This window comes from Malaya genurostris, chromosome 2, assembly GCF_030247185.1.
Source record: "Malaya genurostris strain Urasoe2022 chromosome 2, Malgen_1.1, whole genome shotgun sequence".
Classification (NCBI taxonomy): domain Eukaryota; kingdom Metazoa; phylum Arthropoda; class Insecta; order Diptera; family Culicidae; genus Malaya; species Malaya genurostris.
Genome location: NC_080571.1, coordinates 101648252 through 101720340, shown reverse-complemented (window position 1 = coordinate 101720340; position 72089 = coordinate 101648252). Strand labels below are relative to the sequence as shown.

At 37.4% G+C, this 72089-nt stretch overlaps 6 protein-coding genes across 6 annotated transcripts; 3 read left to right on the top strand and 3 right to left on the bottom strand.

Moving 5' to 3' along the window:
* Nucleotides 1-2830: 2830 nt before the first annotated feature.
* Nucleotides 2831-8298, top strand: LOC131428723 (uncharacterized). Its single transcript, XM_058592770.1, has 6 exons — nucleotides 2831-3043; nucleotides 7208-7476; nucleotides 7538-7880; nucleotides 7960-8028; nucleotides 8092-8178; nucleotides 8236-8298. The coding sequence occupies exons 1-6, from the start codon at nucleotides 2831-2833 to the stop codon at nucleotides 8296-8298; spliced, it is 1044 nt and encodes a 347-aa protein (XP_058448753.1).
* Nucleotides 8299-15221: 6923 nt separating this feature from the next.
* On the bottom strand, nucleotides 15222-17956 carry LOC131432099 (DNA replication licensing factor Mcm3). The gene is made up of 2 exons (XM_058598172.1): nucleotides 17780-17956; nucleotides 15222-17686 (listed from the first exon to the last, which is right to left on the bottom strand). The coding sequence occupies exons 1-2, from the start codon at nucleotides 17843-17845 to the stop codon at nucleotides 15299-15301; spliced, it is 2454 nt and encodes an 817-aa protein (XP_058454155.1). The 5' UTR covers nucleotides 17846-17956; the 3' UTR covers nucleotides 15222-15298.
* Nucleotides 17957-38242: 20286 nt separating this feature from the next.
* On the top strand, nucleotides 38243-40120 carry LOC131429949 (ER membrane protein complex subunit 2-like). The gene is made up of 4 exons (XM_058594491.1): nucleotides 38243-38449; nucleotides 38505-39070; nucleotides 39131-39226; nucleotides 39362-40120. The coding sequence occupies exons 1-4, from the start codon at nucleotides 38416-38418 to the stop codon at nucleotides 39578-39580; spliced, it is 915 nt and encodes a 304-aa protein (XP_058450474.1). The 5' UTR covers nucleotides 38243-38415; the 3' UTR covers nucleotides 39581-40120.
* Nucleotides 40121-40125: 5 nt separating this feature from the next.
* LOC131429948 (zinc finger protein 883-like) lies at nucleotides 40126-42616 on the bottom strand. Its single transcript, XM_058594490.1, has 4 exons — nucleotides 42343-42616; nucleotides 40811-42286; nucleotides 40538-40745; nucleotides 40126-40471 (listed from the first exon to the last, which is right to left on the bottom strand). The coding sequence occupies exons 1-4, from the start codon at nucleotides 42520-42522 to the stop codon at nucleotides 40374-40376; spliced, it is 1962 nt and encodes a 653-aa protein (XP_058450473.1). The 5' UTR covers nucleotides 42523-42616; the 3' UTR covers nucleotides 40126-40373.
* Nucleotides 42617-47420: 4804 nt separating this feature from the next.
* LOC131428722 (uncharacterized) lies at nucleotides 47421-71877 on the top strand. The gene is made up of 10 exons (XM_058592769.1): nucleotides 47421-47669; nucleotides 47733-48313; nucleotides 48375-48711; nucleotides 48769-48874; nucleotides 48951-49153; nucleotides 50358-50508; nucleotides 69073-70358; nucleotides 70472-70948; nucleotides 71004-71238; nucleotides 71306-71877. The coding sequence occupies exons 1-10, from the start codon at nucleotides 47532-47534 to the stop codon at nucleotides 71449-71451; spliced, it is 3660 nt and encodes a 1219-aa protein (XP_058448752.1). The 5' UTR covers nucleotides 47421-47531; the 3' UTR covers nucleotides 71452-71877.
* Nucleotides 49376-53074, bottom strand: LOC131427806 (poly [ADP-ribose] polymerase). Its single transcript, XM_058591330.1, has 4 exons — nucleotides 52546-53074; nucleotides 52233-52483; nucleotides 50976-52162; nucleotides 49376-50907 (listed from the first exon to the last, which is right to left on the bottom strand). Exons 1-4 carry the CDS (start codon nucleotides 52802-52804, stop codon nucleotides 49611-49613), a joined length of 2994 nt encoding a protein of 997 aa, XP_058447313.1. The 5' UTR covers nucleotides 52805-53074; the 3' UTR covers nucleotides 49376-49610.
* Nucleotides 71878-72089: the final 212 nt, after the last annotated feature.

Here is a 72089-nt window from a genome sequence, read left to right as displayed (position 1 = left end):
TCATGATTTGAAAAATCCACAACAAATCGTATTTAGCAATTAGAGTTTTTAAATTTAATTTGGGAATCAATATGATATTAACTTCAATGACTTACTTGTCAAATCCACCATGAAAATACAAATTGTAGAGCCATTTGAAAGAACATCCACAAACCGAAAGCCGTCATCTTCGATTTTACGAATTCTAAAACAATAAATTATTGATATTTACTGGCCAAGCGTGGACGAAAAGTATCCATAGTTCCTTCAAAAATTCATGAGAAATGGTAACATATAATTCACTTATATACTGATATGATATGCACTTCACAAACTAGATATTTTTAGTGAACATCTTTCAAGCTAGTTGTAATTCCATATGAGAAGATCTTGTTTGAATATTATTCAGTTCTTATATAAAATGATGCATAGTTGGAATCAGTCAGGTGAAGAGTTGTCATCATGCCGAAGATTTTTATCTGTAACAAAAAATACAATAGACAATAGACGAGAAAATAAATTATAAGAGCAATTTGGTTATAAATTCAATGACTAAATTGATCGTCGTTACTGGCTGTTCTACTAGCGCACAAAACATTTCGAAAGCCAAATACTGAAAATATTCCGTATTTCTATGTGTCGGTTTTGTACGATACGTTTTGTGCGATGATTCGTTTTACATCTTATTAGATGCACATTAGATGCGTGGAGCGTCGCAGTTCACGCATATTTACGTGGAAGAACATTTAAAATTGTGTCTAAAACTCCATGACATAAAATTCATTGAAATAAAAATAAAGAATACTGATAGCAACCGCCGCGACTTGAACCGAGAATCATTGGATCGCAAGTACGTCTGTTAATCGACTGAGCCACAAAAGCATGCATCTGCTTGGCTGGTAAAAGGTGCATCTAAATTCATACAGGCGCACCTGCTAGCAGAACGCAAGTTACAGTCGAAACCAGTAAAATTCAAGCTAATCTAACATTAAGTCATTAAAAATTAAATTTTCCGTCATTTGACAAATTAGGTCTTCAAGAATTACATCGCATGAGTAATTAAGTCGCCTGTATTATTCAAAATTTTTTGGTGAACTGAATTTCACCTTAATGTTCGCTCATAACAAACATTTTAGAAAATTTCAATTTTGTGCTATTTGTAAACTTTACTACTACTTTACTGAAAATTTTAACATAAATCGCTTAACACATTTCCAATGACATGGAGAAAAAATTATGTTGCTGCGTTGAATACAACAAAAGATATTCATGATTAGGTTCTTCTACCCATTCTGGTACACGGTAGATATTAAAAAGGCGCCCCATAGCAAAGTAAGTCGTATTCACGACAAAAATGTGAAGAACTCGGAATGGGAATGGCAGTTGTCGCAGTACAACCAAGTTTTGACCGACCACCGGAATTCCTCCCAAGCGAAGAGCCCAAGCCATTTTTTACTCACTGGCATGCGATATTAATGTATGTTCATCACTTGATTAATTATCGGCAATAAATCTTAACATCTACATAATCGAAAATTCCTATCTAATGACATTTGGGCTATTGAAAACACAACAGTACAGACTAATCCTCGAAACGAACAATGTCTGGGTTCGTCAAAATTTTTCTCAAGAACCTGCGCAGACACGAGACCTTTTTCGACGTTCTCTGGATTGGTCATTGGATCAGTGAAAAGTTCGGTTTGTCACCCTTGCACTATCGTGAGCCAGGCAAGCTCCCGACTCATAAACGTATTCCATACGCATACTTTATCGCGATAGCTGTCCAGATTGGAATTTTTGTTCTCAACTTGCAAGTGGATGTCGCGAATTTCAAATCGACTTCTCTGATTCTACGTTATCTAACGCGATGGTTGATACGGATTGGGATATTATTTCTGATTATCGCAACGAGTCAAAATATTCACAATCGCAAAAAGGCCTTGGAGATTCTGATGGAAATTTTTAAATTTGATCGCAAAGTAAAAGTGTTTCTTAAAATTATAATATTGCTCGCACTGCACACTGCAACAAAACTAAATCTTTAACGTGTAGAATTATCTATGACTTCAGGGATATTTGAGTTCAAATGTTTCTTGTTACAATGGATAGTATGGATATCAATGAATACAATCAAAGTTGATTTTTAAGTGATGAAGGTGAAGATTATAGGTAACAATAGTCATAGATCTTGTTCTGAACAAAAAAGAATATTGCAGATTATATCTTGGAAAAAATATTGATAAATTTTGCAATGTTCACCTTGGGCCAATAATATGAAATTGCGCGTTCTAGCATCTTGATGTAAGGCCCCTGCTTTGAATATATGATATACGAAATACCATTAAAAATCGTTCCTGTTCCACACTATTCATTTAACTCTATCACAAGCGCAGTCAGTTTTTTATACGCTAAATTTATAAACAAACAAGATGATCATGCTCAGCCCATCGTAGACGTCCGATTTCCAATGACATGGAGAAAAAATTATGTTGCTGCGTTGAATACAACAAAAGATATTCATGATTAGGTTCTTCTACCCATTCTGGTACACGGTAGATATTAAAAAGGCGCCCCATAGCAAAGTAAGTCGTATTCACGACAAAAATGTGAAGAACTCGGAATGGGAATGGCAGTTGTCGCAGTACAACCAAGTTTTGACCGACCACCGGAATTCCTCCCAAGCGAAGAGCCCAAGCCATTTTTTACTCACTGGCATGCGATATTAATGTATGTTCATCACTTGATTAATTATCGGCAATAAATCTTAACATCTACATAATCGAAAATTCCTATCTAATGACATTTGGGCTATTGAAAACACAACAGTACAGACTAATCCTCGAAACGAACAATGTCTGGGTTCGTCAAAATTTTTCTCAAGAACCTGCGCAGACACGAGACCTTTTTCGACGTTCTCTGGATTGGTCATTGGATCAGTGAAAAGTTCGGTTTGTCACCCTTGCACTATCGTGAGCCAGGCAAGCTCCCGACTCATAAACGTATTCCATACGCATACTTTATCGCGATAGCTGTCCAGATTGGAATTTTTGTTCTCAACTTGCAAGTGGATGTCGCGAATTTCAAATCGACTTCTCTGATTCTACGTTATCTAACGCGATGGTTGATACGGATTGGGATATTATTTCTGATTATCGCAACGAGTCAAAATATTCACAATCGCAAAAAGGCCTTGGAGATTCTGATGGAAATTTTTAAATTTGATCGCAAAGTAAAAGTGTTTCTTAAAATTATAATATTGCTCGCACTGCACACTGCAACAAAACTAAATCTTTAACGTGTAGAATTATCTATGACTTCAGGGATATTTGAGTTCAAATGTTTCTTGTTACAATGGATAGTATGGATATCAATGAATACAATCAAAGTTGATTTTTAAGTGATGAAGGTGAAGATTATAGGTAACAATAGTCATAGATCTTGTTCTGAACAAAAAAGAATATTGCAGATTATATCTTGGAAAAAATATTGATAAATTTTGCAATGTTCACCTTGGGCCAATAATATGAAATTGCGCGTTCTAGCATCTTGATGTAAGGCCCCTGCTTTGAATATATGATATACGAAATACCATTAAAAATCGTTCCTGTTCCACACTATTCATTTAACTCTATCACAAGCGCAGTCAGTTTTTTATACGCTAAATTTATAAACAAACAAGATGATCATGCTCAGCCCATCGTAGACGTCCGATTTTAGCTGTCCGTACGATAGGTGGCTCTCCTAGCAGCTGTTGCAATTCGTGATTCATACGCCGTCTTCGCGTTCCGTCTTCCATCTGCACTCCGCAATAGATGGTCCTCAGTACCTTTCTTTCGAAAACACTGAGGGCGCGTTGGTCCTCTGCCAGCATAGTCCAGGTCTCGTGGCCATAGAGAACAACCGGTCTAATTAGCGTTTTGTAGATGGTCAATTTCGTGCGGTGGCGTACTTTTCTCGATCGGAGGGTTTTTCTGAGTCCAAAGTACGCACGATTTCCTGCCAAAATACGTCTATGAATTTCTCTGCTGGTGTCATTATCGGCGGTCACCAGTGAGCCCAAATACACGAACTCGTCAACCACCTCGATATCGTCACCGTCTATCAATATTCGTGGTGGGAGGCGTAGTGTTTCTTCTCTAGAGCCTCTTCCTCTCATGTATTTTGTTTTCAACGCATTTATGGCCAGTCCGATACGCCTAGCATCAGCTTTCAGTCCGATGTAGGTTTCCGTCATCTTCTCAAGGTTACGTGTCACAATATCAATATCGTCAGCAAAGCCAAAAAGTTGTACGGACTTTCGGAAGATCGTGCCACTCGTGTCGATCCTCGCTCTTCGAATCACACCTTCCAGGGCAATATTGAACAAGATACAAGGAAGTCCATCACCTTGACGTAGCCCTCTCCGAGATTCGAAGGGACTCGAGAGCGTCCCAGATACTCGGACGTAGCACATCACTCTATCCATCGTTGCTTTGACCAATCGCGTCAGTTTATTCGGGAAATAGGTGATGCGTGGGTACGTTGTATTCACAACACTTCTGGAGTACTTGTCTTATCGCGAATATGTGATCCGTAGTGGCGCGGGCTCCAGTAAATCCCGCTTGGTACGACCCTACGAATTCCTTAGCTATTGGTGATAGACGACGGCAAAGGATTTGGGAGAGTACCTTGTAGGTGGCGTTCAGCAATATGATTGCACCGTAATTGCAACAATCTAGCTTATCGCCCTTTTTTAGACGGGACATACCACTCCATCGGTAGAATCTCCTCCTCCCAAATCTTAGAAATCATCCAGTGCAGCGCTCTAGCCAGTGCCTCTCCTCCATGTTTGAGCAGCTCGCCTGGTAACTGGTCATTGTCCGCGGCTTTGTTGTTCCTCAGCTTGCCGATCTCCTCACTTATCTCCGACAGATCAGGTGCTGGGAATCTGTCGTCGGCTGAGCGTGTACCCAGATTGATTCCTGTGCTGTTCTCTGTATCTTGTGCTTCGCCATTCAGATGCTCGTCATAGTACTGCTTCCACCTGCCGATCACCTCACGTTCGTTCGTGAGAAGATTACCACTGGTATCTCTGCACATTTCGGCCTGTGGCGTGTAGCCTCTACGTGAGCGGTTCACCTTCTCATAGAACTTCCGTGTGTCATTTGCGCGGTACAGCTGTTCCATCGCTTCGCGATCTTGGTCTTCCTGGTGACGCTTTTTCTTCCGGAAAACCGTGTTCTGTCTGTTCCGCGCCTGCCAGCATCCTCGCACTTGCTGCATTCTTCTCTTCGACCAACTGCTGACATTCGCCGTCAAACCAGTCATTTCATAGATTCGATAACCTCGTACCTAGTATGGTTGCAGCAGTGCTACTCAAGGTGCTTCCGCGGATGGCTGCAAAGTTTACGCATCGTTGACCGTTGTCGTTTGTTACCGCGTGCAGGCTCTCCAGCCCGATCACGGTCCTGTACATTGCCTCCCGGCCTACCTGAGCATTCATGTCTCCGATGACGAGTTTTACATCCCGCCGTGCCCAGCTGTCGTAGATTCGTTCCAGCTGCGCGTAAAAGGCTCCCTTCTCATCATGGGCAGTTCACGTTGATAATGCTATAACTGAAGAAACGGCCCTTGATATTCAATACGCACATCCTATCACTGATTGGCTGCCACCCAATCACGCGCTGGCGCATCTTGCCCAACACTACAAATCCCGTTCCTAGAACGCTGTTTGTGCCACAGCTCTGGTAGAAGGTAGCCCAATGTCCAATTTTCCACACCTTCAGTCCCATCCAACAAAGTTCCTGCAGTGCTACGACATCGAAGCCGCGGATTTGAAGCTCATCGTGCAGCATTCGGTCGTATCCTGGGAAGCAAAGCGATTTGCAGTTCCATGTGCCAAGCTTCCAATCAGGACGGTAATCTGCCGCTCCTAACATGGAGAACATACGCTGTCGCGAGCCGCCCCGACATGGGGAACAGACGCTCGGGTAGGACACTATCTGTAAAGAGAAGGCAAGACCCCCCCCCCTTCCCTGTCAGCATACGACCCAGGTCCCACCGGAGTTGGTTACCCGATCTTTCCTATGGTTACTCGTACCCCAGCCGGCACTGAGGGGAGGTAGGGATAGGAGTTACTGGACAAGAGGATAAGAACCACATTGGGGCCTGAATTGCGCACGTTTACCAACTTTGGAAGCTGATTTAGCCAAATCAGTCCCTTTTATCCGAACTATTCGTTAGTTGGGGTATTTCTTTCAAAGTTCATTTACAACTACTTCTATCAATTATATCAGAAATTTATATCTGTACACTCTATTCTTATCAAAAACACCCTCAAGACAACACCGAAAACTTCAACATGCTTTCTGCACTTAGTCCCCCGACATCGACTGTGCTCGATTTTTCCTGTGACATGTCCTGCTATACGACATCCTGTTGATCTTCAGAGACGTTGATCACTCAAGGAAAAACATGATCTTTTGAAATACTCATGTATAAGAGTATTCGGTATTGATGGCGTTATATACATACCAGCATCTTAGAAAACAGACGAACGCTACCAAGTTACACATCATGATATTCTAAAGTATTTTCAGTGAAATTGATCGAGAAATAAATATATATACATATAAATAATCTACAATTTTAACTTAGTTACTGTATTATTTCTATGACAGAGCTGGGATTTTTTTGCATTCGCTGCATTGATTGGTGAAACGCATTATTCGGTTGTCTGAACTATAATTTATTTGCACAGTTGTTTTATTCCATTGGGTCTTTTTGTGAATAATTTCAGTGGTATTGTGTATACACACTTAAAATTTAGATTTTATCTCGACGAAAAAAGCACTGAAAAATTACATTTAATTTCCTTGGCAATTCAAAATGCAATAAATACAGTTTTATAAATTACTGTGATTACATCAGCAATCGATCATTTTACCGAAATCGGTGAATAGAAGATATCAATTTTTTTGAATTTTTATAGTTTGTCGAGCTGATTGCCTAGCCCTCGACTGTTCGAATTTCTTCAAAGTTCTTCCAAGATTCGAAATAAAAATAAGAACTTCGGAGGATTATGCTATTTTGTTCGGTGCAACGAAAATATTCGCGATCAAATTCTTTCACATTTTTGCACAACAAATCTTTGAAACGACACCCCAAAACGAAAGTTAGACGTACTCAGGTTATAACCATGAAAGGTTTATTACCGTTTTTCTTCTGTTTCTTTCCAATTTCAAACCAGCTAAAAGCCATGGGACATGTAATAAACTTGAAAGCTCAAAATCGTTGGCTCAATACGTTGGTTATATTCACGGTGGTATATGTGTGGCTCATAATTATGGCTGCGGCATATTTGATTTTCCAAGCTACCGACGGTGTTCTATTCAATTTTACTATACTGTTTGTTAGCATCACTATTCCAAATGCAATGATTACGACATTGGCTGGGCAGCATCTCGTAATGCAGTACGCAGCCCAATATCGATTCAAATCTCTGAATCGTTATTTCCGGTAGGAGTTTATTTGTTTTCAGAACAGTAACAGAATATCTAACATTTTGTGACAATTCTAGCGAGATATTGCCGACGGAAATGGAATCGGTTAATCAATTTCGTCTGTACTACATATCCAAAAACAGTCTCACACTAACAGTTCGCGTTACAGGAATAGCTAATCTATTCAGTGATCTGATGCAATTTGTGGATCACTACAATCGAACCTATGGCATACAGTTGCTCCTGACTCACCTAGGATCGTCATGTATTAGTATCCTTAGCTTTTTTACTCTATACCGAGGACTAATAAATCCAGATAAGGCAAATATTTACGTGGGGATTCATAATTTTCTTTGGAGTCTCTACTACAGTAGCTATCAAATGTCCACTGCGATACTCGGAGAAATGGTGAATTCGGAGGTGTGTGTGTATGAAACATAGCGAAATTCGGAATGTTTATTTCTTAATACACAAGTATCAATATTATATCATTTTTCAGTCCAGGCGAATAGGTAAACTTCTCCATAAAGCAGTTGCATTCGTTACTGATGACGGTGTTCGAGAAAAGGTAAGCGTGTTTAAGAATTAAAAACTGATAACGTTATTTAGTTTTGTTTTCAATTTTTTTTAGTTGATACTTTTTTCTAGTCAAATTTATCAAAGACCCGTTAGAGTTTCATGTATATGGTTTACATTTGACGGTGCATTGATCTTCTCGGTGAGGATATTTGTAAACAAAATCAACAACTTTTTCTAGATAATTTTGTATTTTCAGACTCTGGGAGCCGTAACTACATATCTCGTTATTCTGATACAATTTGATGTGACTTCTCAATAATCCATGTAACCACTAGAGGAGGAAAACAACACAAGTATCATATGAGTTTAGCTGAAATATCAGGTTGCTACAGCAAAAAGAAACATTTTTCACAACAGTATCGGAAGATGCCGCAATTAGGTTTTTTACCGTCACTCCCAAGTAACATTTTGAATATTAATAAATACTTGTAGCTGTCTTCAATGCTACATAATAAATCTTGCAATAAAACTTTAAACTCCACGAAAGCCTTCTGAAAACCTATATAAGAGCATGTTTCTGCCAAGTGGACCATTCTTCATAAGGTTTATAAATCAAAATGAAGAATCAGCATAAACCTGCTTTAAAACTCCAAATTCAAGAAAATTTTGAAACCAGCTTTACGATCAACATTAAATTTATTTGGATGGAATGAATTCCGCTATGAATAAACTGACGTTTTGATAATATATTTTTTGACTATGTGTGTGTGTCATGTCTAGGGATGTCGGAAATTTCGAATTACTCGATTAGTTAATAATCGAATTTAATTTTGATACTAATCGATTGAAATTTATTCGATTATCTGGGTCATTAATCGATTACTCGATTATTTATTCGATTATTACTATGGGATATTTTAAATTATTCGATTAGCTCAATAATCGAATATTAATTCTAAGCTAATCGATTAAATATTACTCGATTATCTGGGTTACAAATCGATTACTCGATTAATCGATCGATATTACGACATCCCTAGTCATGTCAACTTTGAATGCAATCAGTAAGAATATATTAGATTTTTTTACGAGTTTGAGACTGTTTCCGAACGTAAAAACTTCATGCACTTTTATTTTTATCGTGAATGTAAGGATAAAAATAAGAATTATAACTAATCGCCTTGAAATAAATGCGGTTTTTGCAATATTCTTCATGATTTATGAAAATTATTTCTCGTGATTCATCGTCATTTTTGTATAAAACTATTTCGTGGTGTTAACACTTGTGCATACATTCTGAAAACGAATCATGAAAGTCCATCATATTCCCTCGTTTTTGCATTTCGAAGTTTTTTTATTGTAATAAATGCTACGGTATAGAACATCATAATGGCGGCCATGAAATTCCCTTTAATGCAAATTACACTTAACCTAAGAAGCAATAAATCAAATAGCCTACAACTAATGTGTCATAAATGTACTTTAGAACCCTCAAATTTGCTCTGAGTGAAATTGTCATCCAATGAACACGCACACACACAAAACTAGATTTATGGAAGAATTTAACTGACAATAATGTTTTAAAGAAAATGTTTGAAAGCAATATTAAGAGTGTTTGCATGGTTTTATCCTAGTACAAATTGTTTTGTTTTCAGTTCTGTTATTAGTGTAGGTAAAGGGTTTTATAGAAGCTTTGAAAACCATGATATTACTGGTTAAAAGAGACACTTATTATAGTTGTCATAAAACAGGTAGTGATTGAAAAATCAATTTCAAAACTCCTATAAATTATAATCAAAACCATAAGGCATTCGAATTGTTACTTGGGCTGCTAACCTCAATCGAATGAACACAGTCCAGCAGTACTGTTTGTAAACAGCGATTTTTTTGTTTGTTTGTTAACAATTTGGATGAGACCATTTACGGTCCATATCGCCTAAATAGAGTTTTAAAACATTTGTTCACGATTGGATACGGTTTGTTTTTGAGATTTATTAAATAAAAGTGACTAGCTGCAAAGTGTAAAGATGATTGTTTAAGACGTGACTTCGATTTTTGTTAAGGTTTGTTTGTAAACAGTACCGCTGAACTGTCAAGGATGAATGCTTGTTCATTTGTGACGTCACGATGAAAAATCTAATGACAAAACGGTGGTATCCTGAATTATGCGATATCCACATTGAGTATGATTGGGTTAGCGTGTAGCGGTGGGTGACAGTGCGGAAGAACGGTGGCTTGTTTTGAGTCAGAGGCCGCGAACGAGTGTCTGGAATATAAGTGAATATCCGCGGAAAGGAGAATATCACATTGGCGATCCTGCCATGATAAACTGAACCGGAGAATCTTAAATTCTTTTTCATCGAAAGTATGATTAAGACGATTTACAAACGACGAGAAAGCCGAAAAAGAAAGAACGATGGTAAGCGTTTTTTTTTTCAAGTGTTGCCAGAAGTGCGCAATGAGTAAGTCAAGTTCAGCTCATTGCAAATAAAATTAAAAATAATCAGCAAAAAAAAACGATAAGAGATGCGTTGGGTTAAGCAAATAACCAACATGGAGTACAGTGCACCGAGTAAAGCTCATGGTCAATGTTGAATAGTAAACAAACAAAAAACAGATTGTTGCGTCGGGTTAAGCCCATGAACAACATAAAGTTCATTGAACCGAGTTTAGCTCATGGTCAATATTTAAAAAAAAGAATAACTGTTGCGTCGGGTTAAGCCCATGGCCAACATAAAGTTCATTGAACCGAGTTTAGCTCATGGTCAATATTAAAAGAAAAAAAAAGAAGAATAACTGTTGCGTCGGGTTAAGCCCATGGCGAACTTAAAGTTCATTGAACCGAGTTTAGCTCATGGTCAATATTAAAAAAAGAATAACTGTTGCGTCGGGTTAAGCACATGACCAACATGAAGTATATTGCACCGAGTTAAGCGCATGGTCAATATTGAATAATTATAAGAGAAACTGTTGCGTCGGGTAGAGCCCATGGCCAACATGCAGTTCATTGCACCGAGTTAAACTCATGGTCAATATTGGAAAATTCAAATAACAAAGAATTGAGTTCAACTCAGAGTTCAGAAACGTGCGAAACAGGACAGAAGCAAAAAAACTGTCAACACTGCTTTGTAAAGCATATGGTTGATTGAAATGTGAACGAGATAGAGTAGCAGCTGATGTCCTTTGGATAACCTTCGGTACCGGAAAACACACATGTTTATTCCGTATACAAGGAAAGTAGTATAAACTAAACTGCTTCCGTATGCGTTACATACACGTTAAATTCATAAATTGATTAGAATATGGCAACAGAGGCATTTTGTGCGAGAGTGATTTGGTTTTCGAAGCATGGCCGTGCTGGTGTTCAGTTATGTGAGTGTCTAGCGTTATGGAGTGCTTGAGGATTCAAGTAACGTGTGCGAACGAAAGAGTTTCACCCGCTGCTATTCGCACTCGTTCTTATGTTTGGTGCAATTTATCGAAAGGAGCGCAGGACGGTTGCTGTTTTCATTCGGTGCTTCTAGAGCATGTACATAAGCTTTGGCGGTGGTGCCATGTTCATATATATTATGGACAACCACAGATTCTGTAATCCAATATGCTACACATATTTTGTGTCACAGATCGCATATTTTTTTCATGTGAAGAGTTTGCAACTTATTACAGAGAGCGTACGCAAGAATAAATATAATTTGGGTTCAGAGGTGTCGAGTTTTTCTGCAGAAATTTTTGATTTTTTTTTTCTGGTAAAGCAGAAAAGGGTTGAAGGATTGAAGTATAAATGGAGGCAGATGTTGAAGACTGGCATTGACAGCTTATAAGACAGATAACTGCGGTTAGCCTCAATCAAAACCACGGTTAGGTCTCTGTAGGTAGACTACAAATATATCTCGGTAATTACAATTGTTAATAACTGATATTTATTAATACTGTTGTTGATGGGGAGGATGTGGTACCCTGAATAATGTGATATCCACATTGAGTATGATTGGGTTAGTGTGTAGCGGTGGGTGACAGTGCGGAAGAACGGTGGCTTGTGTTGAGTCAGAGGCCGCGAACGAGTGTCTGGAATATAAGTGGATATCCGCGAAAAGGAGAATATCACAAAAACGTCATGCTTTGCTGAGAATTCGGTTGAAAATTTGCAACTTGTCGATTTTTGAACAGATGAAATTGTCAATCAAATTTAAGTGTGTAAGTTATCACATGTAATATTTAATTAAATTTCCAATCCAGCAAGCAAGCGTGATGAGTTTCTCTCATTGTTTCCAAAAGTTCGATAAAACTTAGTTTTTGAGTTATTTATGATTATCTCACACTGTTGAAAATTTAATCACTGATTCCTGATCATCTGATGATTTCTGATGGCACGTAAAAAGAATTATGTTGCTACGTTCATTCACAACTCGAGATATTTACGATTAAGTTTCTTGTACCGGGCAAATTTTGAAAAGTCGCCTCATAGTAAAGTAAGACGTAGACACAAAAAAAAATAACTTATCTAGGATTGAACAGCTGAAATCGGGACTACAAGTCAAGTGTATTCCAAGTAGTTCATTATTTTCAAATCAAATAAAACTAAGCGTAGAACTGAATCGACTCAATTTTCTGTTTCCTCAACTGAGACAATCATAGGGTGGATGAGGTGAAATTTTCAAAGACTTATACCTAAATAAGCCTCAACAGGTGACCTAATGTTGTCATGATGAAACATTACGGGAAACATTACATTTGTGGCTGAAACTATCCGGGGTTTTCTCAAATTTACTCGAGCGAAAAATAACAGGTGTGTTCTAGTTCACAGTTCACTTTGAAGTGAAGTCTTTTTATTAGGACGATGTATTCGATCGTCGTATAGCGTTATCCTACTAATATTCTAAAACGTTGGTAACGTACATGATGTACTCGAACGGGTGGACACTTCAGTCGCCGCCCTTTTAATGTTATGTTACAATTAAATGAACTTAATAAAATTTATACAATACAAGGTATATAAAATTCAACAAATATTATAATAATTTTAAATCTCGAAGATACAGAATCAATTATCTATCAATAACTGTATTCAGGATCAATTTTTCGATGGCGGATTCTTTTTGAGCGCCGTAACCAGACGTCCGGCAAATTCACCGTGATCGCGTTTCGCTTCCCGGCCTTCGCCTGAACCTCAGGGAATCCCCTAAATGGTTCTTCGTCGGTGCTGTATCCAGCTCGCATAATGTTTCGATTGTCCTTTTTAATTTCTCCTCCTGGATCCCTATCTCGCGTATCGTGTGTTACCAATACGTTTGGTCTCGGTAACGAATTTGGCTGATTCCAGCTCCTAAGTTGTGTGCGATGCGCCATGGTCTTTACGCTTCCAATCGCTATCCGTTGCTAGTTATATAGACCTTTACCAAAATCGACAGTTGTCGTACTTTATATTTTCCTCTTTTTATTTCTTGCAACTTAGCAGTTGTTCAACACTCTTGGGTATTGTATACACGAACTCTTGTACACAATTTCGTTGAAATATTTTCTCCCGACAGTAGAACCTCTTATCGGAAGGGACGCCGACACTTTTCCTTATAGGGCTAAATTCCTCGTGGTTTTAACGGCCATTGCAAGGCGTCTAACGTCATACCGCCTTTATACACAGCGTTGTCTTTCCGAAAAAAGATGTCCTCGCGTTGCAATTTGCTCCCAACGATGGTTGCCGTTTCCGAAATGATGATGGCGTCTGTGCGCGTTTTATTCATTTTTCTCGATGGCGTCTTCGGGCGTTGCTTCACCTCACGCTGTTAATTTTTTTCAACACAGTTTTCAATCGCTGATCAACGTAGAAGAACGGTAATAAACACTATTCTCACTCTATTTAATTGACCGCGCAACTTCACCAATACTTTTAATTAACTTTAAACAAAATTTTCCTCGTCGCCAATTGAAACTACCCGTGGTTTTCTCAAATTTACTCGAGCCAAAAATAACACGTGTGTTCCAGTTCACAGTTCACTTCGAAGTGAAGTCTTTTTAATAGGATGATGTATTCGATCGTCGTATAGCGTTATCCTACTAATATTCTAAAACGTTGGTAACGTACATGATGTACTCAAACGGGTGGACACTTCAGTGGCGTACCTAGGAAAATTGGCGTCCGGGGCAAAATAAGATTTGCCACCCCATCGATGGTTTTGTGAGCAAAAAGAATCCTGAACTCCATTTCCGAAGGGTTCGACTAGGAAATTTAAAAAAAGAGTTAATTTGCCGCACTCCTCAAAACATTGCGCCCGGGGTGACTGCCCTTTAACCCAAACCCCCCAATCATCATCATAGCCATATGCGTTCTAATTCTTGCCTTGGCCTCCTAAACGTATGTCTGCGAAACGCCATTGTTCGAATTTCGGTTGAAGATGTCCGCCTATAACTTACAAAACTATAACGCATGTAATTCTTCGTAACGCTTAAAACTTATATAAAGTAATGAATGTAACACTTCGTAACGCATCTGACTTACATAAAATAACGCATGTAACGATTAGTAACGCCTATAACTTACAAAAAAGTTACGCATGTAAAGCTTCGTAACGCCTATAACTTATCAAAAAGTTACACGAAATGTTACATCGCAACGTCTATATCTTAGAAAAAAGTAATGCATGTGACACTTCGTCACGTCTATAACTTACAAAAAGTTAACGCATGTAACACTTCGTAACACCTATGATTCACAAAAAAGTAACGCATGTAACAACTATAGCTTACAAAAAAATAACGCATGTAAAGCTTCGTAACGTCTATAACTTATAAAAAGGTAACGCTTTTAACGCTTCGTAATGCCCATAACTTACATAAAAAGTAACGCATGCAACACTTCATAACATTTATCAAATGAATGTTTTCAATAATTTGATATTTGATTGGTTTAATTTAGGTTAATCTCACTAAAATTTCTTAAAAATGCCGAGAGGAAGTGGTTTGAGTTAGAAAGAGAAGGGAATGATTGAAGCTAAGCAAAAAGGTGTTTCAATTCGAGAAATTGGACGTAGTCGATCGGATAAAGTAGTACGAAATTATTTGAAACATTATCTAGCTAGCGACAAAGGACCAAGTTTATTGGAGAAGCTGTTTTCGTACTCAAAAGAGCTTCGCCAGATCACGCTGATGTCGTCATACAATTTTAGTCAGCCGGGACTTTCTCTAGCATGTTTAATAAGAAACAGTATTTGGCTAAATAAAACACAAAGTATGTTATTATAATGTAGGCTTCACAAATAAAAAAATATCATAAACAATGAAACAGTAAGAGTTCGAAGACTTGTGATGCATGATGCGAAACTGCTTCAAATTAAAAATACGATGTCATCGTGCATCATTATCTGATTATCATCGGTCATCCTCGTGATAGCTGCCATTACTTCGCCCTGTGTAAACGCCTCTGTTCCACTACTCTCGTCGATGTTCTTTGTCAGCCTTGCTACAGAAAGAGACTGTTCTCGAGCCTGCCGGAACGCTTGATGAACACCTTGTTTGAAGATCTTGAAGCGATCTTCAGAGATCTCTTCAACAATTGATTCTGTCTCCATCGGAGCCGTAGTTGTGGCTTTACTTTGTCCTGCAGCAGCAGTCGAAATAGTGGACCGTTTAGTGAGATCACCGGCATCTGGCGTGGTTGTGACCAGTTCCTCCGTATCCGAGTCATCGTGATCTTCTGTTCTGGTTCGTTTTACACGGCGACTTGTACGAGAACCTTGAGTTCCAGCTTCCTCATCATTATCCAACTCCTCTTCCTCTTCGTCGGAGTCATCTTCCGTCCTCTTTCGCTTCTTTTTCTCTTTTTCCAGAACTTTTTTGAAGTAAGCAAATTGAATCAATTCGATTGCGGCTTGTGCGTCCTTCTCTGTTACAGTGCGAGCCATTCGAGCCTTTGCGTGAGCAGTGGATAAACGAATCAATGTTTCCAGTGTACGAGCTGTTACCGGTTGAGTGCGGGCTACATCTGAGTCCATAAGGTCCTGCGAACGCAGTCGCGAATACTCGTTAGATATAAGCTCACAGGCACCCTCGGTTAACTTCGGTTTTAAACATTTTGCGATGTGAATATATTTGCGCATGAACTCCATCGAAAGTATCTGATCTGTTCGTTTCCGTGTGCTGCCATGCAATAAAGGGTCGTATTTCTCATACATAGGAGTTTCCTTATCGTCGCGAGACTCTGGGTTAATAGTGGACAACATGTCGACGGCACTGACTCCCATGGGAAGTACATCACCATCTTGTTCTTTCGGATTGCGATAGCGATGCATTCTCACAACGTGATCCGAAATCATTCTATCGTGGTCGCTGTCGATCACATCCAACATCACAAATAATAGATCGAAACGTGAAAGTAGTGAATCCTGCAATCCAATATTTTCCATCGGTGTTTTGTACTGATCGTATCTTCCATACACGGGATTAGCTGCAGCAAGCACCGAGCAGCGAGCGTTGAGAGCCGCGTGAATTCCCGCTTTCGAAATAGTAACCCTACCCTGTTCCATCACCTCGTGAATAGCAGTACGATCGATGTCACTCATCTTGTCGAATTCATCGATACACACGACACCACGGTCGGCCAGCACCATAGCACCAGCTTCCAATCTACGTTCTCCAGTTTCCTGATCGGTAGTAACAGCAGCTGTCAAACCAACACCGCTGGAGCCTCGCCCTGTTGTAGTTATAGCCCGTGGAGCTGTGTTCAAGACGTAACGTAACAACTGAGACTTTGCCACACTGGGATCGCCGATCAGGAGAACGTTAACATCGCCACGAAGCCTAGTTCCATTGGCCAAATTTTTCTCAATGCCCCCCAAAAGTAGACAAAGTATTGCTTTTTTCACATATTCGTGTCCATGAATCGATGGAGCTAAACTCTTGGAAAGCAGTTCGAAAATATCATTGTTCTTTGCCAACTTTTTACATAAATTGATCTCCTCTCTCGTAACACTTAGCGTACTTTCTTTATTCAACTGTGAGACATTGTTTGCAATCAAAATGGTACGGAAAGTTCCTGTAGTGTATCCGCCTTGCTTTCCTGGCAAACAACGATAATTTCCCACAATTTGAACTCGATCCCCAGGCTTACATCGATCAACCAAATCATCGTCACAAATTACGTCTACCGATCTAGGTAACTGTCCTGCTGGAGCTTTTTCGGGCATTTCTTGGATGCTCAAAGTTTGATGGTCCTTATAAACAGACAATCCAAACTCAGTTTCTAATGGATTTCCTTCATCGTCTTTAGTAGGATAGACAGCACTGGATGGAACTGCATCGAACGAGGTAAGGTCAGTATATCGACGTTCCATCACCTTCTTGGTGGCAGCACAATAATGTACACTTTTGACCACTTTCGGTCTAATGAGTGAAACCTTGGTCACGATGCCTTCCACACAAACCAAACTGCCCAAGTAACGAGAAGTAAGGGACCGAGGAGTAACGTGTTTATTTCCAAAACTTCCTTCGAAAGCCACGAAGAAATCCTCCTGAGTTTTTGCATAAGTCGGATCCACTGTAGACACATACTCTTTGAGCGCACGGGAGAATGCAAGCTGTTCGTCGAATGCACTATTTAGCAGAGCAAAAGCTCGCTCCGGATTTTTACGGCGTAGATCGTTTACGTTTACCACCAATCGTTTGCTTTCATCCGTTATCATTTTACGTACATGAGTCGAATAGGTGCCTTGGTCTTCCTACAAAGGAACGAAAAGTTTTATGTAAACCAAGTCAAAAGTTTAATGATTCCCCAGGTCTCAGAATAGAGCAAAAGCAACACTTGGTATTACCTCATCGTCAAGGAAGTCCAGATATTCCCGCTGAATATCACGAAGGCGCTGATCTTCATCGGCCATATTTACTGGTAATTTTTATAAAACCAATCTACTACTTGAACTTGAAATATAATTTGAAATTATGTTCAAACTAAATTTTTGAAAGTGCAGCTACTCAAAGCGATACACAAAACGAGCTAAGAAGCGCAGAAGACAAAAACGCGCGAAAGTTACAATTCGTTCGAATGGCTACGACCCATGTGGCACATTCGAAATCGCAGGAAAATAAAAATTTAACCAATATCACACTGAGGAAAAAGCAATCAGGAGATTCATAAGCACAGTTACATCGACGACACGACCTGCCACTCGCTTTTAAAACTGTATCGCAAATCGAGCTACCCCTCAGTAACTGGTAATGTCAAAATGATATCTAATGAAAAATGTTTAAAATTGGGAACGCGGTCAGAGAAATTGTTGTTTTCAAAATAACAGTTACAGTAACCCTAGTTCCCCTTTTTTTATCTTTTCAAGGTAATCGTTCTCGGTTTCATTATTGCATATGCCCAATCTAGAGCATCTCAGAAGTTCCCATCGTCGACTGCGGATCTAAATCGGAATTGAGAGTTTTTATGGCTTGCTAATTTTGTATTTAATTATATATTCTGGTCACTAATAATATGTATTCTCAAGGGGCAAATCACTCTAAACTCTAGACAATCTCATACTAATAAACTCATGTCATTCCAAAATAATTTTCTCTAATCTCATAAGTTTGGGTAATTTAAAACTAATCCAACCTAATTTTGCCTAATCTTGTTTGAAGTGTATCTGTCATTCGAACTCCCACGCAGAGATGCCATTTATACAGATTTTTACATGCGCATACAGATTTAATACAGAGTACAGATTTTATACAGATTTTTCAAATTAAATGCAGATTTATACAGATACCACAAAAAGTAAGAAAGAAAAAATGAAACTTTTCCATCTGAGCGTGTTTGATTGCCCATATTAAAATGAATTTTTTTTCGTGCAGCTGTTTAATGATGAACGCTGATATTAATTTATATCATAATTTGAAACCAATTTGAATGATGTTCAAGGAAGTCATGGCGTCATGAAACTTTATTGTCAGACTGAAAAGTTGTATGACCTGATTTGACGTTGCGTATTGGGCGTTTGAATTCCATGTTTGAATTCCAAGTCATCATTTTCAAACGAAAAAAGTATATGGATTTACAATTCAATTGTGGTTAATAACAAAAACAATTAAATTTCGTCGTTGAATGTTCTTGTCAGTGCGGCAAGGACTTACGATATAAAGGAATGCTCCTTGCATCTGCCATTCTATAACAATAATCTAATGGAATAACATCTTTAAACATAATTTTATTTCCGAAATTTCCATTCATTAGAGAATACAGATAAATACAGATTTTTATACAAAGCAATACAGATTTTCTATGAAAATATCTGGCATCTCTGCTCCCACGTTTACAGCTTCTTATGTCAAAATAATGCTTTTCCAGATCTCGGCTAAACTTCTCTAATCCCATTCTAATCCAGCGAGATCCCTGTTAAACTTTTTCACTCCTGGTAAAACTTGTTTGAGTTCAGACAAAGTTTAGAGTGATTTGCCCCTTGTGTATTCTTGTAGCCTCTTTTCAAAGTGCGTAAAGACCCGAAAATAACCCTTTTGCGTTTATCTACGGCGTGATGCTCAGAGGGTGAAGAAAATCTCACCGCGAGACCAGAATGATCTTCAACCAATTGCATTGTAGTACTCAGATGAACAGTATGACCGCGAATGTTGGTGTTATGCTGCAATTTTGATGATGTTGCTACTTGTTAGAATCATTTCGATCGTGATTGCAATTATTTATATACTTTCAAATGTACTAATCAGCATTCACAAATTTTATATGACTTTTTCACCAATATTTCAATTATATAAAAGTCCTACACAAAATAAATGTTTAGTTACCGGTGAAATATGCTGCGATTACAATTTCAATCAACTGTGATCTGCGCTTCGCTGATATGAATTGCATTTAATGATATATGTACGTAACTACTCAACCGTTGGTCGAGTGGCCTACGCTAAAATGCGGAAACGGAGTCTCCCTTTTGAAATTCTTCCCTTATATCGAATTCATATAATGAGGCCCTTATTACCAGTATCACTACACGGTGAAAACCCTTATTATAGGTATCACTTCACGGTGAAAATCAAGTGAAGTGAATGTAGGTATTTATCACGAAAGTCGCTTCAGAGGAAAAAGTAATTACTTTTATGAGCTTGTGGTTATTACGAACATCACATAATTTTTTTTGGAAAAATGATTTTTTTCACTACAGTGACTACTTCAGTGTGCGTAACAGTTCAGTAACAGGGAAAATCAAGTGAAGTGATATAAGTGTGAAGTGAAAGTGGAAGTGAGAACGGTTATTAGGGCCTGAAACTCTTTTTAAACGCCAGTAGAAGACGAGACAATCAGTGGGAACGACTTGACAGGGTATTTTGATTATTAGAATGAAATGCAAAATCGCGGTTCTGCACGTTAAGGAAAAAACCAAAATCCCGAAACGACATTATCATTCCTGTTGTCATTCAAATATTTTTGATAGATACGTAGATAGCAAACGAAAAATTCAGTGGTAATATATATATATATATATATATATATATATATATATATATATATATATATATATATATATATATATATATATATATATATATATATATATATATATATATATATATATATATATATATATATATATATATATATATATATATATATATATATATATATAATTTAAAATATCTACCCTCGCAAAGGGGTTTTTAAAAAGAGCACTTTTCACTTCTAAGGTTAAACTGAAAACTAAACTTTATTTTTGTTCTAACTTTACTCTAAGCCTAACCTAGCTAGCTGCCGATCGTGAGAACCCTGTCGATTTACTATTCCCTAGCGCCGGTAACGCGATACAAGACTTGTTTACCGTGTACGTGACTGATGCTGGGGCGACGATTGTTGTTGATGCTGCGGTCTTCATTCCGTGGGAATCTCGATCGTCTGCTATTGGTGACGTTCTTGGGAAACGCTGGCTGTTAACTCCTCCATCCCTTAAAGAAGCACGACCCGTGCGTTCGACTAATGCTGTTGAAGATATTTTGGTTTTATGATAAACGATGCCTAGAATTGTTGTAATCAGGATAACTGCGCATATGAAGGAACCAATTGATAAATGTTGTTTCAATTCCAAAGATTGAAGGTTCTTCCTGGTTTCGATATGTAGGTCATGTAACTGGGTTATGTTGACGTATTTTTCCAAATGTGTTTCTGCGATTTGGTTTGACCTTAGTGGTGCGATAATAGGGTGACGGAATTGAATTTCGTAGTTTTCAAATAATTTGTTTCCAATAATGATGGTACAATTGTGGAATGAGACGAGAAAAATGCCTTTCAACTCTTTTTGATTAATTCCACACGTGCTGCTCAATGTAATTTTGTTGGTGAGCGCTTTGACTATTATGGTACCAGGTGCGGGTAATTCATATTCGATGGTTTGTGGCAATTCTGAGAAGGGACATTTTCCGTTCAAACCTCTAATCAATGGTGCGATGCAATCATCTGCACTGATGTTTGTCAATAGTTCTCGTTTACAGATAGTAATTTTGGGCGTTTCTTGGCATCCTGTAGAAACGGCTAACGTCTCGTTTACATGTTTGAAGATTACTTTGTGGTCAATGTTCACTGTTTTGTTGTTCACAGGTAGCGGTAATAAAAGCATTTTGTCAAACACAATAGGCTGTACGTTAGGGATATTGATGCTGATAATGATGTTATCTCCTTGATAAAACGCTGTAGTTGTCAGGTACACGCAAACTTCGTCTAAACTATCAATCTTGAATCCTTGCTTGGTTAGCTTTGCTGCTATGACCTCTAGTTCACTATTTGATAAAATTTGTTTGTTTATTATGTTGACCTTGACGAGTGATAAGCTATTTTCTATAGAATGTAATGAGTTTAAGAGCATATCTAATTGAAATAAGATTGAAATTTTAGTGGATTCAGTTATGATATAATCTTCTTTAAGTAAAATTTTAGCTAAACTGTTCTCATGATCCTTGATCTGATTGTTTACAATATTAATTCGTTCTTGAAAATTTGCATTGATAGATATTTGTTTGTTATTTTCATTTAATAAGCTATTTTCATTGTTTTTCAGTGCATATAGATCTGCATTAATATTTCTCAAATCCTGGGCGTCTAAATTTCCGGTGATTAGTTTGATAGTGCTTCCTAACACTTCTATTGATCTTTTTACCTTTCTGTTTCTTGGGAGAAGGCTCATGAATGTATCATTTATCATTGAAAGCTTTAATTCGATTAAATTTGAAAAATCTCCTGTTTTATTGTTGATTCGATTCAACACATTTTTAATTGTAGTAATTGAATTCTGGAACTGGTTTAATTCTATAATGTGCAAAACCTTATCATAGCCTGAACTAATTCTACCTTCTCCAACTTTCATAATTAACGCACCCGGATTATTCGAAATGTCATGTATTTGAATGAATTGAGGATAGGAAAAGGGAATGAGAGAAATGAGTGCGATGATCCGAAAGTCCATCCTGAAAGAAAGACAAATATTAATTTCAAAGTCTTTTTATGTTTTCTTTGTGAATTTCCCGGCCGGACCTATCGAGGATCGTTCTTTGTTTGTCCTCCATAGCTTCAGTCGGTGAAAATCTTTCTTTAGTTTTCTTTTTGATTCCTTGAATCCTTTTGAAAACTATTTCTTCGTCTGCTATGTGAGGTGCTTCTTCTCTTCCTTTATTGTGGAAGGATAAATTTTTTGATCGTGTCTTATCGTTTGCCAAAATTACCTCATCATAGAAGTTGTCTCTTTTTTCTATCATTTTCTGAATGTCAAGAGGCCGTTCGTGTTCGTCCTTTAGCCCAAAGAAAATCTCTCTCGGTTTGAAACCGGTGGCTGAATGAATCGTGTTGTTGTACAAAGTACAAGCAATTAAGAAAATTTCTTTGTGCGTAAGGTCATTGTACTGGGGCTTTATACATCGAAAGATTTCTGCAACTGTTGAATGAAATCTTTCGACCAAACCATTACTTTCACTGTGATTAGCAGGCACGAAATGCATCTGTACATTCAAATTATTTACCATACCTCTTATGTCGGCTGATCGAAATGCAGGTTCGTTATCACTTACGATAAGCTCCGGTGTACCATAGGTTGAGAAAAGTTTCAGCAGGCCTCTTCTAACATCGACTATATTCCTGGATTTTATTGGGATCAATACTCCGAATCTAGAGAACTTATCTACTGCAGATAAAAAGATGTACGGTTGAGTTAAAAATATGTCAATATGAATTATTTCTAATGGTTTTTTCGTGTTCGGTGTTGAGCCAAGTTTAATTTTGTATGGGTGTCGGTCATATTTGTTTCGATTACATATTTCGCAAATTTTGATGAACTGTTGAATTTTATGCTTCATTTTTGGAAAGTAGAACCGATTGGATATTTGTTTTTCGTTTTCCCAAACTCCTCGGTGGGCTGATTCATGAGTTTGTTCAATGGTGGCACTTTGTTCCTCGAGGGTTTTTAAGTCAACCAAAAGTTTCTGCGTGATGAAAATTTTGAAAGTCTTACATCGACTAAAGTAATTTTTGTATACTATTTGAATCGTATTTATCAAACTTTCGGGACACAATATGCAATTATTGCGTTTCAAGTCCATAAAATCTTTAAATATTGTTATCAATTGGGGGATACCAAATATTAATTTTGTAATGGTTCTTCTATGAACTCTCGGAAAAACCTCTTCGTGAATATTATCTTCTTCGGGGCCAACTTGAAGGATTATTTGATTACTGAAATAATTTAAAGGTTTTTCTGTACACGGAATGTATTCGGAATCATCCGTGTCTGCGGAATGTACTGTTGCGTTATCTGATGATAGTTCATTTTCGTTAACGTTAATTTCTTGAACAACTCTAGACAATCCGTCTGCTACGACGTTTTGTTTTCCAGGTTTGTATTGAACATCGTAATCGAATTCTGCTAAGCTTAAACGCCAGTGGATCAATCTTTGATTCGGTTCTTTTAAATTCAAACTGTAAGTTAACGGTTTATGATCGGTGTAGAGCGTAAATTTTCTTCCATAGAGGTACGGTCGAAAATGTTTACAACTCCAAACGATCGCCAAGAGTTCTTTTTCGATCGTTGAATAATTCTCTTCAGATTTATTCAATGTGCGTGAAGCAAACGCGATGGGTTTGTCTTTACCCAAAGGTCCTTGTGAAAGAACAGCGCCAATTGCATGATTAGAGGCGTCTGTAGTTAAAATGAAGGGTTTATCAAAATCTGGGTATTGGAGTATGTCATTACTAGTGAGGATTGCTTTACATTTTTGAAATGATTTAATGAACTCTTCAGAATGAATGATGGTTTCGCCTTTCCTAAGTGAATTTGTTAAAGGTTTCGCTATTTTCGCAAAATCTTTTATAAATTTTCGATAGTAACCCAAAATTCCAAGAAAGCTTCTAAGTTCTTTTTCGCTCTTTGGCAATGGCCAATTTTTGATAATATTAATTTTGTCTGGGTTTGGCTTAACTCCTTCAGTAGTAACGATGTGTCCTAAAAATGCAACTTCTTTACATAGAAACTCGCACTTATCTAATTGTACTTTCATATTGCATCTAGATAGTGTATCGAAAATTTTTCCCAAATTATCCAGATGTTCTTGAAGACTACTTGAAAAAACGATGATATCATCCATATAGATGAAACATCTTAGGCCAATGTGTTCTCTTAGAACGTTGTCCATTACTCTCTGAAACGTAGAGGGGGCATTCTTTAGTCCAAAGGGCATTCTCAAAAACTCATAGTGTCCATTCTCGACATTAAAAGCCGTTTTGGGAATGTCTGATGCTTCAACTTCGATCTGGTGGAAACCGGATGCTAAGTCTAGCGTAGAAAAATAATTGCATCTCCCGAGTTTATCGAGGATGTCGGTTATGTTCGGGATTGGGTATCGATCATCGATAGTCTTTTCATTTAACTTCCGATAGTCGATTACCAATCGCCATTTCTTTTGACCGGAAGCGTCCATCTTTTTCGGGACGATCCAAACCGGAGAGGTCCAAGGGCTGACAGAGTGTCTTATAATACCCTGTTCAAGCATTTTGAGAATTTGTTTTTGTACTTCCTCCTTATGACAAAAGGGGTACCGATACGATTTGGAGTAAATAGGCAAATCATCTTTTGTTTTGATGCTATGTTTTATTGCGTTAGTAAAGGTAAGGTGTTCTCCTTCTAACAAAAATACACCCTGATTTCTACTGATGACGTTCAACAATTTCGATTTTTCGTCCGAGTTAAGGTGATTCAATCGCAATTGATCGAATAAACGCTGGTTTATCGGCTTGGCAAATTTTGGTGAAGGTTGGGTTTCAAAATTATTTAATTCAAATTCCATGGGTTGACTAATATCGATTCGCGATAACTCGTTCGAACTATTAGTTATGGCTAAACAAGCTCGACTATTCACTGCGCTATACAAGCCTGAGTGCAGGAGTATATTGTTGCAAATAAAAGTATCTTCTGATACTAGGAAATCGCCGTTATTGATATTAACAGGAAAGCTTACGAATTTCGTCTCGTTAGAGTTTAATTGTATTCGTTGAGAATGAGGATATTTTCGTTGCATTTGAATTTTTCCAGAAGCAAATTGAAGTTCGTTACTAGCAGTAAGAATATTGGCTTTCAGCAATTGTAACGCCTCGTATCCAATTAATCCATCGAAATAAGGATGAAAATCAAAGATATAAAATTTCAATTTTTGTGTGCCAGGAATCTGAATAAAGGGGTTAAATTCAACAAATTGATTTATTTTATGACAACCATTGATATTTTGAACAGAGGTTGGCTCGGTAAATCTGCATTTTTGAAGGTTTACGTGCTTGGTACTAATGTAATTCTTGTTTGCACCTGTGTCTATGAGAAATTTTAGTAAGCCTTTGGAAGTGTTTATTTCGATGTAAGGGATGAAATTATTTACGTCGGATGAAAGTCTGCCGCCACTTGATGAAAATTTAGATCATCAATTTCGGCTTCCTTGCTATCGGTTTCTTGATTGGATTCTAAATGTTGGGGGTTTGTTTCGACTGGTGGAGGTTCGTTAGTGTTTTCATACGCAGTTTGATATTGTTGGTTATAATTATCGTAATAATAATATTCATTGGGATCATAGAAATAGGAATCATCACAATTTGTTGGAAATTCCTCTATTTGAAAATGTGGACGGTTCATATAATTTATCTGCCTACTTCTAATGGAGCTATCCACTTCCATTGGAGTTGGCTTTGGTTGTGGGTTTTGAGTCACTCTTTGAGGAAACGGAAATGGTCGTTGTTGGGGATTTTGAAATTGTCCTTGCGGTGAGAAGGAAAATGGTCGTTGTTGCGGGAATTGGAATCGTGGTTGTTGGAAGGGAAAAGGTCTTTGTTGTGTGAATTGAATTGGTCGTTGTGGTGGAAATTGTAATCTATTGTTAAACGGTTTAATGGGCCATTGTGGAGATGAATTTGGCTTTTGTGGAATTGGTGGAGGTGTGCCAAATGGTTTATTTCGTGTGTGAGAGTAATTGCCTTCTTCGATGCATAATCGAAGAGCATCCTTTAAATTTGTTGGGGCCTGAGCCCGGATTATTGGTCCTAACGGATCCTTTAATCCTCCCAAAAATACTTTTAGTCCTAGCTGCTAATAAAAATTGTTCTTCGCTGCTTTCACAGCTGTGTGCTCTTCACTGATGTTTAGCAAATTCACTAACAGAGACACCACATGCGAGATTTTGCTGTAGAATTCTTCTACAGTGTTCACTTGGTGAATAGCGAAGAGGTCGCGTGTCAAAGACACCTCATCCCGTCGGTCGCTATAATGTGTGATTAAATTTTGCTTTATGTCGGTCCAATTCAAATTTGTACCGTACAATTCTAGAATATTGTCTGCTTCTCCCACTATTTTGGTTCGAATTGCTTGAATCCAAACTTGGTGGCAATCTGTTCCAACAGCTCTATTGATAGTTGGCATTAAACTATCAATGGCTCTAATAAAAGAATGCAATTTTATTGGGTTTCCATCGAAACTGGGAAGGTCTCGAATGATCTGGGGAGTCTGGAGAGATTTTAAAATACTCTCGGGATCTCCTGCAGCTCGAGGTAGCATATTTGTTCTAGCCTCGGCAGCTGCTACTTGAGCCGCTTGGGCAGCTTCTGACGCACCTAGAAGCTCCATTCTTAATTGTTGAATTTCGTCCTCCTGTGAGGCGATCTGTTGATTGAGAGCAGCGATGTGCTGTTCCATTTTCACTGATTTGTTTAACTAAAATTAATTTCACTTCACTACAATGTCAATAGCTCACTTTTAGGCAATAGCTAAGAAATGTTAAATGCGTTAAACTTATGTGATAATAGTTAATTAAAAGATTAAAATTACTTACGGTTAGGTTGCGATATTCTCTCGCTGTTAACTAGATGATGGGTCCGGTGCAGCTTCTTCTGGATCTCTTCACTAATCACCGATGTACATTCGGGGATGGCTCTTCGTGCCGAAAGAAATCACTTGAAAAAAAAAACCGCACTACAATCCGAACGACTGCGCCATTTAAAATATCTACCCTCGCAAAGGGGTTTTTAAAAAGAGAGAACACTTTTCACTTCTAAGGTTAAACTGAAAACTAAACTTTATTTTTGTTCTAACTTTACTCTAAGCCTAACCTAGCTAGCTGCCGATCGTGAGAACCCTGTCGATTTACTATTCCCTAGCGCCGGTAACGCGATACAAGACTTGTTTACCGTGTACGTGACTGATGCTGGGGCGACGATTGTTGTTGATGCTGCGGTCTTCATTCCGTGGGAATCTCGATCGTCTGCTATTGGTGACGTTCTTGGGAAACGCTGGCTGTTAACTTATATATATATATAAGTTAACAGCCAGCGTTTCCCAAGAACGTCACCAATAGCAGACGATCGAGATTCCCACAGAATGAAGACCGCAGCATCAACAACAATCGTCGCCCCAGCATCAGTCACGTACACGGTAAACAAATCTTGTATCGCGTTACCGGCGCTAGGGAATAGTAAATCGACAGGGTTCTCACGATCGGCAGCTAGCTAGGTTAGGCTTAGAGTAAAGTTAGAACAAAAATAAAGTTTAGTTTCAGTTTAACCTTAGAAGTGAAAAGTGTTCTCTCTTTTTAAAAACCCCTTTGCGAGGGTAGATATATTAAATGGCGCAGTCGTTCGGATTGTAGTGCGGTTTTTTTTTCAAGTGATTTCTTTCGGCACGAAGAGCCATCCCCGAATGTACATCGGTGATTAGTGAAGAGATCCAGAAGAAGCTGCACCGGACCCATCATCTAGTTAACAGCGAGAGAATATCGCAACCTAACCGTAAGTAATTTTAATCTTTTAATTAACTATTATCACATAAGTTTAACGCATTTAACATTTCTTAGCTATTGCCTAAAAGTGAGCTATTGACATTGTAGTGAAGTGAAATTAATTTTAGTTAAACAAATCAGTGAAAATGGAACAGCACATCGCTGCTCTCAATCAACAGATCGCCTCACAGGAGGACGAAATTCAACAATTAAGAATGGAGCTTCTAGGTGCGTCAGAAGCTGCCCAAGCGGCTCAAGTAGCAGCTGCCGAGGCTAGAACAAATATGCTACCTCGAGCTGCAGGAGATCCCGAGAGTATTTTAAAATCTCTCCAGACTCCCCAGATCATTCGAGACCTTCCCAGTTTCGATGGAAACCCAATAAAATTGCATTCTTTTATTAGAGCCATTGATAGTTTAATGCCAACTATCAATAGAGCTGTTGGAACAGATTGCCACCAAGTTTGGATTCAAGCAATTCGAACCAAAATAGTGGGAGAAGCAGACAATATTCTAGAATTGTACGGTACAAATTTGAATTGGACCGACATAAAGCAAAATTTAATCACACATTATAGCGACCGACGGGATGAGGTGTCTTTGACACGCGACCTCTTCGCTATTCACCAAGTGAACACTGTAGAAGAATTCTACAGCAAAATCTCGCATGTGGTGTCTCTGTTAGTGAATTTGCTAAACATCAGTGAAGAGCACACAGCTGTGAAAGCAGCGAAGAACAATTTTTATCAGCAGCTAGGACTAAAAGTATTTTTGGGAGGATTAAAGGATCCGTTAGGACCAATAATCCGGGCTCAGGCCCCAACAAATTTAAAGGATGCTCTTCGATTATGCATCGAAGAAGGCAATTACTCTCACACACGAAATAAACCATTTGGCACACCTCCACCAATTCCACAAAAGCCAAATTCATCTCCACAATGGCCCATTAAACCGTTTAACAATAGATTACAATTTCCACCATTTTCACAAAAACCCATTCAATTTCCACCACAACGACCAATTCAATTCACACAACAAAGACCTTTTCCCTTCCAACAACCACGATTCCAATTCCCGCAACAACGACCATTTTCCTTCTCACCGCAAGGACAATTTCAAAATCCCCAACAACGACCATTTCCGTTTCCTCAAAGAGTGACTCAAAACCCACAACCAAAGCCAACTCCAATGGAAGTGGATAGCTCCATTAGAAGTAGGCAGATAAATTATATGAACCGTCCACATTTTCAAATAGAGGAATTTCCAACAAATTGTGATGATTCCTATTTCTATGATCCCAATGAATATTATTATTACGATAATTATAACCAACAATATCAAACTGCGTATGAAAACACTAACGAACCTCCACCAGTCGAAACAAACCCCCAACATTTAGAATCCAATCAAGAAACCGATAGCAAGGAAGCCGAAATTGATGATCTAAATTTTCATCAAGTGGCGGCAGACTTTCATCCGACGTAAATAATTTCATCCCTTACATCGAAATAAACACTTCCAAAGGCTTACTAAAATTTCTCATAGACACAGGTGCAAACAAGAATTACATTAGTACCAAGCACGTAAACCTTCAAAAATGCAGATTTACCGAGCCAACCTCTGTTCAAAATATCAATGGTTGTCATAAAATAAATCAATTTGTTGAATTTAACCCCTTTATTCAGATTCCTGGCACACAAAAATTGAAATTTTATATCTTTGATTTTCATCCTTATTTCGATGGATTAATTGGATACGAGGCGTTACAATTGCTGAAAGCCAATATTCTTACTGCTAGTAACGAACTTCAATTTGCTTCTGGAAAAATTCAAATGCAACGAAAATATCCTCATTCTCAACGAATACAATTAAACTCTAACGAGACGAAATTCGTAAGCTTTCCTGTTAATATCAATAACGGCGATTTCCTAGTATCAGAAGATACTTTTATTTGCAACAATATACTCCTGCACTCAGGCTTGTATAGCGCAGTGAATAGTCGAGCTTGTTTAGCCATAACTAATAGTTCGAACGAGTTATCGCGAATCGATATTAGTCAACCCATGGAATTTGAATTAAATAATTTTGAAACCCAACCTTCACCAAAATTTGCCAAGCCGATAAACCAGCGTTTATTCGATCAATTGCGATTGAATCACCTTAACTCGGACGAAAAATCGAAATTGTTGAACGTCATCAGTAGAAATCAGGGTGTATTTTTGTTAGAAGGAGAACACCTTACCTTTACTAACGCAATAAAACATAGCATCAAAACAAAAGATGATTTGCCTATTTACTCCAAATCGTATCGGTACCCCTTTTGTCATAAGGAGGAAGTACAAAAACAAATTCTCAAAATGCTTGAACAGGGTATTATAAGACACTCTGTCAGCCCTTGGACTTCTCCGGTTTGGATCGTCCCGAAAAAGATGGACGCTTCCGGTCAAAAGAAATGGCGATTGGTAATCGACTATCGGAAGTTAAATGAAAAGACTATCGATGATCGATACCCAATCCCGAACATAACCGACATCCTCGATAAACTCGGGAGATGCAATTATTTTTCTACGCTAGACTTAGCATCCGGTTTCCACCAGATCGAAGTTGAAGCATCAGACATTCCCAAAACGGCTTTTAATGTCGAGAATGGACACTATGAGTTTTTGAGAATGCCCTTTGGACTAAAGAATGCCCCCTCTACGTTTCAGAGAGTAATGGACAACGTTCTAAGAGAACACATTGGCCTAAGATGTTTCATCTATATGGATGATATCATCGTTTTTTCAAGTAGTCTTCAAGAACATCTGGATAATTTGGGAAAAATTTTCGATACACTATCTAGATGCAATATGAAAGTACAATTAGATAAGTGCGAGTTTCTATGTAAAGAAGTTGCATTTTTAGGACACATCGTTACTACTGAAGGAGTTAAGCCAAACCCAGACAAAATTAATATTATCAAAAATTGGCCATTGCCAAAGAGCGAAAAAGAACTTAGAAGCTTTCTTGGAATTTTGGGTTACTATCGAAAATTTATAAAAGATTTTGCGAAAATAGCGAAACCTTTAACAAATTCACTTAGGAAAGGCGAAACCATCATTCATTCTGAAGAGTTCATTAAATCATTTCAAAAATGTAAAGCAATCCTCACTAGTAATGACATACTCCAATACCCAGATTTTGATAAACCCTTCATTTTAACTACAGACGCCTCTAATCATGCAATTGGCGCTGTTCTTTCACAAGGACCTTTGGGTAAAGACAAACCCATCGCGTTTGCTTCACGCACATTGAATAAATCTGAAGAGAATTATTCAACGATCGAAAAAGAACTCTTGGCGATCGTTTGGAGTTGTAAACATTTTCGACCGTACCTCTATGGAAGAAAATTTACGCTCTACACCGATCATAAACCGTTAACTTACAGTTTGAATTTAAAAGAACCGAATCAAAGATTGATCCACTGGCGTTTAAGCTTAGCAGAATTCGATTACGATGTTCAATACAAACCTGGAAAACAAAACGTCGTAGCAGACGGATTGTCTAGAGTTGTTCAAGAAATTAACGTTAACGAAAATGAACTATCATCAGATAACGCAACAGTACATTCCGCAGACACGGATGATTCCGAATACATTCCGTGTACAGAAAAACCTTTAAATTATTTCAGTAATCAAATAATCCTTCAAGTTGGCCCCGAAGAAGATAATATTCACGAAGAGGTTTTTCCGAGAGTTCATAGAAGAACCATTACAAAATTAATATTTGGTATCCCCCAATTGATAACAATATTTAAAGATTTTATGGACTTGAAACGCAATAATTGCATATTGTGTCCCGAAAGTTTGATAAATACGATTCAAATAGTATACAAAAATTACTTTAGTCGATGTAAGACTTTCAAAATTTTCATCACGCAGAAACTTTTGGTTGACTTAAAAACCCTCGAGGAACAAAGTGCCACCATTGAACAAACTCATGAATCAGCCCACCGAGGAGTTTGGGAAAACGAAAAACAAATATCCAATCGGTTCTACTTTCCAAAAATGAAGCATAAAATTCAACAGTTCATCAAAATTTGCGAAATATGTAATCGAAACAAATATGACCGACACCCATACAAAATTAAACTTGGCTCAACACCGAACACGAAAAAACCATTAGAAATAATTCATATTGACATATTTTTAACTCAACCGTACATCTTTTTATCTGCAGTAGATAAGTTCTCTAGATTCGGAGTATTGATCCCAATAAAATCCAGGAATATAGTCGATGTTAGAAGAGGCCTGCTGAAACTTTTCTCAACCTATGGTACACCGGAGCTTATCGTAAGTGATAACGAACCTGCATTTCGATCAGCCGACATAAGAGGTATGGTAAATAATTTGAATGTACAGATGCATTTCGTGCCTGCTAATCACAGTGAAAGTAATGGTTTGGTCGAAAGATTTCATTCAACAGTTGCAGAAATCTTTCGATGTATAAAGCCCCAGTACAATGACCTTACGCACAAAGAAATTTTCTTAATTGCTTGTACTTTGTACAACAACACGATTCATTCAGCCACCGGTTTCAAACCGAGAGAGATTTTCTTTGGGCTAAAGGACGAACACGAACGGCCTCTTGACATTCAGAAAATGATAGAAAAAAGAGACAACTTCTATGATGAGGTAATTTTGGCAAACGATAAGACACGATCAAAAAATTTATCCTTCCACAATAAAGGAAGAGAAGAAGCACCTCACATAGCAGACGAAGAAATAGTTTTCAAAAGGATTCAAGGAATCAAAAAGAAAACTAAAGAAAGATTTTCACCGACTGAAGCTATGGAGGACAAACAAAGAACGATCCTCGATAGGTCCGGCCGGGAAATTCACAAAGAAAACATAAAAAGACTTTGAAATTAATATTTGTCTTTCTTTCAGGATGGACTTTCGGATCATCGCACTCATTTCTCTCATTCCCTTTTCCTATCCTCAATTCATTCAAATACATGACATTTCGAATAATCCGGGTGCGTTAATTATGAAAGTTGGAGAAGGAAGAATTAGTTTAGGCTATGATAAGGTTTTGCACACTATAGAATTAAACCAGTTCCAGAATTCAATTACTACAATTAAAAATGTGTTGAATCGAATCAACAATAAAACAGGAGATTTTTCAAATTTAATCGAATTAAAGCTTTCAATGATAAATGATACATTCATGAGCCTTCTCCCAAGAAACAGAAAGGTAAAAAGATCAATAGAAGTGTTAGGAAGCACTATCAAACTAATCACCGGAAATTTAGATGCCCAGGATTTGAGAAATATTAATGCAGATCTATATGCACTGAAAAACAATGAAAATAGCTTATTAAATGAAAATAACAAACAAATATCTATCAATGCAAATTTTCAAGAACGAATTAATATTGTAAACAATCAGATCAAGGATCATGAGAACAGTTTAGCTAAAATTTTACTTAAAGAAGATTATATCATAACTGAATCCACTAAAATTTCAATCTTATTTCAATTAGATATGCTCTTAAACTCATTACATTCTATAGAAAATAGCTTATCACTCGTCAAGGTCAACATAATAAACAAACAAATTTTATCAAATAGTGAACTAGAGGTCATAGCAGCAAAGCTAACCAAGCAAGGATTCAAGATTGATAGTTTAGACGAAGTTTGCGTGTACCTGACAACTACAGCGTTTTATCAAGGAGATAACATCATTATCAGCATCAATATCCCTAACGTACAGCCTATTGTGTTTGACAAAATGCTTTTATTACCGCTACCTGTGAACAACAAAACAGTGAACATTGACCACAAAGTAATCTTCAAACATGTAAACGAGACGTTAGCCGTTTCTACAGGATGCCAAGAAACGCCCAAAATTACTATCTGTAAACGAGAACTATTGACAAACATCAGTGCAGATGATTGCATCGCACCATTGATTAGAGGTTTGAACGGAAAATGTCCCTTCTCAGAATTGCCACAAACCATCGAATATGAATTACCCGCACCTGGTACCATAATAGTCAAAGCGCTCACCAACAAAATTACATTGAGCAGCACGTGTGGAATTAATCAAAAAGAATTGAAAGGCATTTTTCTCGTCTCATTCCACAATTGTACCATCATTATTGGAAACAAATTATTCGAAAACTATGAAATTCAATTCCGTCACCCTATTATCGCACCTCTAAGGTCAAACCAAATCGCAGAAACACATTTGGAAAAATACGTCAACATAACCCAGTTACATGACCTACATATCGAAAACAGGAAGAACCTTCAATCTTTGGAATTGAAACAACATTTATCAATTGGTTCCTTCATATGCGCAGTTATCCTGATTACAACAATTCTAGGCATCGTTTATCATAAAACCAAAATATCTTCAACAGCATTAGTCGAACGCACGGGTCGTGCTTCTTTAAGGGATGGAGGAGTTAACAGCCAGCGTTTCCCAAGAACGTCACCAATAGCAGACGATCGAGATTCCCACAGAATGAAGACCGCAGCATCAACAACAATCGTCGCCCCAGCATCAGTCACGTACACGGTAAACAAATCTTGTATCGCGTTACCGGCGCTAGGGAATAGTAAATCGACAGGGTTCTCACGATCGGCAGCTAGCTAGGTTAGGCTTAGAGTAAAGTTAGAACAAAAATAAAGTTTAGTTTCAGTTTAACCTTAGAAGTGAAAAGTGTTCTCTCTTTTTAAAAACCCCTTTGCGAGGGTAGATATTTTAAATTATATATATATATATATATATATTTATATATATATATATACGGATATGTTCAATTTTGCTAGATCACCATTACATCGCCATATTGTTAGCGCCATGAAAACTGGTTTATTCCTGCAATCAATATAATTAGCCTAACTTGAAATAAACTGGTTTACTTTTAATACATCTTTTAAAGTATTACCTGTTTGTTTATTATGCTGTGCATGGTGACTATTTCGTAGAAACCACAGCAGTGATGCTTGTAAAATATATTTTCATTATTACCTAGGGGTCTTTCAATACTTCGGTAACTGATAGTGATCGCGCATGAACACTTTTTATTGCGATTTTTCTTCGAAGTGCCTGGTCGTGTCGTCGGTTACATGTTCATAGTCGTATTATTCATCATTATCATTTCATTCCATTTTCTAACCTTGCAACCACCATTACTTTCGAGATTTTTCAGAGAATTACGTCAAGAATGTTTCATAACAAAAGGGAAATCAATTTTCTTTTGATTATGGCCAAATTATCAATTGTTCACTTTAGTCATAGGAATCACAAGTCGTCCAAATTCCAAATATATGTGCACGATTAGTTTCCACTTTGGATTGGATTATGCTGAAAATATCTCCAAAGAAAATAATGAATTATTTAACAGAGCAAAATTTACTTCGTAACAACATATTGTAGCTTTTGTTTATCTTCTTAAAATAACCAATCAAAATAACCACAGTGCTGCACTATTTGTCTTATAAGTCCTAAGTTATCTTCGCTCCAGTTCTTTGGAGTAGAAGGTATTTACCCTGAGTACAAGGAATTTGCAAAAAATGTTTGTTCTGTGCTTAATTAGATTGTGCCGACCAGAGCGCGGTACTTCTCGAGGTTTTTACGACCACGTTTATGTTCAGCGTTGAGGGAAAGTAATAAAAACCGCATTTCCAGGTGTGAAATTTCACACGCAGACATTTTCCAGGCGTGGAGTTCAGTATACTTCCAATAAAGCTTCCGCCAACCCTGCACGATATCAGCCTAATTAACTGAACAGCGTTATCGGTATTTTGGGAATACATATCTCTAATGCGGTATTGAGGTCAAATATCTGTATGAATACCGATAAATCGGTATACCTGGTAACGTTGAACTGAAAGTCATAAAATGTTGACAGATGACATTTGAAGTAAGTCTCTTTTGAACGCTACACGCAGAGAAAATGAGCATGTTTAAAATAACAAAACAGTTACTAGATTTTTAAATTTGATTTATATTCATTTCAACCTAGAATATGATTGTTACAAGCTAATTTCTCCTTTCGACAAAAACAATGACCTCTGTTTTATTTGAATCAAAATTTTGGTCTAGCTAAACGAAAAATATATTTGCTGAGTTTATTGTTGGAATAAACTAACTATTTATGGCATGTCAACCAAAATTGAGATAATGTTATCGGTAATGAACTTGTTGACTCAATCCTGCTATACCTTTATATCAAGAAAAAAAACTTAATTCAATTTATGTATGATATTATTTGTGTAATGATACAACTAAGCATACTCTTCCAATGAACCGTGTTAATTTTATTTCGAATAAACTAGAACTATTTTTTCTCGCGCGTATAAACCACAGCATTTTTGTCTCCCGCGGAAAAAATTGTACGCGTTTCATAAGAAAAAAATTCATATGCTTCTTTCATTTCCTAGGGGGTTTTCAACAATTCAAGTGTATGTATTGATAATTAAGTATATATTAGAAATTTGCATAACATCACATAACACACTTTCTTTACAAAACATATTTGATGCAGGTTCTCTATTTTGACTGGGCTGATGGAGCACCGATGAAGCGCATTTCAACTAAAAGGTTTGTGAATTTAAAGCGACACAATTCTTAACTTTATCTAAAGCTCGTTCATTCAAAATAAATTTTTCAAATTGAATTCATTCATTTGAATTGTTTGTCAAGAAATTGACAAGAACTCACAAGTGAAATAGTTGTTGTTGTTATCAAAATGTCGTTTGAAACAAACTAACCCACTGACTAAAATTGATTATCATGTTTTGTAGTTCCAAGCAGAAATATTTTCTGTATCAAACCAGACTTTCTTTTGTCACTATTTCAACAAAAAAAATCATTGCGTGAAACCCAAATTTGGTTATATCATAAATCAAATAAACATAGATTTCCCAGTGTAATACTAATGTAGTTGAGCAACCCGTGACAGCAAAAGCACCGTCTGGTGGAGAATGGGTGCGTAAATGCTCCTAAAATGCATGCAAAAAGTTGCCTGCGCATTTATTGAAACCACAGTAGCCAATGGAAAAAGTACACCCGTTTCTCACTAGAGGTGCTGTTAGTGTCACCGTACAGTCGGAAATCTATGTTTATTTGATTTATGGTTATATTTACATTTTTTTTCTGTGTGTAGCAAGATTTAGAATTAGTGATATCTAGCTATCTGACCAGGGACTTGCTTTACGCTTTTAGAACCAGGCCTCGGAAGCCACTTTAACATATTCAACGTAGTACTGTTATCTCTACCACATGACCATTCTCAGTGTATTCGCAGTATTAGCATGATTAAAGAATCGATTTCACGTTTATCGTAGGACCATAGCCAGGATAGTTCGAAACTCATAAAATTCTTAAAATGTTGACAGACGAAATATTACGAAATAATCCAAATTATTTTATTTTTTTTGCAATAATTTATGCATTAATAAAAAAAAAATTGCTGCACTGCCAACGTCCCTAACCGAACACAATATTTTATTCTAAAGTGAGTATAATGGAACTTCTGCATAGTGAGTAAAGCTAGATTTAATTTTGTTTGCGTAAAGATGGTGATACTGAATTCTGAATAACGTTTACTCAGTACTAGAAAGGAGAAAATTATCTTAAATTAGCAAACATTTTCAAAAGTATTCAATCGATACTTGTTGCCCACTTCAAGTAATCATCGAAAGTAAAATTGAACGAACCTGCATGTAAAAGTGCCATTTGATCAGCAAATAAACTATTTCTTGTGTAATCTAAACCATATAGTTGAACTTTGGATGATATCTAATATAATATATAGTTTATGGTATTCGTTAATGTAAGGAGTGCGTATAAAACTAATTTGGTTACATTTTGCTTATATGCCCTTTTCACATGTTAGCATCGACAAGGAACAGTTAATGGAAATAATTTAATAGAGATTTAGTTGCGTGTTATTTCCATGTGGCAGATTTTTTACGAGTTTGACAAATTTCGACTTTGTCATCATCTCTTTACTGTCATCGAGCTGGTTTTAAAAGGCAGGAGGGTTCTCGAATAGAAAAATCGTGTGAAAATTTTCTTGTCTTGCCTAATTTCTCAATTAGTTTAATTAAAATTAATGAATAACACATCAGTACTCCGGATTGTTTTATAACTGTGTCAATACAGTCTGTGGGTTTATAATGTCTTACAATATAGATGAGATGAGTTGGACAGGTAAAAATGACTGAACAGCTCTTTGTAGCAGCTTTCTGAATTTGATGTTTTGCAGATGTCCGGAATCTATTTCGAAAGTGGAGGGACGATAATGAACGTAAGAGTGACGAAGTTATGATGTTGTGGGATGTCATTCTGTCGGATAAACAGAACAAACTTGGCAACGAGCGCCATTTGGTCCTTGAGCAAGTGATGATCGCTGCACTCGATTGCAATCGGATAGAAACAGCTGAGGATTGCATTCGAATACTGACGGCCGAGTTTCCCGGTAGTTTGCGCATTCAAAAATACAAAGCAATGCTTCTGGAAGCGCTTGAACGATATGACGATGCCCTAGACGTACTGGATCAAATAATTAAGAAAGACGAAACGAATGCTGCCCCACGGAAGCGTAAGGTGGCTATCTACAAAGCTCAAGGAAGAACGGCCGATGCAATACGAGAGCTGTGTGATTACATGAAGCGGTTCATGTCGGATCAGGAGGGGTGGCACGAGCTGTGCAGCATATATCTATCCGAGGGAGAATACGCCAAAGCGGCGTTTTGCATGGAGGAAGTGCTACTGCACAACCCGCACAGTCATTTAATTCATCAAAGGCTCGCAGATATCCGTTACACTATGGTAGGACATTGACATCGCAATCTATGGCACGGTACTAATAATGTTTTATTTGTTTTCTAGGGCGGTCTCGATAATATCGAAATTGCTAAATCGTACTACTGTCAGGCTGTTAAACTGAATCAGAACAATCTGCGAGCTCTTTATGGATTGTTTTTGGTAAGACAAAATCGTTATTTTGCTATTATTGTAATCCCAGTTACCTTCCTGTTCCATAATAATAGGGTCGACTTGCTTATTACAAGTACCTTGTAGGTTTATCAGCCATTTTAGTTTTTTTTTTCTTTCTTGCAGTGTTGTGGTCACATTGCCAATTCAAAAGCAACCCTAACTAAGCGAAAGGAAGTTCAAAAGCTAGCGCAATGGGCGATCACACAAATTCAACAAAGAACGATTCAATCGGAAATCCCTCTTACGCCGAAATGTAGCAAATCAGCGGCGAAGCATTCTAAAGACGAGGTTGCTGCCCTAGAGCAAGCATTCGGTGGACTCGACATCGCTAAAGCAAATTGACATACCGGTCCGCAATACCAACACGACAACGCATCTTCACCAAATACATGTTTACTTTCAGCTCTAGCCCACTTAGTTTCTTAGCTCGTGAGCGAGCTAATTGAATCTTTCTAGCACTTCAATCTACCCTAACAGCAAAACAAAAAGTACAGTGCAGCTGTTTAGTGCATTATCAATGGTAACATAATTGCATTTCTGTTCCAAGTGAGTCACACACTAGATCATCCTACATGATCGTAACGTCGTTTTATCTCATCGCTGGGTGGTGGATGGATCATTGAACATGCCTGAAATCGACATTTCCGCAAAAACGATCTGGGGGATAGCACAGTTTTGGGCGTTTGAATAGCCTACCGAAAACAGGCGATCCAAACATACGGAATGTCGTACGAACGCAGCTGCATTTCGCATACAGTTATTAGATTCAAAACATTTAAAATAGCAAACCAATATAAATATCAATTAAGTAACTGATTTAGAATATAGTTATATGCGCGGTAATGGCACGTAGAAACGAAAGTAAATAAAGTTTATATTTCATGTCGACCCTAGTTTATTCGTATATTACACTATAATTTCAAAACCAACTCCAACTCGTTCAACATTCCAAGACGGAACTTGACCTGTTTCGACAGACGATTCGCAAGTGTGTAGGACGATTACATGTTTGCTCCTACTAATAACTTTATGACTAGATTTTTTTTTTCAAACACGGAAGCAAACTGAAATACTATGGAAACGATGCCATCTACCAACGAATAAGAGACTGTAAGTTTTAGAATACTTTCTGAGTTCAAGCATTTGTCGACGTTTCCAGTTGCGACACAGTGAAATCAGTCTCTATCGGACGACAGCTTTCTAGTGTTTCTTCCTGGTGTTTTTGAGTGTGACCTGTGAAATGAGGAAACATTCACATCTTTCTTCAACTACTGGGCAATTTAAACCAAATGTACTTACAGGCAAGTGCCGTATAAGAAATGAAACTCATGTTACAAATAATGCATACGAACGGTTTTTCTCCTGTGTGCAATCGAACATGAGCTCTGAGAGCTTTGGCCAACCGAAAACCTTTGCCGCAATAGGTGCACTGATGGGGTTTCTCGTTCATGTGCCGTCGCATATGCACATTCCGATCGCCCGACTGGGCAAACGATTTATGGCAAACCTGTCAGGTATTCCGGAATGTAGAGAAAAAAAAAATCTGTACAATTTATTCCAATCTAAACCAACCTCACAGCTGTACGGTTTTCGTTTCAAGTGTACCCCGTTAACGTGGACTCGCAGATGTTCGGCTCTTTTGAATGTACTGCCACACTCCTCGCAAACGTATTTCCGCTCTTCGTTGTGAATTTTCAGATGTGTCGTCAACGTAGACGGAAGTCGGAATGATTTATTACATAGCTGGCATGCGTACGGCATAAGTTTGTACATAGGTGATGGTTTCTTTTCCTTCGCACTGTTGGCGTTGATCGGTTCTTTTGACTTCATTTTCGCAACATCACCCAGGCACGTCTGCTGAGCGGATAATGATTCTGAATTGTGATCCATCAGTGGTTGCAAAGAACTAAAAGTTGTCGTGAACGATGGTTGACATTGCCGAATCCGGTCTTCCGAATGTTTTTTCAGATGAGTCAGCAACGAGGTACGCTGGATAAAACTTTTGCCACATTGTTCACATTGAAATCGGCGGACATTTTTATGTTTCGCCATGTGTTGAAGGTAGCTGCTACGCTGGACAAACGTTTTTGAACAAACGGAACAAACATGCGTTCGAATGCCTTCATGTATCTTGAGGTGTACTTTAAAACTCGACTCGTGCTTAAATCCTTTCCCGCAAATGTTGCACAGAAAGGGACGTTTGCCGGTGTGAGTTCTCTCGTGATTTAACAAATGATGTTGCTGAAGGAAAGATTTGGTACAATATGAACACTTGTACTTTTTATTAGGATCATGTGATTTCAAATGGTACTCATATTTAGTGGTATTGGTAAAACTAGCACCACATTGATCACACCTGTGACTACCTATCGTGTGAATGGCTTTCCTGTGCCGGTTCAAATAAACCTTGCTCTTGAATGATTGTGCACATTGGTCACATTTATAAGGATTACCTCGATTATGTAAATACATATGAGTGTTCCTGTTTGACGCACTTTGAAAGGATTTTCTACACAGTGGACATGAATACGGTCGATCTTTCAGATGCGATACGTCGATATGGTCTGCTAAAAGCTCATCGGATGCAAACATATCATTACAGTATCGACACTGTATCTTTTTCGTGAATGCAACAGATTCCACGTTAGGATCCGTTTCATTCTCGTCGATGCTATTAGTAGTAGATGTAACTGGCAAACAAATGCTTTTTGATTGATTCGGGCTGTGGCTATGTATATGGCGCTCCAAGTGTACCTTCCGTTTATAAACCTTCCTGCACGTAGGACAACGTAATAAATTGTCACTGTTTGCTGACTCTACCTTTACAGATACATCCTCATGTTCTGGTTCAACCAAATATTCAAACTCTGTGCATTCTTCTTCGGGGTCTATCTTGTCGTTGTAGAAATGCTGCTCAGAAAGCTCCGCAAAGTAACGATCCAAAATTTCTTGAGCTTTCTCACATTGTGTTCTAAAAGCATTTACGGCGGAAAGGCGTTCCATGCAACTGCTACAAATGTTAGCTGGAAAGCCATCATTCTCCGATATCTTTACAGAAAGAGAGAACATTATTTCATTATGAAAATGGAAATTCATACGCATACCTTCAGCTTTAGGAAAACAAGTTGATCGAACAGATCATACGGTGACTTGCCACTGGCTTTGTGGTCCTCGAAAATGGGAATCAACAACTGCCGAGAATCGGTATTCAGACATGTCCGACAGGTGAAGGCAAGTGATAATTGGTCCACACTGATCGTGGCCAACGGTTCTCTAGTTTTCATTTAGATAGGTGTTTTATGAAACTTAGGAATACAGTTAGCAATATGTATACAAAAACAACGCGCAGAACAAGAGCATTCAGCTGGTTCTCTGTTTTCTTCTGTCAGTATCTAATCTTTCACTGGTGAACACACTGACTGGAAATTACTTAATCTCAAGAAGATATTAAAGTCACAGAGGTATTTTGCCCCATCTAACAAACTTTATGGATTTAACCGATGTTAAATAACCCATGTTGCATCAATTTTAAACTACTTATTGGTGGATATTTTTACAAAAAATAATTTATTCAAATATGTCAATCAGTTGATACCTACGGATGACGAAAATTAATAGGAGGTTGAATTTTCTCCATCATTTTTTAAAAGACATTATATCTCAAAAACGTGTTTTGTTTTTGTAATGAGTAGACCAATAATTACGAACTATTTAAAGCAAGGATTAAGAAAATGAAAGCAAAACAATCTTGTTTAATTAAAAATTATGCCATGTCCAGAATACCTTTCATATTTGAAGAAAAATTGCGTTTTCGCCATAATCTTATTGTTATTGTCGGATTTCACTTCCATTTTATTCAGTTTTGACACTGTTCGCTTCGTATCAAACGTTTCTATACAAACATTTATAAAAATGAATTGAAAACAAAATGCTTTCAAATTTTTTTTGTGGGTTTACCGGTCGGGCAGCTGAATAGCGCAGATTCTAAACCGGACCCCGGACAGTTTTTATTATTTATTTATGTTGGTTTTCTTACTTTTGGTCATAGTTTATACACAGACTAACAGACAGGACACTCAAATTAGATTCTTCAATCATTTTAACGGTCATTTCGAATATTCCTTTATTTGGGACAGTACCCACATGTGTCATGATGGCGCCACGTTACCCTATCAAAAACATCCTGTCTGTCATCTAGACTGTGTTTATTTTTTTCATTTACCAACAGAGTTGCCATTCATACAGAATTACCTATAATGTATTGATTTGTATACGTCCATGCGAATTTCATGCAGGATACAGATTTAATACATATTGCCAAAACTATATACATAATTGTGCCTACTTCTCATCCTCCAACGCAAGACAAAATCGAACCCGTTTTGTTACAATATTTACTTGCTTCTGGTCTGCCGCCACTTAATTTCGGGTGATAACTACCAACACAATAAAAAATAGTCTAGATGAACAACGTTGAGTCAAATAAATGGTTACCTTCCAACATCGCGAAAAAGTTAAATATATTATCAACGTAATCCAATAATTTATTGTAACGATTCATTTTCAAATATTTTGATGAAATCAGGCATCACTGCAAGCAGCTGATCGGTGTTGACAAACTAGGGGAAACCAACTAGTAAAAAAACTTTTACATAACACAAGGGGTGTACAAATAGTAAATAGTTCGCGCAGTACAATATAGGTGGAGCTAGTGCATAACGAAAAATTTTTTTATAAGAATTTACTCATACTGTCATGTCTGTTAGTCTGTGGTTTATATTCTGTTTTACTTTAATTCCAGTGGTTTTATTCGACTGTGTCTTTTGTTGTCATTCTACTTTTTTCCACTCCGTACTTTGCTGACATGTTATTTTGTTTCCTTAAATGTAAAAGTTAGTTGTATGCAGTTGGGTTTTTGTTCTTACCAATATTCCATTTCGTGTCTTAGATAGAGCCAATAAAATAATTTTCTAAATTTTTAGCTTCACATCCATAATATTTTCGTATTATTTCGTTTTTTCGTATTGTATTTCTTATTCCTCATCCAGTCATCCATTTTCGAAGATTAGTGTTTTTTTATAACGACATCTTTGTAAGGTCGCTCATTATGGTTTGACGGATAAGAAGTGAAGACATGCGTTTTTATTTAACTGATATTATGATGATTATTACTACAGCATGTTCACATTTCGTTATATTTGGTTGATCCTTGACAGTGTTACCATCCGCTCAGGCTCTTTTGAACATCTGGTGTTCACTGACTCACAATCGAAATGTATCACGACCAATTTGATACATCACACCCAACGGCACGGTATAATTTATATTGTACACACAAAAATCCATACATACACACAGGCACACACACATATATGCATGCATACATACCTGCATGTATTCCACAAGCAAGCATCATAACATTGAGTTAATATTTCTTTTCTAATAGATTCTAACTAAAATTAGTGTGCCAATAGTCATCTCATTATTAGAGTGACCATGTTATTTTACCGATTACTCGACTTTCAATAAATATGTGGTTCAATACTACTTTTTTAGCGACGCAAAATGCTACAAGTTTCATGTTACTCTTTAATCTATTAAACAGAGATAACAGATCTCACTCTAACGAATGGTTTTCGTTTATGAAATGACCAATGGATTTGAGATGAATGGGGGTACCGTTACCCAATTTCTATCTCATTTATTGGTCGTTAGTCCTGAGCTGAAACGGTGGCCTTTATTACAGTTCTTGTAATGCTGTTACTCTTACATTTCACTCGCACATCATCTCACCCATCAGGTCCTAAACACATTCTCACAATATATACAGAATGAACATCGTTTGACAGCTATCAGTGGTTTGCTCATTGCTTCAGTCATTATTATTTTATTCAATTCTACAATATTCTATCTCATTCCACAGTATTTTATGGTACACAATCCACCAATAAACGTCAAAGATGGACTAGATTTACCGTTCATTCGTTGTCATCGTGTGAAACCCAATTGGGGCACGTTCACTACACTTAATTTTATTTTGAAAATAAAACATAAAAAACAGCTCAGTTAATTTTTTTTACGTTTCGTCTTTAACTCATAAGTGCAGAGCAGTTCAAATTGAGCTGCTTAGTGCTAAACTCGGCAGTTCAATTTGAACCGCTAAGCAGACGTAAAGTTTCTGCTACTTACAGAACACTTTTTGTTTTGCAACCAAGTGCAATGTCTTTTCTGACGTGCCGAACGAAAACGTGTTTTCGACTATTTCTGGCCGATACAGGTATGGTCATTTAGGGGTTAGCCAAATTTTGTGCTAGGGCACATAACCGTTTTCATTATTTTTACGTTTCGTCTTTTACTCATCAGTGCAGAGCAGTTCAAATTGAACTGCTTAGTGCTAAACTCGGCAGGGGTTACGTTTCGTCTTTGACTCATTAGTGCAGATCAGTTCAAATTAAACTGCTTAGTTTTAAACTCGGCAGTTCAATATGAACCGCTAAGCAGACGTAATGAAAATGGTTATGTGCCCTAGCACAAAATTTGGCTAACCCCTAAATGACCATACCTGTATCGGCCAGAAATAGTCGAAAACACGTTTTCGTTCGGCACGTCAGAAAAGACATTGCACTTGGTTGCAAAACAAAAAGTGTTCTGTAAGTAGCAGAAACTTTACGTCTGCTTAGCGGTTCAAATTGAACTGCCGAGTTTAGCACTAAGCAGTTCAATTTGAACTGCTCTGCACTGATGAGTCAAAGACGAAACGTAAAAATAATGAAAACGGTTATGTGCCCTAGCACAAAATTTGGCTAACCCCTAAATGACCATACCTGTAGCGGCCAGAAATAGTCGAAAACACGTTTTCGTTCGGCACGTCAGAAAAGACATTGCACTTGGTTGCAAAACAAAAAGTGTTCTGTAAGTAGCAGAAACTTTACGTCTGCTTAGCGATTCGAATTGAACTGCCGAGTTTAGCACTAAGCAGTTCAATTTGAACTGCTCTGCACTGATGAGTCAAAGACGAAACGTAACAATAATGAAAACGGTTATGTGCCCTAGCACAAAATTTGGCTAACCCCTAAATGAGCTCAGTTAAGCCCTACAGGCCTCCCAACCTCGGATGTTGGAGCGTAATGCAATCAATATCTTATTCAAGTCGTTCCATATCTTATTCATTTAATTTAATTATGAAGCTAAAAACTGTAACGCATATCTTTATCAAATTGTAACGCTAATTAATTGTATGTGATGATGTTTGCAATACCGTCAAGCCCACCAACCAATGGGAGGGTTTACCACAGACTAACAGACATGACAGTATGAGTAAATTCTTATAAAAATAATTTTTCGTGATGCACTAGTTCCACCTATATTGTACTGCGCGAACTATTTACTATCTGAACACCCCTTGTGTTATGTACAAGTTTTTTTACTAGTTGGTTTCCCCTCGTTTGTCAACACCGATCAGCTGCTTGCAGGGATGCCTGATTTCATCCAAATATTTGAAAATGAATAGTCGCAATAAATTATTGGATTACGTTGATAATATATTCAGCTTTTTCGCGATGTTGGAAGATAACCATTTATTTGACTCAGCGTTGTTCATCTAGACTATTTTTTATTGTGTTGGTAGTTTTCACCCGAAATTAAGTGGCGGCAGACCAGAAGCAAGTAAATATTGTAACAAAACGGGTTCGAGTTTGTATTGCGTTGGAGGATGAGAAGTAGGCACAATTATGTATATAGTTTTGGCAATATGTATTAAATCTGTATCCTGTATGAAATTCGCATGGACGTATACAAAACAATACATTACAGGTAATTTTGTATAATTGGCAACTCTGTTGGTAAATGAAAAAAATAAACACTCTCTAGATGACAGACAGGATGTTTTTGATAGGGTAACGTGGCGCCATCATGACACATGTGAGCACTGTCCCAAATAAAGGAATATTCGAAATGACCGTTAAAATGATTGAAGAATCTAATTTGAGTGTCCTGTCTGTTAGTCTGTGGGTTTACCGCCACTTAAATGTATTCATGTATAAATTAAAATAATATCATCATTTTTTAAATTAAGGTGATCGGTCGTGTCTTGTACACAACCCTGTGTTTTTTTTAGTGTTTATTTATACTTAAAATTCGGTTAGAATTGAACAAGCGTGTTCAATTCCCTTACCAAACATTAATCAGCTGGTAGTTTCCCAGCAACACAAAACAATTATTGGTGGCTGCCATTGTCTTCTTGGCTCAAACCCGTTCGCGAAACCAGAAAAAAATCATTGTAATCGGATGTATAATGTCCGCTCATGGCATTTTGCCCGAATGTTGCCGTTGTTGTCTGGCTGAAGAAAACGATATGATATACGTGTTTGACATACTGGATGAATTCGACAGTAAAATTTGCGACCTAATAGCAAATTGTGGTGGAATACTCGTAAGTATCCAATAAATTGATATTTTTGAACGAATTAGCTAAAGAAATCTTTTACATTAATAGATTACAGATGATGATAACTATTCTAAAAATATCTGTGGCGATTGCCTGAACGATTTGGCCAACGCAGCACGGTTCCGTATGCGTTGTTTGAAGACAGAAAACATTCTCCAAAATGCTTCGCAGTTTCAGAAAGTAATCGAAGTAGGTCAGTCACTTGTCCAGAACAACAGCATTGTGAAAGAAGTGGATGTAGAAGAAATAAAAATAGAAACCGAAGACTCCGCATTGGAACCATTGATTGAATGTCATAGTACGCTCAATGAACATATTGAAGTCGTTGTTGCAGAAGATCCTAACGATCCTAAGTTGCAAGGATTTGATTACGATAATTTGATTAGCAGTCAAAACAGCGAGCAGGAAGAAGATGCGGAGACACTATGCAGTGAAGCGTATGTGACGGACGAACTCGACACATATTTTGAAAACATTGAAGCCACAAAGCTCGCACGAGCACATACATCGCAGCTTAATTTCGTTTGTCCTGAATGCGGAGCTGGGTTCGCAATGCAAAAAAATCTTTCCAAACACCTGATCAGCCATGGGAAATTTGCCTGTAATTTATGTCTGGCATTATTTGAAAAGTAAGTATTAACGTCGTTCAATATCTTCATACCATATGTATTACTGGAAACGGCATTGCAGCATTAAAGATCTTCGGACGCATGAATTAAAACATGCTACAGCTCACGGTACTCTGAATTCACCGCTTGACCAAAAAGACCACAAACAGCGAAGTGCCAAGATAGAGTCGAAAAAGCTACACATCTGCGCTTACTGCAACAAAGCTTTTGTATCGAATTCCGCTCTTGCGGCACATGTGCGAGTTCATACACTCGAACGGCCGTTCCCATGCCATTTCTGCGAGAAAAAATTTCGGACGGTCGGTGCCCAGGAACTGCATGAACGACGCCACAGTGGTATTAAGCCGTACCAATGTGATATATGCGGGCGTGGGTTTGCCGAGAGCAGTAATTTAAAGGTTTTTTTTTTAATTCGGAATAATCGAGATATTTACCATAACTACTTTATTCTACAGGTGCACCGTCGAATTCATACTAAAGAAAAGCCACACGTGTGTATCATTTGCAATCGAGCGTTTGCCAGAGTATTTCTGCTAAAAATTCATCAGCGAACTCATACCGGTAGTTTTAGAAGAACTCACATTTACTGTCATATGTTCTTAAACTGAGACACATCTTTCATTCTTTTCTTCAATAGGAGAGCGACCATTTCCGTGTACTGACTGTGGAAAATCATTCTCGCAGCAAGGTGATTTAAGTGCTCACCGAAGAATCCACACCGGCGAACGGCCATTCAAATGCAACATTTGCGGAAAAGGATTCATCAAAAACGGTGGACTGAAACAACACATGAAACAACACGTGGAACTGATGCAGCAGATACCAGTTGCGGATGTTTTGGTAAACAAAAATAAATACATTTAATTGAAATAGAACTAACAGTGATTCTGTTTCGTTAGGAAAACGGTCATGATTTAATTGACGAATTCGGCAGATATACAGTTAAAATGGTCCAAGAAAGTGCTGTTCAAAAGCGCCATAAAATTTTGAAAGGAATATTGGAACAGTAAATTGTCTTGAATCATTTATTTCGGGATGTTCCAGGTGAAGAAAACGCAAAGGTTTAATGTGTTATTTATGGCTGAAAAACGTGTTATTCAAACGAAATAAAAGTAATCAAATGTAAAAAACGTATTGATTAAACAAACACCTGCTAGGAGTGGGATCAACAACCCCGCAAACGAATCAATAACTATCATTTGTTTTGGAATCATGTGTTGTATTGAGGTACTCATACATAGTAGGATAATTCGAGTAAAATATCATTTGTTGGAAGCCATGCTTACCTGATGCCACTCTAATATTTGTATTTGAAGTTCATCTTGAACAAATACTGACAGTTGACCTGGGCAACATCGTAGACAATGTATTCATTGTACAGCAGTTGTGTGTTCAGATTTGAGTCCAATGTGACTCCTTTACCGAACGGAATCTCGACACCATCCGGACGCACGTGCGTTTCACTTGGATTCGGTTGGGTTCGGCCGACACCTTTTGTGCTGTGCTTACCGGATGGCAGCTTGGTAACGTACTTAGCCTGAGTATATTCCACCATGTCTCCCAGAGCCACTTCGCACAGAAGCATCAGACCAGTCGAGTTGGCGGAACTTGTGCAACAATAGTTGGCCGATTTGGATACCATGTCAGCGAAATATATACCCTTACCGAACATGTAACCAGTGACTGGGGCCTCCGGGGGAGCAATCTTCAAACCATGAGTTAAAATACCAACAAAATTGGTGAGACGAGAACCGTGCCACAAAAGCTTGCGGTTGTGCAACTTTCTGAAAGGTTTGAAACGACGTTCTTCGCCTTTGCGCTTGATTTTGAATATGTCGAAAATTTCCAGTTCATATGCGGTATGCGTTTCTGCATGTGTATTCTTAACGTACTTCTCGAGCAATTTGAACTCTTCCGAGTCACGTTTGATTGTTTGCATCTCAGTTTTCAACTGATCATAGTGACCATCGAGCGGGTTCACGGTGTCATCCGTATCAGTATTAAGCAAACTGTAGGCAATTTCAATCTCCATCAAACTCTCCAGCATGGTCTGTTTTTCCTTGATCTGGTCCACGGTATCCAAAACTGTCGGAGTTTCTACTCCAAAATTATGTGGAATCAATGTGTAGAACCGATTAGAGGCGTCAATGAACTGCGGGTTACTACCTCCGTTGACGATCAGATCGCAAATTTCCGTCAGCACTTGCATTGCTGATGTGAGCTGTTTTTGGGACAGTTTACCCAAAGGCATCTTGTCCATGTCAAGCTCAAACTCTAACATTACCTTCTTCATAGTGTCGACATCGAACAACATTCGCACCAGGTCCTGCACTGCAGGATCCAACTTGGATTCAACGTTGTTATTTTGAGAAAGTTTTTTGGTTGTTTCTTCGCCGTAATCAATGTCCACAGGATAGTACAGGCCCGATCGCTTCTGAAAATGTCCACCGCGGAATGATTCCCAAGGATTACCAGTTTTGTCTTGGAAGTGAAACTTGAACAAATTTACGGCATCGATTAAAGTATCGCAGTCATCCACTTTGTTGCCACCAATAGTCGTTCCAATACGTCCCCACGCGCGGAATAGCCAAAAACTGTAGACAATGATGAAACAGAATTAAAACAATGCAAAAATCTATTATCAACACAGTTAGTGACTTACCGGTGTCCTTTATCTGCTTTCAGGACTTGCATTTTAAAGTAGGAATTTTTATCCGTTTGGATATCGATTTTGTTCAAAACGCAGTTGTAAACCTCTTTGCCGTCCTTGTACACGCTGGCCTTGTCCTCTAGGCCCGAGTCGGGGTCAACGGCCAGACCGCCCTTCAGTTTCAAAGTCACCTTCGACGGGACTGACTTGGTGTAGATACTCTTTTTCGATTTGGACTTTTCTTCGTCCTGTGGAATGCGATTGTGTGGATCGGAACCCCAATCGCAAATAGATTTGCTGGTAATATATGACAGTGCACCACCGCTCTTGGAATCTTCGATGAAATCTTCCGGTACCACTTGAATTTGCATGTCTTTAGCCTCTTGCATGCGACTACCCATTTTTTCCACTTCTTCCGGTGTAGATATGATGGCAGCGGTGGTACTAGTAATTTTAGATGATACTTTACCACCTAGTTTTTGAATTTTGTCCTTCAATTGATCCTTGGGAGTCACTGTCTTACCGAGAATCACAAAATGAAGATTGTAAAGGGGAGGCTTTTCCCGTTTGACTTTCGGCTCCAAGTCTTCTTCCTTCTTAACTTTTTTCATAGTGGTGTCCAGGCTGGGTGGAACATACTTGATGAGTCTATCGCTCACAACGGATTTGTACTTTTCCAAAAATGGGAACGTTTTCTTCAACTCGGACGGTACTTTAGTAGGAACACGAGGCGGTTTCGGGTCCGCATTCAAACATTTAACCCATTCAGTAAGATTTCCTTCGCATATATAGGCAGATTTCTGCAAAACATACTGACCGTTACACTTGGGACAAGGTTTCAGTGCGCCAAATGTTAAAATGTCACAGACTCGCTCCAAACAAGCGTCGAAACTTTCCGCAGTTGACTGCTTATTACGATGCAGGATACTTATCAAATCGTTCTTTTTTACATTAAGATCTTTCAATTTATCACGAATCTTAAAGAACGCCTTATGCTGTGAGGAATACAGTTTTTCATCAAACGCTTCCTGAGCAGAATCTGTCTCATCCTTGGGTTCGGCTTTAAGTTTCTTGACCGGAATTTCTTCTACTTTAATAGCCGGAAGTAAATTTTTGACTTTTTCTTGGTCTTCTTTTTTCATCGATCGAAACCCCGGTAACATTTCACCTTTTTCGAAGTATCCCAAATCAGAACGGACCTGTGAAAGAAAAAAATACCGCCATGCATACTCCATTGATCTTGTCGAGAGCAAACGAATTCCGACCTACCTGAGCAAAACATTCGATATGATGCCACAGCGGCTGTCCTCCGTACTTCATACCGACCTCGGTGGTATAATCAACTTTTTTTATTCGAGGTTCGTCCTTCAAAATTTTAATCTCACATCCACGGCACATTGCCCTTCCGGAGGATGCGTATTCGATGCCATAATCCTTTAGTGCCATGTTTTGTTCGGCTGTTCGCTTTTTACCTTTACCTTTTCCCGCCGGTGCTGGAACAACTGAACCGCAGAGTTTGGCTAAAAATTATATGAAGTCTCAAACATATTTGATTACACAAGCCCATTTACAAAAATGTTACATATTTTATCGCGAACTCTTTGCTGATCCTCATAGCGTAGCCCTTCGAAGTGGGCAATGTCACCTTCCGTTGTAGGACGAAGCTTTTGAAAGAAACATTTCTCGTGGTACCACTGAGCCTGTTTTCCATCGTGAAAAGCAGATTGTACCATTGCCCCAAGGCGTAGTTCTTCTTTGTCGATTTTATCCTTGCAAAGTTTGCAAGAAGCGCGGCTACTTTTTGCGTATTCCGCTACGTACGGTAAGTTTTGAACATCCATTCTAAGAACTTCAGAGTAGATGAACCAATTATATTCTAATAGTAATTATTACACGAACTATAGATTTTTTTTTGTAATCAACACCGAAACACGAAACCACATGAAAACACTTCGTAAAGTCACCCGGTCAATCGAATTCGATAGAAAAACTACAAAGTTGCCAAACAATTCTACACTGCTTTAATCAAAATTTTTTCGATGCCATTGGAATTTTGCATAATTGCAGCATAAAAACGAGAAACATACAATTTCAAACACTTTATATTATATTGTTATTTGATGTTAGTTTTGTATTTAAATAAATATCTTATTAACGACGAAAGAAAATTTTATTAAGCCGGCAACTGTGTCATTTGTGTTTGGCGCCAAAACTTCAACGCCGACACGCTTAACGAAAAGAAGCACAAGTCTGCACTATTAAAAATTACACTGAGAAAAGAACCATAGTAACCGCAAACTGTTTTTCATTGTCATTTCTACTATACGCTAAAATAGTAGCAAAGAGCATGATATATGACTATTCACCATCTGTATTGTATAAATTACTAGACAACAAAGACTACGACTTGACTAAACTATTTGTATTAATGACTTTTCTGGCATGGTCATACTGACAATGGTAGTCATCTCAAATATAAGAACAAATAGTTAAACTCACAATTTCTAGTAAGGTGAAATTGCTCTTGAGCCTTGATATATGAGAAGCGAAATAGTTATTGCTACCATGTGAATATGTTCACAGTATAATAATGTTACCATACATAGATACATGGTTTGATAGACGATTATGAAGTTTGAAAACACTATTCATGTAGTCCATATCAACAGAATTTATGTAGTAATCACATTATCGTGTATTTTTTGTTTTTTAACCGACTATGTATTTCATTTGTGCTGACTATACAAATTGTCAATAAACGAATGTTCTATGTTATTGTCACATAAAGTTACAATATAACAGAAAATTTCGTACGTGGGTAACACATCAGTGATATATATGATATGAAAAAAAAATTTTATATGATGACTTTGTGTAATTTGGTAGGTCTTGCAGGTGAGTAAAGTTTGTAGCCTTAATAGTTTCCGTCATTGAAATTCAATTTTTCAACCATTTTTCCGGCAACGGCTACGTTTTCCAGTGAAATCAACGTCTCGTATACGATTTATTATTCATTATCGGTCGCTGTAGAAATAACATCCAACATATCGCAGGTGGGTAACGAGGTTTACATCTGGACTTGGCTATTAATTTCTTTCATGCTGCTCATTCCTGCTTCAGGAAAAAATTCACCGGACATCAGAGCCTTTGATCAACTGCTGCTACCAAACAATGCTCCTCAGTGTCCACGTTGCTATTCAACATTTCACTAGGCATGTCATCATTTAATATGATGTGAAAATAAAATAAAATTCCATGAAACTATTTTGTTGTTCTTGTTCTAGAATTCAAATTCATAAAACTTTTTAATATTAGCTCATGTTCTGCTGATCTTCAGCATTGTTGAATCAACCACTGCCTTTAGTTTCGAAATAACTAAAAGTGAAATGTTGAAAATACCATGGCTCTGGTTATAGCGAAAACTACAATGTAAATAAAGATTCGGTCATGGTTAGCCTAACCATCTCAATCGTATTAGTTATTCATACAATATACTGTTCAATATTACTATTCTAGAGCCGATACCATTTATAGTAAACATGAACTTGACTATTGTTGAAATCATCTGATTTAATAGTCGGCTGAAAACCACTATACTCGCATGGTCAGGTTGGCCCTCTATATAGTAACTGTTACCATAATATTTTTCTGAGTGTACTTTTTTAAAGCCCCCTACACATTCAGGACACCCATCTGACACCGGTATGTGAGCACCAGCCATTTGAAAGTATACCGATTACGTTGAGCCCCTCGCGTTTCGAGCCCCAAACACTGCGATGTTTTGATACTCATCGCGACTCTCAAATTGTGAAAATTTATCCTCAGTTGATGTCCCAAAACACTGTCTGCTTTATTTTAGGTAAACCGACAAGTTATTGTGAGAGAGTCGAGCCAAAATTCACTAATTTTCGTGCACTAAACAAGGTAAACGCGTAAAACAAATGTATTACTGTTTGTTTGTTTACATTGCAATCAGCTGATTTTGAAGTTCCGATTTTGATCTCATCAAGATGGCGTCGTGACAGGGGGCCGATTCAGGACATGGACCATTAGCGGCCCTTACACGATCATTAAAAGTGTCATTACTAAAAAGTAATGACACTTTTAATGCTCGTGTAAGGTCTGCGAGTTCAGTAATGACACGAGTAATGATGGAATTCCGGATTTTCCATCATTACCAACATTATTTCTTCTTCTTATTTTTTTTTGTGGAAGTGCTGAATATCGTCAGTTGTATTCAGAGATGCCAGATATTTTCATAGAAAATCTGTATTCTTTGTATAAAATATCTGTAATAATCTGTATTCAGTAATAAAATGAAATTCTTACAACAAAATGATGATAAAAGATGTTATTCCAATAGATTGTCAGTCAATTCAACGACGAAGTTTCATAGTTTTTTTTATCCACAATTGAATTGCAATTCCATATATTTATCTAGTTTGAAATTGATGACTTTATAATTTGACATGGAATTTCAACGCCCAATATGCAACGTCAAGTCGGTTCAGTACAGAGTACAGATTGGTTGAGGAAAAAGGTACAGAGCGTGTTGGTAGTGAGACCTTTTTTTTTGTTCACCAAATTGATTTTGATCTGCTATTATGGTACGGGCAACTGGCACAGATTTTCACAGACATGTTTTTGGCTTGATCAAAGATTTTTGTAAAAATGACCTGGCATCCCTGCTCTTCAGAACTGCACGTGAAATAAAAAATCTGGAAATGACCAACCTTAACGTTTCAATGGCAAATAAAATATATTTTCAGCTAAACGAAGATAAAGAATATTGCTAATATTCTTTAATTGCTGAGGGAAAGTTATTCTGGTTACAAGCCCCGTGCTGGAATAGTTACAAATACTCATCATTAATAATGAACGTGTAAGGCTAAAAAGTAATGATGTACAGTAATGCAGTAATGACGAGCGTTTGAGCAGAAGTGTCATTACTTAGTAATGACACTTTTAATGATCGTGTAAGGTCCGCTATTAAGCAAATTATTTTAACTTTTAGTCCTAATTTTCCCCTCGAGCAGCTATTTTCAATTTAACTGAAACTTCAACCTATTTCAAAGTTTGACGGATGAAAAGTTGTTCATATTTATTTCGCACTGAAAATAAAATGATATCAAGTGGTAAAATACTACTGTGGGTAAAAAATAGTAAGAACAAATACAAATTGTACATTTAATATATAATATATTATTATACGCATAACACTCGAACAGTATTCCTTGTTAACAATTTGGCCGGTCGGAAGAAATTCGGAGTGCCCCACACCTCGATAATTATCAGTTGATGTTGATGGCCGTCCGTAGTTCGTCGTCAACGCGATCTCGACCCTCTTTGAACAACTTGTACCAATCAAGAACACTTGCTCGTGTCATACAATTATCAACGAAGACCTTTTGCAACATTCTGAACGTTGCAAAGCACCAGAAATTAGATTGAAGAAATTCACAAAATTTAATGGAGTTTCTTTGTTGAATGATTTCACTCATTGTAAAAAGTCACTTACAGTTATACCAATCTAGAAAAAAAAATTTCAACGAATAAGGTTTCCGTGCAAAATATAATTCAAAATTCTTACTACTTTTTGCCCACAGAGGTAATTTCAATACAGAGAACGTAAGAACTTCGAGAAAAACTAACTTTGTTTGACAATGTATTGGAACTTTTTGTTGGGTATTTCCTTTTTGTTAAAGTATGAAAAAAATCACACTGAAGAAGTTTTCACTAAAGAACTGAAATTAGCTTTATTTGGATGTTTTCACAGTACTGAAATATAACTATCGAACTGTCAAAATAACCATATTTTCAAGCAGAGATGGCATTTCACTAGAGTGATACACTAGGGCGTAAATTTCAATTGTACACTGCGGATACATTTGGTGTGCTTCACACAAAGAGGAAAGCGCACTTCTTCTCAGTGTCCATTAGACAGACTTTTAGTGCGTGCTTGTGTTGAAAGAAGCTGGTGCGAGAGAATCACATTCTCTTACACCCAAGTGATCACGGGCGCGTGATGGTGAGCGAACACTTCTGTGAACTTCAATTAATAGAGAGTAGATCTGGGCTTGCTATGAAAAATTTGCAAGGAAAAACGAAAATTCAACGATAAATTGTTTTATTTTGCTGATTTTGCGTGCCCCACGTTACTTATACGCAAACCATACACCAGAGTGCTCACCGGCGTGTACACCTCTGTGAAAGTATCTGCATCCACCTCAGAGAATTTATTAGCTCTGCTCTAGCACTTTGGTGCGATTCGAAAGAGACAGTAAACGAATAGGATCTGTTAATTGCTTTTAGGCCCTTTTGAAATATTTACGTCGATATAGAACTAGTGAATGATCCGTTCCCAGCTTAAACTGGTAAAATATATTGGGGACCAACAATAATGCCTATCTTAGCATCATCCATTTCTCTAGCTGAAATGTAATAAAATGACATAAGCAGAGATGCCAGATATTTTCATAGAAAATCATAGTATTGCTTCGTAAAAAAAAATCTGTATTAATCTGTATTCACTAATAAAATGAAATTCTTACAACAAAATGATGCCAAAAGATGTTATTCCAATATATTGTGGTTGTAGGATGGTAGATTCAATCAGTCATTACTGCGCTCACAAGAATATTCAACGTCGAAACTTCATACCCAACTAACCAAAAGTTCTGATAAAAGGGACTGATTTGGCTTAAGCAGCTCTCAAAGTTAATCAATAGCATTCTAAGCAGCCCATTTTTTAAGTAATCATCCACACTTGAAAGTTCGCGCGACGCAGTGGAACGAACTTCTAAGCTGCTTCTAGAATACATTGTTCAGCTTCTATGCAGCGAAAAAGTTCACGCAGAACTTGTTCTGTACTTTCAAGTTGCTAAAAGTACCACGTGCACTCTTAAGCAGCGAGAAAGTTCACGCGGAACTTGTTCTGTACTTTTAACTGTCAAAAATTGCCACGTGTTTTCTTAAGCAGCTGGAAAGTTCATGCGGAACTTAATCTGTACCTTCAAGTTCTCAAAAGTTCCGCGTGTACTTTTAAGCAGCAAGAAAGTGGACTTTTTAAGGAATTGTGGAACTTCTGGTTGCTTGGGTAGTTTTGTTTTTTTTATTCAAAACAATTGAATTGTAATTCCATATATTTATCTAGTTTGAAATTGTTGACTTCATAATTTGACATGGAATTTCAACGCACAATACGCAACGTCAAGTCGAGTCATACAATTCTCAGTTTGACAGTAAAATTTCATGATGCCATTACTTGCTTGAATATCAGTTCAAATTGGTTTCAACATATAATATAAATCTTACAACAGATTCACATCTCACAACAGATTTACATATTAATTTGTGATTTGTCCGTTGATTGAAAGACTTTTATCTCATCACTGGAATAAAATACTAAAACATAGCTTAGACAGAAAAGTTTAATTTTTTATTTCTTACTTTTTGTGAGATCTGTATAAATCTGTATTAAATTGAGGAAATCTGTATAAAATGTGTACTCTGTATTAAATCTGTATGAGCGTGTAAAAATCTGTATAATACAGATAAATCTGTATAAATGGCATCTCTGGGCGTAAGTCACCTGACTTTTACACTAACACAAACGAGTATACAAACTAGGCAAAGAGAAAGTTTTTTTTGTGCACATTAAACAGCCAGTTGAACATGTGGTTAAACTGGCAGCGCAGCTGAGTTCCCAAAACATGTTTACAATTCGAAAGTCGAACTGTTCGAATATCTGAATGTCAGGAAATATCATCGATAGCTTCGTCCAATGAACAGGTTTGTTGTTGTTAGTTATATTAGAGTGCCTATAATCAGAGTCACGACATCTCATCCGTAATGTTCGAAACAATTCAAAATATTTTATCCGAAATATTGGCGCTTTCGTTAGCTTCACGCTGTATTTGACAGATCGTTTGCTCGTTTGGAACAAAGCTGTTATTCATAACGAACAGCTGTCGTCACTCTGGTTATAGGCACCAGAGATGTCAGGTAAAAATTTCAAATATCTTCAGACAGGGTTGCAAAAGTCAGTAAATTCGAAGAGAAGTTTCTCTTGCAGGCATAAATTTCTCTATAAAATATGATACGTAACGTCACGGCAATTTTAAAAGTCAAAATTTTGACGAATGTCTGCGAAAAGACTGCAACAAAAAATGTCTGCAGCACTATTTACGAAATCTGCAGATTTACAGACAAATCCGGAGAGCTAGCATCTTTTATAGGAACTCTAAGTTATATAAGCCACATTTACACTTCTATGCTATAGTCCAATCCACGTGCGAATGTGTTGGTGTGGCTATTCTCAGCAGTTGAAAGGTTAATGCTAGTGTGAGTATGTCGAAATAACCCAGTGAATTTTGTCGAGCCGCATCGTGCCAATTATTGGAGAATTATATAAAACAAAAAACACTGCAATGCCAAGAGAACAGTTGAGAAAGACATAAAATCGTTCATGAAACACTATATCACGTAATGGAACTGTCTTCTACTTGGTTCATTAGTTCATAGCTTACGAAATTCTAAATGCATTTTTCGCAGTGTATGATTATGAGTCAAAAATGTTTTACCTCCGTGTAAAATTGAACCCACAACAAACTTTGACTTCGGCTCGCACACATTATAATTTTGTATATGGATAGATCTGCGCACTCTGCATCGGTGTGAGTAACAAAGACGTCAAATTGCTCACACGCTTAGAAAAAGTTACTCAAAGTTTGAGTACTAGTTACTCATTTTCAAATGATACATGGAAACGTCAAAAATTGAGTAGTTATCATCAATAATATTGAGTAACTCCTACTCTAAATTTGAGTTTAACGCAATAGCTCGTATTTTTGTTACTATTCGCAAGATCAGTCTAAAGGTTGTAATAACAATTTGTAGCAACAGGTTGTATATTTTGTTAGTGAGATCGCGTATTTCGAGGGTGAGTCGCTCAACACAAACGGTGTTGTGTCTGCAACAACCGGAATGATAAACTCCGTGTTGTGCTTTAGAATGAAACCGAATATGCTCAAATGTCATTTATGAGGAATAAGTGTATGATTGGTGCCTGAGCATAACTGACATGTATGTTAATTTGCGATTAACACACTACTCCAAGCAACCACCACTTGATATAGGTTTGAGTTCAATTACTTAATATTTTAATACAATACACTCAGAAAAGGAGAATTTTTTTTGCAAATTTGGTATATGTGAAATAAAATTTCACTCAAAATTTGAGTGATAGTTACTCTATTTTTGGTACATGTACAAATAAAGTATTACTTAGTAAATGAGTAGATTTTACCCAAATATCGTTTCCAGTGGAAGAACTCAAATTTGAGTAACTTCGGAGTTACTCTAAATTAGAGTTGTTCCACTTTTTCTGTAGATGAGTGAGATCTTACTCATTTTTGAGTAACTATTTTTAAGCGTGCAATTAGGCTCTCTGACAGCTCATTTACAACCACAAATGCAAATGAGATTGGTTTGTTTTCATCAGGAAACGCATGCATTAAACACGGTTCAGACGATCAATCAACTTCCGTCGACGCCCAGATTATTTTTATTAATTTTTTTAGCCGAATATTGCTCACGTATCCGACGTTAAAATGTTCCGTGAACTTGACATAGTGTCCTTTCATATGAATTGCTTACAATCAATGTTGTTGTTCCGTAATCGTTCCATGCAGGTGATAGTCACTTGATGCTGCGTGTGAATCGCTTTTACATATTGTTTTGTTTTCATCAGGAAACGTGTTGGCCACCCATTTTTCAGTAGGACCGCCGTTCATTTTTCACCGGGCAAAGAAACCTCATCCCACATTATCGAAATGACGGAATGAGCAATGAATTCTTACTCGACTGCATGATTTTTTAGTGCTCGATCGGTTCAGTGCTAGAATTTTCGCCTGAGTTGGCTGCTCGATCAACCTGATTGACAGTGACATTATAAATGTCATTGAATATTCGCTCATTTTATGAATGTGTTAGTGTGAAATTTAGGCGACTTAAGCCATTTCACTACACTCCAGCTAGAGGAAATGGATGATGCTGACTAAGGTAGGCCGTTTTGTTAATTTCCAGCGAATTTCAATAGTTTATGTTGGGATTCTAAGAAGAACTGGTTATTTACTAGTTCTGTATATCCGAAAAACATGAAGATTTAAATTTGTATATTGAGTTATATAGTTTTCGTTTAAAAATAAACTGAAAATCAGCACGAAAACGTGCAAAATCAGGAAAGAAGAAGAAGAAGACGAATTGACAATTCAGTCCGCATCTTCTCACTCAATTCCAAATGATTTCCGAATCAACCGGTTGTAGGCGAACCGGTTCATTCGGAATCGGTTGTTGCACTGGAGTTGGAATTGATTCGGAATCCATTATGATTTCCACATGAAATTCCGAATGAAAATTTCTCGCTGATTCGGAATTGATTCGGAATCCATTCGGATCTGATAATGTGGGCAATAGCAGCCAGCATGCTGATCAGCGTTGCCATGTCAGTTTTCCAAAAATCTGTATTCGGCGCAAAAATCTATCTGTACCATATCGGTATCAGAATCTCGTCAATTCACGTCAAGTTCACGGAAATGTCACCAAAGCTCATTTTGGTGAGCAAAAAAAAAGGTATCGCAGCAACCTTTTCTCCTGTGTTTATCTGTACGATCCGTGAATTATCTGTATTTTGGGAGTACATATCTGTATTGCGGTATAGAGGTCAAATATCTGTATTAGAGTGCCTATAACCAGAGTGACGACATCTCATCCGTAATTTTGGCAACAATTCAAAACATTCCATTAGCTTTACATTGAATTGACAGGTCGTTTGCTCGTTTGGAACTGGGAGCTGTCATTCCAAACGAACAGCTGTCGCCACTCTGATTATAGTCACTCTAATCTGTATAAATACCGATAAATCGGTTTACCTGGCAACGTTGATGCTGATGCCACTATATTGGCTCCAGGTAGGGATGTCCGATACCTAGTCGATACTTTGAGGTATCGATTCCTTTTTTCAAGAATCGGGTATTTTTTATATCGATATCGCATCAGGGCGATACTGTTAGCAAATACAAATAATAATACCCCTAAGTCCCATACAAACGAACCGCCAATGTTTGGTTCACAGCCTGAACAAGTAAGCCTAGCAAATTACTCCCTTTCATTGCGATAGTTTGGAAATGTGGAAGGAGATCGTTTCTGGCAACGCTTCATGCTAGTTGCTACGGTGCAAAACAAACTTGTTTGTTTATGTTTATCGTTGCTGTATTAAACTGCAACAATCAGTCTAAATATCACCGGCACTAGCACAAAAGATGAAAAATGAACACAAACACCTACGAATCTACAAATATCAATACAGCTAGTAGTATATTCATGGTGGCTTAACCAAATACAAATTATAATACGGAATACTTCGACAAATTTTCAAGGACACATTTTGCATCGTGCGGTACACTGTCATGATACAGTGTTAGAGTGTCAATGTACTTTAACGAGTTTTCTGTAAAACTAGCAACACTGAAGGGTAAGAATAAGTTCACCATAGTTATTATAGTGAAAAATAAATTAACAAACAGTTTTTATCTGATAATCAAGATCACAAGCGAAATGTAAGTTAAACAATAATCTAGAATGGTTAAGCCAAATTGTCACTGTCATGATACAGTGTACCGCACGATGCAAAATGTGTCCTTGAATATTTGTCGAAGTATTCCGTATTATAATTTGTATTTGCTTTTGGTCTCGATACTTACAGCAAATACAAATAATAATACCCCTTAGTCCCATACAAACGGATCGCCAATGTTTGGTTCACAGCATGAACAAGTAAGCCTAGCCCTTTCATTGCGATAGTTTGAAAATGTGGAAGGAGATCGTTTCTGGCAACACTTTATGCTAGTTGCAACGGTGCAAAACAAACTTGTTTGTTTATGTTTATCGTTGCTGTTCTTTATATTCAAAACTCGAAGATTACAAAATCCTATCCCATTCCGTACATTTTCACGTTATACGAAGATGTCATCGTAAGCGTAATCTCTACAATACTATGAAACGCAACCCTAGAAGATCAACTGATCGTTTCCGCATAGTGAGACAACATTTGCAATTTACATTGGCGGCATTACCTACATACATGGCTCATATCAGACTCATCTGCTATGCTTATTGATACAATTTATTTTTCGTAGACTTTTGTTGCTTTTTCCTATCGACAGCGTTTTGGTGAATATCAAGAATTGATTTATCAAGCTGTTCAGCAGAACGGTAACATTTTCAATTTTAGAAGCGTCAGATTATGCTATGCAGCTGAGCAAAGCTTTCGATTAGCATTGTAAATAAATGGTAAAGATTCAGTTGATGGAATGTATTTTTAGTCTGTAGCTTCACTAATCAGTTTAAAAAATGTACTGACGTAATGAACCGACCTTCGTATCATTTCTTTTACTTGTTTAACCATCGCCAGGAGAAAGAATCAACTCAGTTGCTTTATCCTGTAGCTCATTTTCATTTTTCTTGCCCATAGTTTCGATCACCTACAAAATATAGATACACATAGGTTAGCACAAATGCTTAATGAAATGAATTTTCTGAGTCGTGGAGTCAGTACCTTCAAAACATCTTCCTGTTTGATGTGCAATCGTGATCGTCGTCAATATCACCGTCTCGTCCTGCTCTTCCGACTTCGCTTGTGAATTTGTTTTCGTATTTTTCACTATAATAAACAGTAACTATGGTGATCTTGTTCTCACCCTTCAGCGTTGCTAGTTTTATAGGAAATTCGTTAAAGTACATTGTCACTCTGACAATGTATCATGACAGTGTACCGCACGATGCAAAATGTGTCCTTGATAATTTGTCGAAGTATTCCGTATTATAATTTGTATTTGCTTACAGTATCGCAACGGATTAAAATCAATTCCCATTATGACGGAATTTTTTTGTTTCAATTATAGAGGCTTTATTCTTGAGGTCATTCGCCTCTTCGGGCCAGAAAAACTTTCTAAGGCTATGTGCGGGGTTGGGAATCGATTTTAATCCCAGGTGGGCTGTGACAATTTTATTTTATTTCGAAATGATTGCTGCGCAAGTATCAATTAATACACAGGTATCGATACTTTATTGTCTTTCGATACCCGAATAAAAAATATTGTAGAAAAACAATACGATTTGCTGTTACAAAACCTGCCACAATTTTGCTTTGACCATTGAAAAATATTTTAATGTATTGTTACACAATATTCAACTAATTGTGAATATGATTTTTACAATAGAATGTATAGGTTGTTAAGTATCGTAACAATTCAAATCATAAAATTTTCTCATACATGTTTTCTTGGAAAACCATCAAATGTCCAGTTTGCATATTATTTGAAACACCACGTGTACAATAAGTTCAATTGTAGAATCGTAGAAACAATATATTGAATCGTTGGAAATGAAAAAAAATCTTGTCAAGATACAATGAAATGTATTGTAACCCATATATCTAATTGTGAATCAATTGTTTATGCCGCAAAATCAATGGTTTATTTTTGTACGGGTACCTTGTATAGATACCCAAAACTTTGGCATCCCGATACACTAGGTATCGATACTTTACCTTCCGAGTACCATCCCTAGCTCCAGGATGCTACCAGCATGAAAATTTCTGAACGTTCTGGATTTCTATTGGTAAGCGATGTCGGTTTTTTCACAGTTAAAAGTCTTTGTTCGCAAATGGGGTAATGTCAGAAATTGGAATGATGATCTAGGTATTGTCGTGAATACGACTTACTTTACTATGGGGCGCCTTTTCAAAATTTACCCTCTGAGAGAGTGATAAGTTTTTGATCGTGAATATCTCCTGTTATATCTAACGAATCAACATAATTCTTGCTACATGCCATCGGAAATATGATCACAATTTTATGCTAAAACTTTCAGTTGTGTGACATATTCTTAAATAGTTCACAATTAAACTTTTCTGAAATGTTTGGTATAAACGAGTATCAAAGAGGATAATTCATATGGCGCGTTTGCCTTTCTCGTATTTTGAAAGCTCATAGCTCAGTGATCTGTAGAAGGATTTATATAATCTAACTACCAATAGAATCGAAAATATTCAACTTGAACGTGTATTACAACAATATTGAAGTTTTTCAATAGTACACTATTGAAAAACCTGTTTGATTTAACCCATGACAGCACCAGCCAATCAGAACGCGAGATGTCTGTATCTATACAAGAGCATCCATATAAAAGTTGAATGGTTCACTTTTCCTATCATTTGCTGAGCAACTCTCCCCGAAACAAGACACACGACAGCAACATCGAGGACCTGTCGTCTCATTGTTTCCCGATATGAATGCACGAGACACCGTCAGCACAATGAAACCGAAAAAGGCAGCCAAAAAGTCCAGCAAGGCCCATTGCCGAAACAAGACACACACGAGAACCATCTCAGATCTCAATATTTCCTACCAAAAGATTCATCAAGATGGGAGTTAAAATAATTTGCACCGTCACTAACACATTCAATTACGACCGGGAATGCGAAAGCGAAAGTGATGATTTTGAACACATCTTTATACTAGTTTACAAATATGCCGTGTGAAACAGAGTTGCCACAGATCAATATGTATTTTTGTCGCGAGTACTTTAGTATGCGGCCGAAAATAAAAATTGTTAGAACAAATGTTTCCACTTGATTTGCGCATTCTACTTTCCAGGCGTATCAGAACTGGCTAAACTTAAAGCAATTCTAAATATTTCTTTATCACAGTGATGTGGTCATCCTGAAAAGGACGGGGTTTTCAACGGATGGCCAGCTGCAGATGACGAGGGAAGATTTTCGTTTTCGTTGTCATGGGCAGCGTTACCGGTCAACTCCAACACTTCGGCAACCAAGTACTCCATCACTGCCGCCAGATAGACCGATGCACCAGCACTGACACGCTCGGCGTAGTTCCCCTTCCGAGGCAAACGATGGATTCTGCCGCCAACTGGGCACTTCAGACCAGCACGGTTTGAGCGGGACTTTGCCTTGCCCTTAATTGTTCCTCCACAGCTCGACGACCCATTCAGTATTACTGGCTGCCGCTCTGCTAACTCTCTCTTTTATATCGTTTCACTGTTTCCCGTTCTGCGTATAGGAAAGGAATTCTAACAAAGGGGACGTCCTACCGTGCTACCACTAGCACGTATAAAAGGAAATGTGATGTGAGAAATAGCGTCATTTAAGTTAAAGCAGCTACTCTGTACGTACGAGACACCGTCAGAACGATGGCTCCGAAGACAGGTAGAAAAGCAGATTTGTACCGTCACTAACACATTCAATTACGAACGGCAATGCGAAAGCGAAAATGATGATGTTGAACACATCTTTATACTAGTATGGGGTCGTGTGAAAATATGCCTTGCGAAACAGGGTTGCCATATATACAGATTAATCTGTATTATCATTATTATTATTATTATTATTATTATTATTATTATTATTATCATTATTATTATTATTATTATTATTATCATTATTATTATTATTATTAGAATCACTCTTGCATACCGAAGATCGTAGATACATTTCAGACCAGGCCATTGCAATTGTCTCGTACTGAAATTTCGAGAAGAATCAGATATCTTCGAACTTCATAGCTTCAATAAAAATAAACTACAAATTTGTCGTACCTAGCTTCCTATATTAGCAAATTAAAAAGGAATTGTTTCAAGTTTGGAATATATAGTTGTAGAATAGTAGCTGTTTAATGTAACTAAACTGTACTTTAATGTAGGTGTATCGCTTCAAATTCTATTAGTGAAAAAGAGGAAAGCTTGCACAATTCATACAATCAATCAACTAACTGATATTCGGAAAAGTGATGGGAGCGTGTCAGTTTTTTCGTATTCACGACATCCAGTTATGTCTCTGACATTACTCACCCGCCTTTTTAAGAGATATTTTTCATTGATTTTTATAATTTTTACAATTTTGACACAAAAAATACCAGCAATAGTGCAAAAATATTACAAATTTAGACAGCAAAAAACAGCAATAGTGTAAAATTTTTACAAATTTTGACAGCCAAAAAATACCAGAAATAGTGCCAACGCCACAATAACATCTCAGAATACCTAATTAAATAGTTAATGCTGTTTGTTTTTATCGAAATGCAAAGGTTGACCAAAAACCAGCGCAGTTGCTATCACCAAAGAATCGCACGTTTGTGTTGTTGCTGGTCGGTGTGGTGATTACTCGATAAATATATCTAGAGTTTTTGGCACGAGGAATCAGCTGAAAATTCGAGAACAATTGATTTCAAAGCGTGTACCATATTTCTTTTCCAATATAATTTTATTCTAATACGAATAGGACACAAAGTCAATATCTACACACTAATTTTCGGATTTTTAGTTTGGTAATGTTTTTACGGAAAAAATTATCACTTCAATCTAAATTACCGATATGCTTACATAAACTGACGTATTCCGCTTAGCTTTTTACCGAAATTCGGCTGTTAAAAATACATATACCGAAAACTTGATAATTTTGTACCGAACAGTTTTCAGTTTGAATCAATTCGGTAGATTAGAAAGAAATAGTACTGAACGATCAGCAGTTTATCAGTTTTTAACGAATCGTTCGGTAAATATTAACGAATCCAATTGTCAACACGCCATATTGATTTTTGGATGAACTTGATCAAATTGAGTAAAATGGAGTCAATTTTAAACTAAATTCAATGCCTAGAGGCTTCGTTATTTGTTATTCGTGTTAGGCGATTATCTTCGAGTTAATTATGGATTTTAAGTATTAGTTGAGCACAATGATGATTAAAGTGATTATAATTATGGGGCTTTTCCGCAGACGCCCTTCTTCGTTCTATAAAAATATGATAGCACAGGATCTAGTTTCTAAATATCCGGCTTTTGCAGGCGATGCTCCTCAATCACTTCGGTTCCATGCAAATGCAAGCCACTCTGCAGATAAAATGTTTTATTTGTTCATAATAAATACAATATTTGGAATAGGAACGCTATCTACAACTGGGGAATGTTTCCGACGAAGTTTGGGATTCATATAAAAACAATATATATTTATAATTAAACAGTAAAATGCATTCGAAGTTCAATTATTTTGTTTTTTGGTTTTCTGAAATTTCAAACTACATTAATTTCAAAATTTATTTTATATTGTACTGAACTGTAGAAATTACTGAACTAATCGATATAATATTTACCGAATCCTCATCACGAATTACTGATCAGTATGGTTAAAAATGACAGTTCGAACAAACTTCAACTTCACTGAACGTTCGTCAATGAATGAATTACTGAACTGATTGCGAGACGTTCAGCTGTGTAAAAGTCGGTAAAAATATTGCTGAGTTCGGTAAATGAAATTAAGTGTGTATGCAAAAATGACGATGGTGAAATTGTTGCGTTCTGTGACATCGATTAAAAACACCATATTTAATGTTTTCAATAGACCCTTAACAAAATATGTTAGTCACAAAACATACATTTATTTATGTTATTTCTCTTCTGAATCAAATCAGACCCTGTCAACTTGGAACGAAGTTGATCTTCAGTTCAGAAACGTCATCGCACGGCATCACATTCAACATATCATGTCAATTGTATGGGTGCGTGGTTGTGATATTACACACATTTGATGTTCAGTACGTATAAATTTATTACACATCTATTGATTATCACATCGAAATTGCAATATAATAATTTTTTTGCTCTGTAGGTTAGTGCAGCTGCGACAACACGAATTTGTCATTAAGGGGTCATTCCCCAAAAAAGTCGTTCTCTTTTTTTTCTACAGTGGTCCTTAAAGACCCTTAAAGACCGATATCGTGTTTTTACTCAGTGCACTTTTGTGTGTAGAAAGTGAAACACGATTATTTTGATTACTTTCGCAATCACTTTCATTGGTCTCGTCCTCCTGGCTATCGATTTTTTTTTTGTTTTGTATGCTTTGCCATTTTTATCGTATTGATCGTGGTTTTCTGCCATAGCAATTATGTCGAAAAGTGGTGGAAATTTTAGGCATTTCACTTAGCCATTTAGCATACTAAAATGATAAACACCCAACAGTTTATTTTATATTGAAAAGTGCAAAATGTGATAAACATGAACTGCTCGTATATTCCACAAAACGATCACCCTTTGGAAGTTCAGCACCCCGCTGCAGAGATTTCAGTTGATTCGCTAGACAGTCACTTGCCAGAAGAGACTGAACCTACACCTGCAACGTCTCGAACATCTACAACCAGTACTAGCGACACTCCTACCATTGTTTACCTAGACAAGATTTGTCGAACATGTTTGGAGGAAAAGGAGAAAGATCAACTCAAAGATTTGTTCGAGTTTGCATTAGCAGAAACGGTCATGGAATGCGCAAACATCACTATAGAAGAAGCAGATGGGCTTCCATGTCATATTTGTGTGAAATGTTTGGAAGAAGTTGAACGTATTTGTAGCTTCCGACAGCAATGCGAGCGTTCCGATGTGTCAATCCGTAGCTTGATCGAAAAATCTGTAATTATCAGGCAAGACTGCGAGACAAAGTATGAAGTGCTGAATGTGATCTTGACGGACGCTGAAGGCAACACGGAGACCTCTGCAGTTGTTGTCCCAGTTGAAGAACTACGTTTTCAGTTAATGAACGGAAGCAGTACTGTTACAGAAACCGTACCAGATTCTATGAGCATTCCAATCGTAGGTATAAATAAAACGGTTCAGTTCGAAGCCTTGGAGGAAGTAGAGGAAACTGGTCAGATTGAAGTATCTACATCGGATACAAATTTTCGTCTAAATTTTCCGGTACCAGTTGATTTGTTGGAAACAGAGGATAATGTTGAAACTCAATTGAGCTATGTCCCTTCAATTATTATGAATCCTAGCGAGCTGTTAAATGAACCTGAAGCTCCTCAAATTTGTCAACCAGATGAATTGTCACAACAAGAGGAATCCACAGTGCTGGAAAATCTCAAAAAAGAGTTGTCTGAATTCATTGGGAATATACCAAAAGAACAGGAATTAGACGATAATGATGACGACGAAATGATTCACGTGGATTATTTGAAAGATGCTCTGACTGAAGAGTACATTCAGAGTATGGAGAAGCAACTAGCATCATCCGTAACACGGTCCGATGATTCAGTGCAGCATCGTTTAGAGCAAGAACACATGGCCAGCTTAATCAACGACGAGGATCGCCTTTTGGCCGGCGATCGAAGCCAGCAACAAGGCCTCACTGGTAACGAATCGATCGAGCGACAACTGAGTGCAGATTCTTCTCCTGGCACGAGTAAAGGCAACGTGCGGCATTGCAAAATATGTGATATCGATTTCGAAAGCACTCGACACTATCATAATCATATGAAAAAGCATTCCGAGGTAAGTTCATCCATACAATTCTTTCAAACTTTCAGTACTAACAAATTACAAGGCTACGGTTGATCAAAATTACGAGAAGAAAAACATATTTCATTGTTAATTTCATTTCGTAGAAACGATTCGAGTGCCCTCATTGTTCGCGGAAGTTTTCTGAAAAATTCGTACTCAAAAACCACATACTTCGGCATACCGGAGAGAAAACACACGTCTGTGACCAATGCGATGCGCGATTCTACCAGAAGAACATGCTGAATATTCACAAGCGCCGTCATTCGAATGAGCGACGGTATAATTGCGAAACATGTGGAAAACGTTTCAAGTCGAAAAGTTTGCTGAATACACACAATAAGATCCATTTGGGCGAGAAATCGCACAAATGCTTGGTATGTAGCAAAGGATTCACGCTCTCGTGGCAACTTAAGGCGCATAGTCGAATACACACCAACGAAAAACCATTTGAATGTCCTTACTGTCAAAAGCGATTCAACCAGAATGGTAATCTTATGATCCACATTCGAATTCACACGGGTGAAAAACCTTTCCAGTGTGAAATATGCGCGAAGGCCTACCCCAGCCAGGGCGAATTAAGCGTAAGTAAAGTGATACAACAGAGGAAAGCGTTTAAGGTTCACATTGCTTTTTTAGGGCCACATGAGACAACATACAGGAGAGAAGAAAGTGAAAAATATAGTTTGTACTGTTTGTGAGAAGGCCTTTGCTGGCAAAGGGGACCTGAAGATTCACATGCGCACACACACAAAGGAAAAACCGTACACCTGCCAGATGTGTGGTAAAAGTTTTATGCTTCATGTTCATTTGACGGTTCATATGAGGTCGCACACTGGAGAGAAGCCTTTCTCTTGTACGGTGTGTCAAAAAGGTACACTAGAACGAAAATATTATTTTAAAGTTCCTCTCCGATAGCTTCATGCATGATATTTTTCCAGCATTTGCGACCAACTATCAATTGAAGAATCATACATATGTCCATACTGGTGAGAAAAACTACCCCTGTGATTTATGTGACCGTCGATTCAGTAGTTCAGCCAACCGAAACACGCACCGGAAAACGCACGATAGTAAAATTTCATGACAAAAGTACAAGCTCGTAGTGTAAGGCACATATATTTGATCGGCATATTGTACTGCACCGGACTTCCAGTGATCAGAAACTAATAAGTAATCCATCGCATGAATAAATAACTTGTTCACGTGTGTTGCAGAAAACTTTCCTAATATGGAAATACCTGACTTTATCCACTACCTTTTATTACTTAAATTTAGACATATGTGCTGAAGTCAATGGCTTCTAAGTCCTGGCGGTGGAAATGATACAGTAAAGCTGTTAGACATAGTATGTGTAACAAAATCAATATCTATCGAATTTTGTTCAATCGTGCTGCTGCTTTAGTATTTAAGGTTTAGCTAAATATAACCACTGTGCTTATGAAACTTACCAGTATCCTTACTACCATTAATGTAGATTATATTTTTTTTGTATGTAAGTAGCAAAATTGCTTGTGATTGCAAATTCTTATGATACTTTCTTAATTATTAAAACAATATTCTATTTAAACATTGTCTTTTACTACTTTTATTAACAAAGTATATTTAACGTCATTATTATGTGGTCTAAGCCGATAAGCCAATCAAATTTCGCATCTCAGAAGAGGAACTTAAGAGTCAGAATGTTATTTCGTTCAGGGCGGTGCAATTTCGAATTTTTCGTAA

Coding starts and splice junctions, on each gene's coding strand:
- LOC131429949 (XM_058594491.1), top strand. CDS start 38,416: ATGTCTTACAATATAGATGAGATGAGTTGGACAG. Junction 38,450..38,504: donor AGATGAGATGAGTTGGACAG/GTAAAAATGACT, acceptor GATGTTTTGCAG/ATGTCCGGAATCTATTTCGA. Junction 39,071..39,130: donor CAGATATCCGTTACACTATG/GTAGGACATTGA, acceptor TTTGTTTTCTAG/GGCGGTCTCGATAATATCGA.
- LOC131432099 (XM_058598172.1), bottom strand. CDS start 17,845: ATGGCCGATGAAGATCAGCGCCTTCGTGATATTCAGCGGGAATATCTG. Junction 17,687..17,779: donor TGGACTTCCTTGACGATGAG/GTAATACCAAGT, acceptor GTTCCTTTGTAG/GAAGACCAAGGCACCTATTC.
- LOC131428722 (XM_058592769.1), top strand. CDS start 47,532: ATGTCCGCTCATGGCATTTTGCCCGAATGTTGCCGTTGTTGTCTGGCT. Junction 48,712..48,768: donor CCGAGAGCAGTAATTTAAAG/GTTTTTTTTTTA, acceptor TTTATTCTACAG/GTGCACCGTCGAATTCATAC. Junction 49,154..50,357: donor TACCAGTTGCGGATGTTTTG/GTAAACAAAAAT, acceptor CAAACTCTCCAG/CATGGTCTGTTTTTCCTTGA.
- LOC131427806 (XM_058591330.1), bottom strand. CDS start 52,804: ATGGATGTTCAAAACTTACCGTACGTAGCGGAATACGCAAAAAGTAGC. Junction 52,484..52,545: donor AAGAGTTCGCGATAAAATAT/GTAACATTTTTG, acceptor TATAATTTTTAG/CCAAACTCTGCGGTTCAGTT. Junction 52,163..52,232: donor ATATCGAATGTTTTGCTCAG/GTAGGTCGGAAT, acceptor TTTCTTTCACAG/GTCCGTTCTGATTTGGGATA.
- LOC131429948 (XM_058594490.1), bottom strand. CDS start 42,522: ATGAAAACTAGAGAACCGTTGGCCACGATCAGTGTGGACCAATTATCA. Junction 42,287..42,342: donor TTGTTTTCCTAAAGCTGAAG/GTATGCGTATGA, acceptor CTTTCTGTAAAG/ATATCGGAGAATGATGGCTT. Junction 40,472..40,537: donor TTCTTATACGGCACTTGCCT/GTAAGTACATTT, acceptor CTCATTTCACAG/GTCACACTCAAAAACACCAG.
- LOC131428723 (XM_058592770.1), top strand. CDS start 2,831: ATGTCTGGGTTCGTCAAAATTTTTCTCAAGAACCTGCGCAGACACGAG. Junction 3,044..7,207: donor TTTTTGTTCTCAACTTGCAA/GTGGATGTCGCG, acceptor ATTTCAAACCAG/CTAAAAGCCATGGGACATGT. Junction 8,029..8,091: donor ATGACGGTGTTCGAGAAAAG/GTAAGCGTGTTT, acceptor AATTTTTTTTAG/TTGATACTTTTTTCTAGTCA.